At 37.1% G+C, this 52,228-nt stretch overlaps 2 protein-coding genes and 1 pseudogene across 4 annotated transcripts; 1 reads left to right on the top strand and 2 right to left on the bottom strand.

Moving 5' to 3' along the window:
* The first annotated feature begins 236 nt into the window (after positions 1 to 236).
* Positions 237 to 10,515, top strand: LOC103703434 (annotated as a pseudogene).
* Positions 10,516 to 11,289: 774 nt separating this feature from the next.
* LOC103703435 lies at positions 11,290 to 25,221 on the bottom strand. Its single transcript, XM_008786273.4, has 11 exons — positions 24,856 to 25,221; positions 24,524 to 24,608; positions 20,613 to 20,809; positions 17,936 to 18,018; positions 15,638 to 15,683; positions 15,470 to 15,526; positions 15,296 to 15,350; positions 15,108 to 15,208; positions 14,953 to 15,016; positions 14,663 to 14,796; positions 11,290 to 11,637 (listed from the first exon to the last, which is right to left on the bottom strand). Exons 1-11 carry the CDS (start codon positions 24,931 to 24,933, stop codon positions 11,464 to 11,466), a joined length of 1,074 nt encoding a protein of 357 aa, XP_008784495.1. The 5' UTR covers positions 24,934 to 25,221; the 3' UTR covers positions 11,290 to 11,463.
* Positions 25,222 to 28,720: 3,499 nt separating this feature from the next.
* Positions 28,721 to 52,016, bottom strand: LOC103703436. 3 transcript variants are annotated; one of them, XM_008786274.4, is made up of 19 exons: positions 51,413 to 52,016; positions 47,492 to 47,571; positions 46,416 to 46,466; positions 45,767 to 46,300; positions 45,373 to 45,627; positions 43,989 to 44,054; positions 40,300 to 40,479; positions 38,002 to 38,053; positions 37,631 to 37,918; positions 35,920 to 36,030; positions 33,682 to 33,873; positions 32,916 to 33,191; positions 31,447 to 32,061; positions 30,324 to 30,835; positions 30,177 to 30,237; positions 30,006 to 30,074; positions 29,644 to 29,881; positions 29,238 to 29,407; positions 28,721 to 29,143 (listed from the first exon to the last, which is right to left on the bottom strand). In XM_008786274.4, the coding sequence occupies exons 1-17, from the start codon at positions 51,653 to 51,655 to the stop codon at positions 29,795 to 29,797; spliced, it is 3,672 nt and encodes a 1,223-aa protein (XP_008784496.1). In that variant the 5' UTR covers positions 51,656 to 52,016; the 3' UTR covers positions 28,721 to 29,143; positions 29,238 to 29,407; positions 29,644 to 29,794. The 3 variants fall into 3 exon arrangements, with proteins under 3 accessions (XP_008784496.1, XP_038980119.1, XP_026658908.1); XM_039124191.1 differs by lacking the exon at positions 51,413 to 52,016 and adding an exon at positions 51,209 to 51,350; XM_026803107.2 differs by lacking the exon at positions 51,413 to 52,016 and having other exon boundaries at positions 46,416 to 46,461.
* Positions 52,017 to 52,228: the final 212 nt, after the last annotated feature.

The following is a 52,228-nucleotide window of genomic DNA, read 5'->3' as shown; positions in this document are numbered from 1 at the left end:
ATTTTAATTGTGGTATAGCATATTAATTCTATTATTATTAATATTTAAAAAATTAATTATATAAAAAAATTAAAAAAATATATTAAACAAATAAAATTTCGGGGGATAGCCCATGAACGAGATAGCCAAATGAACAGGACACTTCCAATTGCGAAGCGGTCTCAATTACTCCGTTCATACGCGCGTTTCTTTAAGGCGGCCTTTTTTTTTTTTTTCGCAAAGTTAAGGCGGCCTTATTCATTCCAGTTCGTACTCTCGAACCCCGGCCTGTTTTCCCGCTTCCCCTCGTCTCGCTCTCATCTTCACCCCCTTCCCCTCCCCTCCATACCCTAGAACCCCCAATCTCCTCCTTCAAAATCCACCAAACTCCTCTGCGAGACCCTAGCTTTGCCATCCCATCTCCGCCCTTGTTCTCTCTCTCCTCCAAACCCTATATCCCCCAATCTCCTCCTCCCAAACTCCTTTCCAAAACCTTAGCTCTCCGGTCCCATCTCCGCCCTCGTTCTCTCCCTCTTTGGTGTCCTAGACATGGACATGCCGAGCGCCTTGGACATATACCTCGATGACATAAATCAAGAAGAACAAGAAGTCCTCCGCTGGAAAATCCCGCGGCCCGGGACGAGGATCCGGCCCCGGCCCCGCTCGCCTGGGAACCGCACCGCTCCTTATTCCGTCGGGAAGGTACGATTAGGATTCCCCCATTCCGGCCGGACTCTAGATCTCCGCCGGCTATAGCATCGCGGTCTTCTCTTCTTGAATCCAGGGTCTCTAACTTGATATCCGATCCATGCTTCGAATTCGGCATGGCAGCACGATATGTACCCGAGTCAGATGAGGGGTTTTCCGGCGTCGGCGGCTAGGGAATCAGCTATAGAGACGGGAACCAAGCTCTACATATCCAACTTGCACTACGGGGGTCTCCAACGAGGACATCAAGGTTGTTATCTTTGATTTGGTTTATTTATTAAACTTTGTGATACTTCTGTCAGGGTCTGTAGTTCTTTCTTGTCTATTCTTTCAAATTTTATTTTATTTTTTTGGGGCCAAAAAGTTCCATGTTGTGTTTGGAGATATTTTCCATGTTATGTTAATTCAACCCTGACATCTGTTTGACAACTGACATATTGGATAGATTCTAAAGAACTCTGTTCTGTAATTTTCTTTAGGGGCTCTTTTGGATTTTCTTCCCTTTAATATGTTAAAGGAGGATAGCGTTCCAGAAAATTTAACACCCAAGGTATACAAAAAGTTCAAGATCTTATTCAATATATATCTTAAGTAAAAGACTCGATTCTTGACTTCTATATCTGTGGGCCCGGAGTGAGTAACCTGTTGGACGGTTACTTTTTCTGCTCTTCTGTTAGCTACACCTTGGTCATAGATTTGGTGCATGATCATTCGTGCTTGGTATACCCTGATCTTTCTTGTTTGGTATAGCATGTTGGATCATCTGAATGCTTCTTTGGCTTAATAGCATTGCACTTGGTATGGTCAAAATATAAATGCAGGAAGAATGTTAGAGATTACTATGTTCCTATAGCCACCATTACAAGGATAAGGTATCAGGAGTTTTCAAATAGAAGATTGGGGGATGGGAGGATTTAACAGCATCAGATTGAAAGTATCAACCTTAAGATATCATTGTCCACTCAGGGTCATGCATACGTCCATGGACTGATTAAACTAGTTTGCGAGTGGGGTGTGTGTGTGAGGGGGGCCCTTGTTTCCCACGAATATGGAAAGGAGAATAAGAAAAAATAGAGGAACAGCAAGGAGAAATTAAGAGAGATGGAGACAGGTTTCTTGGATATTCATTGTGTTAGTTTGCTGCACAGAAGTCGAGATGCATGCTACAAACATATTCCCCTGTCAACATGGGTAGTTCTGTGAAATTAGACGTAAAATCAGGCTGCAATGCAAGCAAGCTCTTTTAGATTCATGTCATGCCGTTAGGTCACCTCACCTTTCTATCCCAGCTTGACATGATATTATATGGCATCCATGGAACAACTTCAATCTTTTCTGTAGGCTGTGCATTGGTAGTGTTGCAGATTGTATACAAGCTTGAGGATCTCCTCAACTGTAGAAGTACTTGGGACGAGTTCTTTATTCCTCAGGAAAATCTGTTGAGTGCTTCTATTATTGGATCAGATCTCTCAATCCTTCCTTTTATTTCTCTTGATGTCTTGTCAAGAGGAAAAAATCTTATGTCTTGTCAAGAGGAAAATATCTTTCTTTATTAAACTTGCCTGTTTGGTTGTCTAAAATTTTATTAATCTGGTCCAGGAACCCTTTTCAGAGGTTGGCGATCTGAGGCGCTACTCAATTAATTATGATGGGAGTCAAAAACCCAAGGTATTTCCTTCAACTTGGCCTTGGACTGTAGTTTTAATATTTCATTAGTTTTTCCTCATATTTTGAAAATGTTGTTCTTAAGGGAACAGCAGAAGTTGTCTTTTCAAGGAGAGGAGATGCTTTAGCAGCTGTAAAAAGATACAACAATGTGCTACTCGATGGCAAGCCGATGAAAATAGAGATTGTCAGAACAAATACTGCAACGCCACCTGTTGTGTCTCATGTTTCGTGTGAGGGCTATTGGAAAACTCAATGGTGTTTTGAAAAGGTTTGAGATTTTTGTCTTTATGAGATGCATGCCATGTAACTAGTTCATTGTTTATTGTTGCTTATTGCTTGTGAGATGGGTTGCTTTTATTTTAGGTCTACTTATTAGCAGAAATTGCCTCAGTTAAGCAACTGTATGACATGCATCATCTTGTTGTCTTAAAAAATATTACCTTTCTATATTGCCCTCAACGATTAACAAATTCCCGTTTCCATAATATTTTAAAATACCAATATGTTTTTCTGATTTGATTGCAACTTTTATGATAGGCATGAAATGATGTTACAATATTTACATGTTTAACCTTGTTATATTCCAACTTGATTTTTTAGAGAAAAATATATGTTGATCCCCTCAAGTTTTGGTGGGAAACATTTAGACACTAAAACTTTAAAAATTCTCATTTAGACCCTTGGAATTATTTTATTATGTCAATGTAGTCTAGTCTTCCGTCCCTATTAGATAGCATTATTGTGTGGCCATTATGTGAGATTTAATAAACTCTTTTGTTCCCGAAATACCAAATATCCTTCTCTTATGCATAAAAGATTCTTTAATTATTTATTTTATTTCATCCTCGTTGACTTTGAAGCTTCTGAACTGACCTCCTCCCACCACCACCACCAGCACCTCCTCCTCTTGCAAATAGAGGCCCTCAACTACTTCGGCCTTTCCCACCACTGTTGCCCACTCTGATTCCTCTCCAAACCGTCATCCTTCTCCCCTCATAGGCTATCCAAGCCTTTCTCGCCTTTCCTCGAGCTAGAAGCTCGCTGTCATCCTATCGCTGTCGTTGTCGCTGCCTCCGCCATGCCATCAATAACCCAATACCACTGTGAATCGTGAGACCACATTCCTCTCTGACATCTCTGAAGCAATCCAAAATCCTTATAAGTCTCTTTCGAACCATACATACCAACACAGCTATTCAAGATATTCGTTTAATGATTTTCTTCTCTAAATGAAAGAAATGGCGGGCAGATTTTAAATTTCTCTCGAAATAGAAGTTGGATTTCTTTGATTCGAGAGCATGCTTTTTGGAAATAGCAACTGGGCCCTTCTAGACGTTCCATCTCTTTATACATATAATGCATTTTTGTACCACCCATCTCATAGTACTTTATCTCTAATAAGAAAAGCTCAACAAAGCAATTTGCAAATGCAACTTGAGTGTATATGCGAAAATGCTGTTGTTCCAAAACACTTTATAAGAAGGTGAGGCGAAGTGCCATTGTGTTCAAATTCCAAATCCTTGACTCCTCTTGTAATTTTCATTCGCCAACTAATAAAATTTGTATCTTTAACCATTGATTATACCAACTATTTACTATTAGGCCTTTGGGACATATCCGACTTGCTTAAGGTGCTGCCCAACCTATGAAGCATTTTGAAATTTTTTTCGGTATGTGGGTGTGTTCTATTTCAACTGTAAACTCACAGACTGTATTATTGAGCTAAATCTGATCGGACCTTTTTGGCTCATGTGCCCCTAAGCCCTTTATTTGAATCCTTGCCTTAGCCACACCATCATAGCGGCCATCTGCTACATAGATATTTGACAAGATGACTTAATTCCCAAGATCTGAGTGTAAACCATCTGTAAATAGGATCATAAATAGAACCATGAAGGGTGGCGTACCTGAATCCATGGATTTTCTGAATGATCGAGCTTCGTTTCTCCCTCTTGGCCCCTGTTCAAACACCCGGAGATGGAGTCCAATTTTCTGTGTTCGCGTTATGGGCAGAGGGTGAGACCCCTTCGAATATCCTACCATCAAGGATATTATTCTTCCACTTCTCTAGGAGTCAGTTACGGTAATCATTCTGTAACTGACCATGTTGTGGTCATGTGGGTCAAAACCCAACACTGAGGGCACCAATTTGACCAGCCAAGATGCTTACAATTGCAGCAGCATCTGGTTCGGAACCTACAACTTCCATATGATCTAACAACCATGTAACCTTCTTTGCTAGGCTTTCTTAACATACCTTGATATCATTATGATCCAAGTGACTAAGTTCTTGATGGACAACTGATCGAACAAAACAGCCTCACCATGTCCCCATGTCACCCATCTTACAGTAACCCGATACCACCATGTACCATGAGACAACATTTCTCCCCAACATCCTCTCAAACAATTTGAAAGCCTCATCCATCTATCCGGCTTTTGCATGCCCATCCACTAGAGTGTTCCAACTCAGTGTATCCCTCTCGTGCATCTTGTTAAAAAGGCAGCATGGCTCCTTCAGATCCCTAACTCTCACTAACCCGAGAATCATAGAATTCCAGGAGATGATATCTCTGTTGCATCAAAAATCCACCAATACCAGATCTATAGTACAAGTCAATGGGCGAGTTTGGGACAAAAATTATATGCAACATGAGGGGCTTTTGAACAAAGTTTTCTAGTTGGCAAAGTTAACGAGGAGTCTATGAACTTGGGCTTGGATTTGCTTGACATGGTGGAGTTTGGAGCACTGGTGGACGTTAGCGAGCTTATGCTTGAAGAGACAATGGTGGGAGATTCATCTGGAGGATCAGTTGGAGCCAGTTGTAGGTCCTGGAGAGACAATGGAGCTTGTTGTCAATCACGGTGATGCCAAGGAGGCCACATGCATTGCAGGAGAGGCAGAGGAGGTCGACAATGGCATGGATGTTGGACAACTGGAGGGTGTGAGAGCCGAGGAGGTGACCAGGGCCACTGATCTCTTGGTGGGTATGATGGAGGGAAGATTGGAAGGCAGCAACACCAGAGCGGATGGTGGAGAGGGAGGACTGTGTGTTGCAGAGTGGATGTGAGGAGGGCATCGAGCATGATGGCAATTGAGAGAGATAGAAGACTTTGCAAATAGCCATCAGATAGAAGGGTGTTTTAGTCTTTTAGGATTGTTCGTTACGGCATCAGCGGTAGAAAATGGACTCGACTATATTGACACAATAAAATAATTTTTGGGTTCTAACTGAAAACTATAAGTTTTGGTGGCTAAGTGTCTAAAACTTGAGGGGGCCAAAATGTATTTTTTTCCAATTCTTTTACTGTAACTGCTATTGTGATACTAACAGTCAATAAAAAAGTACATGAAAGTCTTCTTATATCAAGGTTTGAAATTTAACAAAAGGTTTAAGCATGTAATGTGAAAGAATAGCACTATGTCTGTCTAATTTTCTTGCATTAGAACAGATGATGACCATAACCAAGGCCTAATAAAAAATCAAGATGCCAAACCTTAGCCTAAAGGATCAACAGATTAGCGTGTTTCTTTATAGGCATAATAGAGGCTTCAACAATTAGTTCCCATGTTTGAATCTTTTGGTTGTATAATAAATTAGTGTCCAAGATTAAAATGGTTTAGCTTCTTTATATTCCAGCTTGTCATCTCCCATATACAAGCTTGACAGGCATGTTATGCAGAACATTGTCATGATTAATGAATCATTTATATGATAAGTATTGACAAAGCATATGACACCTCATTTTTCAATCCTAGAATTTTATTTTTGATATTTTGGAGATATAATATAATCAATCTTGCAAATCTTCAAAGGTTTTTCCCCCCACCATCGGTTTTGTCATGCCCACATGTTAGTTTGTGGTTTAAAACTTTAAATATTTAAGGTTGCCTGTTAAGAGATGCTAAAAGTTTATGATGTGCTTGTGTTCTCATTTTTCTATAGCATTCAAATGAAAATACATTGACTTTAATAGTAGTTTGCCCTTTGCTAATATGTATTGAGATTTCTACCATGGTATGCAGCAAACGAATAAATTGGTTTCCTTAATATTCTGATTTTGTTAATTACTCATTTGCTAGTTATATTGACGTTGCATTTGCTATCTCTGTACTAACATTAATGAGTCTGCTATTCCTAGTAACTAGGTTGAGGACTGCAAGTCTTTACATGTTCCATGTGCACCAAAACCATGCCCTCCTAATATGAAGGCCCCCCAATATTTTATCTGATGTATAATTTACAGGTGCATGATACTGTGTACTTCTGGAGGGGTGTAAGTCGTTTTTGCCTGTAGTTTTCTACAAAGGATCCTTTTTCAAATCTGAATTGCAAATCTAAGATAACCCATTTGATACTTGTCAAAATTTATCTTCATATACGAATTCATATTGCTTGGATCTTAATGTTCCTTGAAGAAACATCATAGAAGGTAGCACATGTTCTTTTTGGAAAAAGATTTAGAATTCGAATATGCACGCTTGTGGATGCACTCTGAGAATTAAGGTAGCCTCAGAATTCATTTCTTTTCTTTTGAATTGAACAACATGTATTTGAGATAACATGTTATAGTATTTGAAGTATAAAAGTATGTATATGATTGCCTATGTTTTTATTGTTTTCTGTAAAGACTAAATACTTCAACAATTGAAGGCTAAGAAAATAAAAAATGTTTTTTTTTTTGCTTATTTCAAGATGTTTTTAATTTGTACTCCTCATAGCATATCTTCTCACTCAGAGATTGAAAAATTGTTTCTTACATGTAGACATGGAATTGGACATGTTACTCGCAGTCTAATTTTAATGCTTCCTAGCTTACAATGGTAGACGATAACATAGTGATGAGGAGCACATAGTACATCACATAATAGTTACATTCTATGAATGACGATTGCAAACATCAACTAAGGTTTTTAAAATCTCTATGTCAGAGCAATCTAAGTAGGTTACTGAATACCGATATAATCGATTTATCTTGGCCAAGGTGGAAAATTAAGAGGGATTTGACAGAATTGATATTACTCTGATATTTTGGTAAATGTTGAAACATCGGCCAATATATGGTGAAAACATAATAGAAAATCCTGTTAAGGGCCTATTTGTATGATTGGGCTGAAAATCCTATTGGATTCGTGGATTGGGCTAGTACAACCAGCAAAATTATAGGATTATAGGTTGGGTTAGCCCTATATTCTTAAGTATCCATGAATAGTTTTGTAGTGGGCTGGCCCGGATCCTATTGAGAGAAAAGAAACCTGATATTTCAAAATATAATTGAAATGTTTGTCATTTTCATGAGCAACAGAAACTTATTCTTGAAAGGGATACCGATATCGTCTTGGCCAATATATCGAGGTATATAGGCTTACATCAGGAGAGATAATACTGGCCGATGTTTCTATTATATTGGTGAGCGGCTGATACAAAATGTTACCTTGGTTGACACAAAGACCTTAACTACATGTATACAAATATACCGCTTTCTCACATTACATGCCTTTTTTTATTATTGAAGCAAGTTTTTGATATTTTGAATAAGTTTGGTTAAAGATACTCAGAATCTTAAAAATTAGACATTAGTTAAAACAAGATTTGATGGGAAAACCTAAACATGTTTTGGTAGGCAGTAAAACACAACTTGATTAATATCAAAAGATGAAGAGGATTACAAGGAACAAGCACTTGTACTCTTGTAAGGGAAAAGGAAAGGTGTAAAGATTCACAACTAAATTTCCTCTCGAGAAACATTATTTTAGACAAATAGATTATATTCTGCTAGCAAATTTGTCTATCAATTGATTTCCTTCAACCTTTAGAATCTAGGTAATTAATATATGGTACTACTGGTTCGGTTTAATTTCCCATCTCAGAACTGTCTTTTCTATTTCTGCAAACAATGCTGTTCAAAATTTTACTGTGTAGCAATCCCCATTTCTGATTTTTGCGTGATTCATTAACATGTTTCTGTCATGGTTACGTGCTTGCTATGGCAATGAAAGGCTCATCTATCTTAGAAGCAGGATAGCTACATTTTGAAGTCAAACTCGTTCCTGATCTCCCTTCAGTATTCCCTATCCACATTCCCTGTGCCACTCTTACCATTTCTTGTGCAATTTGGCCTTTGAACAATAAAAAGAACTGTATGTCTCTGCAATTAAATTTCACCACTGTACATGATTCTACAGCTAGTTTTTAGGATCTCACCTGTTGGTTTTTCGCAGGGAATTTACCTATAATTGAATTTCTCATACTTCTAGATATTTGAGTGATGTGTAACTAATTTGCTAGTATAATATAAAGCTTTGACCATGTTTAGGGCCGTCCAGTATTTACTCTTCATTTTATTTGAATTGTTTTAGAATTAATTTCATCCTGTTGATCACTTCATGCCTAAGGCGCGCAGTTTTTAATCATAATTGTTTATTTTTATATGACATTTTTTTAATTTATTTATGAGCAGTAAAAGTTCAATACAGTGAGGTTAGTTTACTTTTAAACTGGAAAATAGTTTGGATTGAAACGTAGGCTGTATTCCCCTTCTGTAGGAATTCTTGAAGACACTTGGAATCTTGTTCTTGTGTAATAAATCAGTGCCAGTGAGTTAATTAAGAAACAACAATGGGCAGGGAGAAATCCTTAACCACCATACTGTAGCTTACAGCATTTAGTTCTCGAGTATGCTTTGCAAAAAACAGCATATAGAGTTTGAGGAGGTCCATAGCCTGTTTTATCATTTGACTGGAGTCTGGATTATTTATGGCATGACATTTGCAAAACTATGATTTTGTTGTGACATTAGACCAATACACCTTGAAAACATCTTTTCGGTGATCTTTGGAGGAAATTCTTGGCCTCTGGTAAATGCTGATGCTTCACCTTACTAGATTCCTAAGGATACTAAGATATCCAAATTGATTGTGTTTTGCTTGCTTCCTTAGTTGAAATGTTCTGAACAAGCATTGGATCAATTCTGCCATCTCGTTTCTCACATTTTGTTTATCCCTTAAAATTTAAATTTTGCTTGTATTGGCATGATAATTTAACAGTGCACCAGGAAGGGGCTCCACAGGATGGCCACGAGGTGGTGGCCGTGGTCAAGGTAAAGGCCGCAATGAGCCGATATCTGCTGCAGAGCTTGATCCTGATCTGGAGAAGTACCATTCAGAGGTGATGCAAATTAATTGAAATCTCTTACCTGGATTTTATGTGCTCCAGTTGCTTGCTCAATGCTGCTCAATAGTTTTCTACTACTCTGTATGGAAGGGAAACCACTCTTAAGATTAGTACTTCACTGTTTTATGGGGCTTAGATTTTCTTATTGTTACTGCTCCTTTTGATTTCAGCATGCTACTTGGATTAAGTGGACATCCGGTGACTGCCCTCAAGGAGCAGTCCATTTGGCTGGTTTAGTTTTTTACTCTCTTTCACTAATGCTGCTCAGATTCCATCCTGCATTGGTAGTGCAAGCTGTTCAAGTCAGCTGCAGAAGGGAAATTGCAGTGCTTGAGCATATGCAATCCTAGTTTCACATTCTGAATTATTGCACAGGCCGAACTGGTTGAAGGTATGTGTCTTATTTCTTAATTATCTATCTGCCTAATGCTGAATAATGTTACTGAATTATCCACTTGATAAATGATTGTCGCCCTGTAAATCTGTTATTTTTTCCTTTTTGTTTCTCTTGAGCACTGAAACTTGCTTTAACCACAATAATATTAATATGCCATGCAGTTGCAGCCTAAAAAAAATGTATTGCATTGTTTTGCAGGTGGTTGGTGACAGATGTCTACCCCTAGTGTTTTCGGTTCTTTTTGAGGCTGCTACTTAGTTGATGGGATGTCAGGTTCCTTCACCCAGCTAAACCAAAAATTTTCTTTCGGCTGCTTCTGATTTGTCTTCCAAGTAGTATCAGTATCCATGAATATTGAAAATACTTATGATGGTGCATCAGATGTATTTAGAATTGCGCATCAACTGGAAGCAGGTTGATGCTTGTGGACTGAGGCAGAGCATAGGGTGCCAAAAGTGTCTAAACCAAAAATTATCTGGGGCTGCTGTTGATTTCTGGTAGCGTTAATGCCTGAAAATATGCGTGATGGTACATCATATATCATTAGAATTGTGCATCAACTGAAAGCAGGTTGGTGCTTCCGTATGGTGCCTGAATCAAAAAATATATGTGGGCTGCTGTGGATTTCCAGCTGTATCTGTGCCCATGAATTTTGGGAACATGCATGATCGTGCATCGGGTAGCATTAGAATTGTGTCAACTGCAAGCAGGCTGATGCTTGCGGTCTCGGTTCGTGGAGTGAGGCTGAGCTTACGATGTTAGAGGTGCATTACCATGTTGGTTTTGCTTGCTAAGGAATTAACTCAGTGGTATCATACCTGCATGGTTTTGCTTGCTTTGAGACTCTGTATGAAGCAGTTTATAAGGTATTTGCTGTACCGTTTCATTGACGGTGCTATCATGAGAAATGGTGCTCATGATGAGACAAAATGTTTAATTACTCGTATTGGTTTTACTCGACCGGTTGCAAGAACCGTGTATATTGGAGGAAATGTAATTAATCATATCAGGTCTCTAAACCCAGGAGTGATTCTTTGCAGTTCAGTGTAACTAATTTTTTTCATTTTGGTTTTTTTTTCTCCTTTTTTTTTTTCTTTGGAGACCTGAAGCCTATCTAGTTTGCCTCCACGGTCCTAAGGCAAAACAAACCGAATTTTGGACTGTACGTTTACCAGTAAGCTTTGGATGTATGTAAGTATCTGGTTGACTCATGAAATCAAATGGAGCAAAGGCTAGCTATTGTGATATTTCAGAAAATAAGGCTCTGCGGAACGTTTCACTTGAGCTGATCTCTCAGTTTAGCATGTGATATCTCGTAAAACTACTTACTGCTGCATTATCAGTTAGCATTGACCGCCTATGTCAAGAAAATCAGAATACCTAACTCACAATAAACAAGTGTACGATCAACCTTTATCGTGCTTGGCAGAATAAAGAGTACCATATTACAAGCAAAAAGCAAGATACAACATTGAGTAATGCTGATACCCTCCCAACGTAATTCCAACTCTCCAAGTCAGTATATCATAAATGCCGCTATGCATTCTTAGATCTTCTTATGCTTTCCCAACTAGAAATAATCAACCTCAATATATAGTATATAACAGTTCTGACACACGTCATAATGAAATTCCAGCAAGATGAGGGCCAACACCAAGGATACAGCAGCCGGAAAAAAAGGCTAATAACATGCCGTGGGTACTGTCCAACCTGTCACCCAAAAAAAGCCACTAAATACTATAGGTAAACAAATACCAACAAGAAAAAAAGAAAAAAAAAACAATACTAAAAGATTCTATCATGCAGATTTTTAACCATACCTCCACAAAAAGCAAATATATTCGAACCTTACATATACATTAATGGTCAAGTTGAGCTAACATTTGAAGTAACTTCTATAAAGTTACATCCCTTTTGTATTGAATGATAGGATCTCTCACCGATGATATAAACTACTGAATATAATCTACTATTTCTAAATTGCTTCCACATCAATCAGACTCTTAAGCTATACAACAAGCAATCAAAAATTAGGCAGTTTAAATAACTCAAAATAATAACATATTTTTAACCATTTGATATATAAGCTAGAATTTTTTTTTGTTGATGTGTAAGTGGCTTAGAGATGATAGATTGCACCCAATTTGAGATCCTCATCATCATTAGAACTACACCAGGTATAATTTGAACCTGACCTCTTTCTCTCTCTATAGAGAGAGTTACAAATAGAGAGAGAACACTACAACTATTATCCAAGCAAACAAAAAAACTACTGACCATGTAGTGAACAAGAACCTTTCAGAAAGCCCCTCCCAGAGCATATCACACCTGCTTGCCCCATTCATAGAATTTCTGGCAGAAGACATTTGGATTGTTGCAACAGCCGCGCATAATCCACAATGCGCCATTATTTTAATCCAAAAATAAAGAGAGGAGTTTAATTTGGTGCCTTCTGGTTCATCCTATATCTTCATGAAACCGTTCTGTTCTGCCTTCTTGTATCTTGAAGTCAGTCAACTTGTAAAAGGGCTGCAGAGAATCGAAGAGACAGAAGGGAAGTAGGGTACAGTTGAGGGGCACAAACATTATAATCCTAGATCCCAATGAGTCCGAAGAATCTTGTATCCCTAAATTTTCTGAGACTCCAAAATCCACATTAGTTAGATGTTTAGGCCATCGCAGCAATGTGTGGAAAGATGTGATATAGGCATTTTGCTTCTCGTATCTTGAAGTCAGTCAAAAGCTGAAGGGCTGCAGAGAATCAAAGGGAAAAAGGGAAGTAGGGTACAGTTGAGGGGCACAAACATCATAATCCTAGATCCCATGAGTCCACTCAGAGACTCGTGTCCCTAAATTATCTGAGACTCCAGAATCCAAATTAGCTACTTGTTTTGGCCATTCCCAGCAATGTGGGCAATGATGTGATATAGGCATCCAACTAAGCCACACAAGAACTAGGCATCCAACTAGGTCACTCAAAGAACAATGTATGCAACCAAGAGACCACCACACAAGAAACTTGCAAAAATGCACGTTGAGAACATTTTTGGTGATATCGAATTGGAAGATAGAAGCATGTTGAGAACATTTTTGGTGATATCGAAATGGAAGATAGAAGCAAACGAGAAGCATTAGCGATTTATTTATTGCAAGATTGCTAATATACTCACTAACGCAAGACTGCTAATTGTTAGCAAGACCATGAGCTTGGCAGAAACATTTGACCCCCCACAAGCATCCACCTATTATGCAAAACATAATTTTTGTATATACCATGATTATGACAATTCACTTCACTGCAAGCGTTCAAATACTATGTATGTGCGCAGGTGTTTTAATTTTTATCAGGGAAACAAATTGAGGGCTGTAAATTCATTGCAAGCATCTGGTTTTCATGCATGTGCACAAACATTCACTGAGTAACTGACACGGTGAATCTTTCCAGCAAGGAGTTAGGTCACTGACACTGTTTAAATGGAAATGTCAAATCTCTATCATGTTTCCAATCATCATTCAATTCTCAAAGTGCATTCTAAATAATCGATGAATAGAGAAGTACCAATGTCCTCTTTACATGTTTCCAGACACGACAAGGTCAATGTTCCATTAAATTGCGATCCATATGGAATTTCAATCACCTACTCACCAGATGAACTACTTATGGTTTTTAATCAAATGCCAGCGGTCATGATAGTCAACACAAATCTATCACGGGTAACACAAAGAACAGCAAAATCCAAGGCAGATGCTAGTCCACTAAAACCCTTTCCATTCTCTCATAAATTGAGATCAAACAAACTTCCAGAATTGATTCCATTATGTTGGATTGCTTAACTACCAATGCACCCAATGTCGGCGGAACTAGTACCGAGCATCGTATCGGTTGCCTGACGGGACTAGTCGGTACGGGCCTATGCCGTGCCATATCGGGCCCATACCGACACAATAGAGGACAAGGAAGAGAGAGAGAGAAGGGGAGAGAGGAAGGGAGACCGGCGGAGGGCCGGCGAAGGCCGACGGCCCAAGTTGGAGGCGGAAGAAACCTTCGCAGCCAAAAAATAGGGCAGGTCACCTGTTTTGTTCGAAACAGGGGTCGCCCCATTTTTTTTTAATTTTGCAATGTTTAAGTGAAGCCGGCAAGCGAACAAAGGACCCGCCTTGTTTCCTGGCCACAGAGCCTAGAGAAGCGTCCTCCGTGCGGCTCGCTGACCGGTCTCCACTTCCCTCTCTCTTCCTTCTTCTTCATCTCCTTCCCTCCCCCGCTCGCTCTCTTTTTCTCTCTTTCCTTCTTCTTCTCGCCCTCCGGCAACGGATTTCATTTCCGTTCCTAGAACCGTGCTGGTCAGCCGTCGAGGCGGCTCGTAACGGCCGAAACCATCCGGTTTAGGACGGTTCTGCCAACCCTGAATGCACCCCTTTGATTAACATTACATTCACTATCATAAATTGCTACACACAACAAATTTTTTACAAGATAGTACCAAAAATGCTGGCTGCTTGCTTTAGTTATCAAAGTTCATGGAATAAATGGTCAATATCAATGTTATAACATAGGAAAGGATGAAGATCATTCACAAAATGATAGGCACAAATATTGTAATGACACGAAATCATGCCAAAACAAGCTATAAAGACCCGCTGGTGGATGATTAAACTACGTATTATTTTATAGATTCTTCAGCATCTATCATGTAAATCTCCTATTTGTGTTCAGAAAAGGTACAAGGAGACTTACAGGGAAAAGAAAATCCAGTATATCCCAGGCTGCATGGCGTACAGCCCTTGTTGGATACATAGGACCCCCAGGAGATGTGAAGCTGTAGAGGCATGACTTCAATCTTGTGCTTGTACTCATCCTCAGTTCTAATCCTATAAAATTTAGTTGTCATTGAATTCAAAAAAGTAAATATTACTGAAAGAGTGAGCTGATTTAACTTCAAATTAAATAAAGGTTGCTTTAAATTCAAAAATCAATTTTTTTGATTATGACATAAGTAGTGTATCAAATCTTGGGCTAATTACAACCTTGTAGGGCACTCATGTGAGAAAGGTAATGCAGAAGCACTGGCTCCACTTTTAGCTTCTGAAGCTGCAATGTAAACAATGCAGGTACAATTGATTTTATAATTAGCACCAGAAAATCATATGGCTATGGCTGCTCATCTAGCAAAAGCATATACCTGATCTGTAAGCTCAATAACAAATATGTCTGCTGGACCACCAACAAAAAAAGAATTTGGAAAAGTAGGAAACTGCTGTAGAAGAATTTCAAGAAAGTCATCTGCATGTTACAACAACATGACGGAACATCACAGGATGGACGCAGTAGTTTAATTCAGAGGGTGATGGAAAGCTAATAATTGCACACCTAAGTTGTAAAAAAATAAGAATCTGGATATGAGTAAAAACAGGTCTCGACGGGCCTGAAAGAAATGATAAAACAAGGCAAATCAGAAACTGAACCGCAACTTGCAAGCTTACAGGACAATATGAAAGATGATCATATAAAAATACTATATGAGTTGGAAAAAGAAACCAGAACCTGCAAAGAAATTTTATTGCTCCGTTCTGGGACCAGTGCAACCTCTTCAAGAAGATACTGGTTAAAGAATGGATTCACTGGATAAGTTCACACAATAATGACACAATCGAAAAAAGGGGAACAAAGAATTAAAAAAAAAGTTGTGACAGGTAATAATATATATCTTACACAGAACAAGGATAAAAATCGCCTCGTATTTGTTTGTATATCAATCCTGCCAACAGACATGTAATGAAATTATCTTTTTAACTCCTCTTCCAAAAAGCCATAAGACAGAACAAACTAATATAAGCAAAGCAATTTTAATTTATGAAGAGTTACTTCAATCGTAGTTTCAGATTAGGTGATCAGTGAACCATTCGAACTTGTTTGGTCATGAAAGTTGGACCAAGTTCAAATTAAAGAAGTTGTGAACCAAATTGCTTGGTTATGACTAGGTCCATTCCAAGATAAAAGATCAAACATGTTTCATACTATGCATGAACAACTTCATCAAAGGACCAGATGAATAGTAACAAAATTAATTGATCAGTAAAATAAATTTCCACAAAATTTTGCAGACCTCCTCAATAAATTACTCTCATGGAGCCCATTGCAAAAATCATGAGTACTGTCAGTACAGTCATGTACGATGAAATAGGTTGGAATGACTCAGAAGTGTATCACTCACCAGTAGATATCTTACTGAACCAATCTGTCTTGACCTGTATGCACCATTATATATTAATTGGATGCATGATGGAATGGACTCATGCATAAAAAATCTTGCTTGTTTTGACCATCTGAAACAACATTTTCATATGTTCTGAAGCTGTCCCTATTCCTTCCATACCTACTTTCTTTTTGGATTTTTACTGTGCCAATGAAACTGAATTATTGTACTAACAGATGTTCAAGCAGAAGAATACGCATTCTTCCTTTAACTCATGTTTGTTGGATTTGGTGAAAACTCCACTACAGTTTGTTACATTTTCTTTCAATCCATATTTCTACATGCTAAAAGAAGAATCTCTGCATACTTGGCTGGATTTGTGAACTCAATTGGCTTATTTGATGGATGTGTTAATATTTAGGGATCAACCTTCACATAGACCAAAACTTTTATTTAAAATATTAAACTCTCAACATCAGATTTTATTCTGTTGAAACAATGAGAAATATTTGATTTTCGTAGAAGTTATAATCACTTTCAAGAGATCATGCATCACCTTACTAACAAATGTACATCTCAGTCTGTTAAGTATTTCAAACAAGTATTATACTTTGGGTAGTAAATTCCTATGCATATTTTATTAACAGAAGTAATTCAAGAAAGCATTATCATAAATAAACAAGTTGCTACAACTAGGCAAAAGGTGCTCTCCCCTCTCTTGGAGGTTGTTCAATATTGACGTCCATCAGTCACCATTCTTGGGTGCATGCTCATGGGCACCATCATGCCTTTCAACATCAACTGTCGCCATATCCTTCACTTGTAGGAGGAGGATTATGGGTAACTTCCATTTATTTCCGGTGCAGCAATTGCTCATACGTACATACATCCTTCACTTGTAGATGGAGGATTATGGGTAACTTCCATTTATTTCCTGCTGTAACTTCCATTTATTTCCGGTGCAGCAATTGCTCATACATATATGTATGTATCCATGCATGCATACATATACATCTACATATATGCGTGTGTGTGTGTGTGTAGTGAGACAGAGAGAAAGAGAGAGGACACCTTTCATGTCTCCCATTTCTACCATTTCTGTAAGTAGAATAAATACCAAATTAGGACATATCTGAAATTTCTTCTTTTATAACAGTCAAAACACAGTAAGAGGGTATAAGAAGGGGGAAAATAAGGTTTAGGATAGAACAAGGCAAAAAGTACAAAGAGAGCGGACATAAGAGCTGAGGGAACGCATCCATGAAGAAGCCACTTCATCCAACACAATCCACAAATTCTAAAGAATTCGATGTCTCAGAATCTAATCCTAATAGAACCTAGATCTAGTGCAGGACACGTAGACGATAATCATACATAAATAGGACTTAGGAACCCACTAGAGATCATTTTGGTTTGTTTTGAGAAAAAAATGGTCCTGAAAATTAGTATGAAAATCTTTCTGAAACCAAATGAAAAAATTAAACAATAACATTTCTTTTTCTTTTTTTTTTTTAATTTTAAACTCGACCATCATATTCTTAAATACCACGTAGTGCATTGCTGATTGCCAACTTAGTATAGCACAAAAGGTAGACAGATTATATGCATGCTTATCTTAGCATGACAGTGTGCATTTGGTGAGTCTTTTGCACTTTTATAAACTTCACTTTATTCCCCAATAGAATTGGGTTCCTGGTCCAGTATTTGCTCTTCTCAAATTCCTAACATATTAATCATAGGTCGTGTATCTTAAGCAGTTAAATCAAAGTAATCAAAGGATAGTCACTATAAAAAAAAGGACTTCTGACACATACCAGAAAACATTTCTAGCACCCTGAACAAGTGCAGATCCATAACGTAGCAAGGCTTCAGTATTTTCAATAGGAACTTCAAACAACTGCAAAAAGTAAGCCAATGTAAAGCAGCTAGGTCAACTAAAAATATATATGCACAGAAAATAATCTTTTGATGACATACAATTATAAAATACTAAACTTAGATGATCTAAAGAGCTTCAACTTGTTTTTCAAATTAAGGATGCTATAGAAAATATATGTTGTATTTGGTTTTCTTACAAACAAAATTAAGCTAGCATCATGTAACCCCTCTATGCTGCTCTAACTGAACCGAGTATGTCAACATGCCAATTGTTATTTTTATATACTTTGTTCTTCATATTTTTATGAACTTGGGCCCCATTTGGCATTGTTGTAGGCAATAGAGCTCTTGTTTGTAGAGCTTTGGGTAGTAGAGTTTTCACTACTAGAGCTTTTAATAAAAAGTTGCTTACTGTTTGGTCACTACAGGGCTTTAACATCTATTTGGAAACCAAACTGAGAAAGTGTTTTAATATCAAAAAATAATGGCAATAGATATATATAATGCCTTCAATTGTCTAATTGTTTCTACTATCCAAACTGTTAAAGAATTCTTAATTTATAAATTATTTAATTTGATATTTAACTAAATAATATAATTAGCAATAAATTTTTAAATTTATTATAAAAGATAACAATACTTTTATTATATGATTATATTATTATATAATAATAATATTGTCATTATAATATAATAAAATGATATTGTTATTTTAGTACATTATAATAGTACTATGTTGTAATATTATTATAGTAAATGACTATTATAACAGCATAATGATGCCGGCTACAAGAAAAGATCTCATAATAGTCAATATGGGTCCTCATTGCCCATCAATGCATGGTGTTCTTCGACTGATCGTTACTCTCGATATAAAAGAAAGAAAAATTCATGGACCAACCCCATCCACCCTGTAGGAACTACGAGATCACCCCAAGGACGCCTTCAGCATCTAGGGGTCACGAACAGACCATAGACTCTGTCCAATAAGTGGAACGCATTAGCTATCCACTCTCTAGTTGGGCAGTACGGGTCGGAAAAGGGCGGTCACTTGTTCTTAAAACCAGCATTCTTAAGACCAAAGAGTCGAGCGGAAAAAAGGAGAGCTCTCCGTTCTTGGTTCTCCTATAGCTGAATTCTCTGGAACCACCGACGCATTTAAACATGCATTTCATCACACACAGACATGCACATACATGACATGTAGATAGTTTTTAGTTACATTATACTTGATAGATTGGTTCTTTCAACACAATTTCGGGTAGATGATTCGAAAACCACCAACTGTCAACGAACTTGATTCAATAAGTATAGGATTAGAAAGTAATTTTTAAATATTAATAAAAAATTAACATTGATTAGGATAGCTAGCTCTTAGAATTTACAAATACAAAACAAATAAATCAGAACCCTTTGATCGATGAGAAAAGGAAGTAGCACATGGAATTAGATTTAGAATTCATGTATTAGCCAATTTTATATTATATTTGATATCGAAATAAAGTCACTTGAGAGATAATAGGAACTCTATTTTTTTCCTTCTACCTGACTTCTCCTCACCTTCCCAAATTTCTTAAATAAAATCCAAAAATCTTGTCTCCTTGGATACAAAATCCCACTCATGGAGGCCTCCTAACTTGCATGTTGTCTAGAGTCTTAATAATCAAATACTCCCAGATTAAAATGCGCCAGCTAAAATTGAACTCCGAATTGTGTTGAATTGTGTTGTGAATTTGGTACAAATTGTACTGATTTGCATGTCGCCAGCATAACCAGCGAATCAGCTAAGCTTGGATTTTAGAATGGAAAAAGTTAAGTGACAGAATACAAATGACTTCAAACCCATCTCACCACTCACTACAGCAAGCCTTATCAGGAAAATAGTCATGATCTTCATAAAGATTCCTTATCTTTTTAATAGATTACAACTTAAAAAAAAAAAACTTGGCTTCGATAGGTGCTAGCTAAATCTTGAAATACACATTAGCCTTTCAAGAGAGCTTCTTGGTGATTCTAGCATATATCTGGGTCTTATAAATGCACCTTATACTATGGCATATCATAGCATGAGATTTTTCTTTTATCTCTCACAAATTTTCTGTTAATATATAGTTGGCTTTATTCTCCAATTAGTATCTACGCAAGCTTCAAAACATACTTTGATTCCATGACTGTTGGATGTAATTGTGAATAACGATACCACAAGCAATCATAACCACATCAAGATTTCAAAAATTAAATTGAGAGGACATCTGAATTTGTACATGCTTGCCACTTCCAGAGGGCTATAGAAAAGCTTCAAAAAGAAACTAACATTACAGCATGATAATACTAAATAATGGTATGCAATATGCAATATGCAACACAAACTACAAATAGGTAAGTAACAGCCAACCCAAAAAGAGCATGACAAATTAGTTTTTTATCTTCACAATGTATACAAACTGGCTACAAGGACTAGAATAGTCATCCAGATAAGTGGTCATACCTTTTTAACAGCATCTTAAAAATATATTGTATGAGCTTACTGCAATAAAGGACTTACTGTGATAAAGAATTTATAAAAATGCAAAACAAACCCAAGCAAAGGCTTTCTACAAATGCAAGACATACCCACTTGTGGAATAGAAGGGCAAATATATGTGACACAAAAGAATGGCTCCAGAGTTGAACAATCAAATCAAGAATGTGCTTCCCATCTTCAGGTACCCTAACATAGTGATCAGCAAGAACTTCATAAAAGCACAGGCAGTTATCCATTCTATCATCTGCTCTGGCAATTCCATCTTCATTCCTACTGACAATTATGTCTGTTTTCAATGACATTATGGAAAAAGTAAAACATTTGCACAATTCTAGATGCATTGTGTATTCAAAAAAAAGAATGGCACTTTGATTCAAAATGGTTTTCTATGAAAGTATCCATGTTAGAATTGAGCTTGCATGAGCAAATTTGTGCAGACATGAAGATGCACATAAGGACAAGCTAACAACACTTTTCAAACCCCAGGAATATAGCATATCTAATGCACACTTGCCATTGGAAGTGCATACAGGAATATGAATCCATGTGGACGTGAACATGCACATAAGGACAAACAAACAACACTTTTCAAACCCCAGGAATATAACGTCTAATGCATGCTTGCCATTGGAAGTGCATACAAGAACATGAATCCAAGAACAAAGCTGATGTTCTACATAAGATGCTGCTACCATAATAATTTAGTTTAAGCCCTCTTTTCGCATCTGATCAATAAGTCTGATGAATTATCATCAAGTCCTACCACAATGCATTTATTGTCTTCATTATATAAATGCTTAAACAATTTTATTTTCTGTGTCTTGCTTTTTGATTTCTTATGCATGCAATCTTGCTTGTCGATTTCTCATGCATGTTCCCTAGAGTATCAGGAGTCCAATATCAGTAAAAGAGTTCTGAGATTCTGTTTTTGACATAAAGAAAGGGTTACTTGCCAGAGTGAGGTACACGATCTTGTGGGTTGCATGTGGCTTGCATAGCTTCAGGATGTCTGACTCTTAACATATTGACAATAGTGGCTGATAATGTATTTGAACCTTTCTTGTCAAAGTTTAACAGATGCTCGATTCCCATGTTTTGAGAACATTCGCTATCTATATCTCCAGTGTTCATAAAACAGGATGAACTTGCAATTTATTTTCTAAACAAAAGGATCCGGTTTACAATCTTCATTACTTGAGCCAGATAAGAAACACTTTAATCGTCACCAAAGTCAGATTTAGAACCACCTTAACTAAGGAAGTGTTTAGAAAGCTGGTGCCATTTCAAGATTCCAGGAAGATTCTGAAGTGGGTACTCTACCCTAGATAGAAGATTCCAAGTAATAAGTTCACAATTGAAACAACAATTTATTTAGCTTTATGGTAACAAAGTCTTGATGCTTTATCTTCCTAACAGCTATTTGTTTTCCAGATTGTGGCAAGAAACTAGGTTTTGCATTTGATAGTCTGATGATTTGTATTGTAAATGATTAATGATGTAATTAAAGACCCTCTTGTACATACTGTTTTGTGCTTGAGCAGGCTCCAACTAGCTTTATTTCTCCTTTAACCTTGTTTTTTGCATAGACATTTCTGTTTCCGTAAATCACTTGCTAAAGAAATTGAGATAGATTGATATTTAAACCTTACAAAACGGAACCCGCCTTGGAAAAATATGCAGGACCCAGTCAACAAACAAGAGCAAACAAGGTACATGAACAAAAGCATAAGCATTAGCATTATAAGCGATGAACCTGCATTACCTCCCAGGTGGTTCATGAAACTCATAACACCTAGGCTGCCTCTGCCTAGATTACCACTTATTTATATGACTAAGATCCAAAGCTTATGCTGCTAGCTTAGGAACAGGCGCAACACCCATGGGGTAACCAATTAGTTGATAACAACCTTCAGTTATATGTACATAAAGTATATATTGTGCGTGTGTGATGCAATTCTTCTTTTTTTTTTTTGAGGGTCTGATATGATGTATCACTCACATTAGCATCCATGCGTCATTGATTGAAAGCTAGAAAATTTTCATGAACCATATCATAGCCCATAAAGCTAATCTTGTATAAAATGCAGCCTTGCTATAGATAAGAAATGGTCTGCTAGTTCATTTAAAGGTCCCCTTTTACAAAGTACCTATATGAAAAGCTAACTCATACCAAAGTCAACTTTCACAGAGCAATGCTTTCAGAAATTATGTTATGGTACATTACAAGAATTTGGACCAGCAACAACGTGCAGACCAAATTAATTGCTCTCCATCATAGAAAGAAATAATAAGTTGCCATCCAATTCCAAAGTGCCAGAACTCCACCAACGTCTCCTACTCCTTCATGCATCTGTGCATATTCCCATGTCCCATGGCCATCATGCATTATATTCAACTACGTGGTTATCATGTTTTCCAGCATTCTAACGAGATTTGCTAGGTTATAATATTCTTTTACGACCTCTATTACCTGCATGCTTTCTATTATGGTTCATTTAACTTATAGGTTCTCTGGGTTTTCAAGATAGATGGTCTTGCTTGCTAGTCAATGTCCATACTTGCTATTCCTAAGACAAAAATGGTAAAGATATGTTTTAATGATCTGAATAAGGTAGTTAAATGCTTACCCTTTTAGCATGCAGTCATAACCTCTGGAAAAGTTATGCAGTAGACTAAAGTCTAAAAGCTCATAAGTCCTTATTTGATTTATTTAAATTTGTTTTCTTAACATTGGATTCATATTGACAATGATGCATCGAAGATATATAATTCGATCGTGAATCGGGTTGGACCCTCCAAAAAGAAAATGAAAGTAAAGGTTTTATTTTTTTGATAGATTGTTTCGATATATCTTAGGGCACTCGTTTTCTTCTCATTCGAGTGCAAATCTAATCATCTAGATTTGAGATGAAAAGCAGTTCCCCATTAGGGGCAAATGGTTATCCATTAAGCGGAGAAAATGGTATTATAAGAAGCAAAATGGTTATACCCCTATTCTTGAAAGAATGGACTAACAGGGTCAGCTACCTAGCCAACTTATCTTAATGTATGTATTTAATTTATTCGGAGCTAATAGAGCAGGATCCACTTTTTGGGGAATATGAGTCGAAGCCATAACAAAAATATTTCTAGTGGAACATCTTTCACAGTCCCTAGAGAGATAGTTCTCTAATAGACTCAAGATCCTCTGTTTTCGATTATCTAATAAATCATTTAATGAAAGTAGATTATCATAACTAAAAAAGAGAAAAAGCTTTGGAGCAACCCGTTCTGTGCACATGAAAAGTTCATCAGGCTCATCACTGCTGATTTGGCAACAACATAACAACCTCCTTGTTTGGCAACAAGAGTTGCACCGATCCCCTCTTGCCACATAGCAAGTGGATTGTTTGTGTGCACATAATGTCCACCCATAGCATTACTCCCAAAAACATATCCTTCGACCTAGGTTCATCTATGAACTATCACTGGACAAGAACAACGTGGAAAAGCATAGGACTTCCACCAACTCTTGAGAAGTTCCCTGATAATCCAAGTTGTTGACATCTTCTTCCAATGGGATTTCTACAACCAACACCATCCGAGGCCATAGCGGTAACTTTTGGACAAGAAATTCAGTAGACTAAGGTCTAAGAGCTCATATCTAAAAAGATATCTGACAAACTAGGCTCCTCTGAAAACTAGCACTAGACAAGAACATGATGGAAAAGCATATAACAAAAGATAAGTCCATAAGCTGGTTTATCAAGGCTTCACCTAAGCAGTTTCATCGAAGAAATTGGAGTCCAAGTAAAGACAAAAAATCATAAACACAACGATGCAGCATATCTTGTCCCCATCCAATCAAAGTTTAATTACTCTAAATTCCGTTGGTTATATTTCTTGAGATCAAGAAGTAAAGGTGGAGGAAAAAAGAAACCACTTGAAAATAAGAAACCATTCAGATTTCAGAAGTATTCGCATGGAGCATTACAACATGCTACAAGCTACAAAGCCGTACCTCGAGCTCGATCATCTATCTCCAAAGCTATATCAGCAAGCAACTGTTGTAACAGGTCAGCTCTCTGCGACGGATAGTTCAACGCCTGCAACGACAAAGACAGAAACCACACACCTCAGTGACCTCACCATCAGCTTCTTCATCTATATAGAAGTTTAAACGGTTATATCAAGAATAGATGCGATAGAAAAAGTGCAAGCAGAGCCCATCTCTCGCAACAGAGAGAAACAAAGAAACCATCGACTCAGGGTTTCAAGAATCGAAATTCTTATCATCGGAAACCAAAACACGAAAATGGCAAACAGGGCTTCCAGTCAGAAATAAGATCTCACCCGCTGAAGCTTTCTCTCGATCTCTTGGGCAAGCGCGGTAAGGTAAGCCGATCTCCGATTCGCCGAACCCTGGCTCATTCTCGCGGACGCCCGAATGGAAGAGCATTTGAGAAGCGACAGCGAACCCTAACCCTAATTTCCCACTGCCTCTCGCCTTCGCGGTCGGTGGTCCAAGGCAGGACTCGAAAGAAATCGCACGAGAAAAGCTGAAAGAATTCGAAACCTTAGCTAGATTTGGGGGAAAAGAGAGAGGCGGTCTCCGGACTTTCTCGAAGCGGTTCGGAGAAGGAAGTCCATCAACCGATTCTTGGATTCGGTTACAAGAAATAACCTCTCTCCTCTTTTTCTCTCCTCTCCCCCTCTATTTATAGGAGCACAGTGGATAAACGCGTTAGCGCATATCCGAGGGCCGAGAGCGATGTAGATAACGGAAGGAAGATTTTTTAAATAACCAAAGAATTTCAATAAAATAACAAATATGCCCCATTCCCCGTACATAGGCTACCCTAGTGGTCTCCAGAGTCGAGGCTTGCGAGGGAAGGAAGGCATTTATTCCGCGGAAGTGGCGGGGCCGCGGGGGAATTCTGTTCTTCCGGAACGTCACCGTTATGGTGCCGTGACTGACACGTGTCTCTGATAGGCGGGCCGTGAGTGACACGTGCCTCGGCGGGGGGCAGCCGTCGTGCACACAAGCGAGAGAATGACCACGCGTCATATTCGAAACGGAGACGTTTTTTGCCTGATCCAGATGATGAAGTCATGATGATGGGTGGGTTAGCATTTTAGCGGACCCGGTTTCGGACATCGAGCCAGAATTGCATTTTGTTTCTATTTCTGAGCTGCTATTCGAAAAAATAAGCACAGCAGACATGCATGCGCCTTCCATCTATCTTATCTTTACACTTTATAATATATATATATATATATATATATATATATATATATATATATATATTCGAAAATAAAAAAGAGAAAAATACATCATTAACAACGTATCAATCTTATTTTAGACAGATTGATCGCAAATAAAATCCTGAGCTCTCCAAATTGCGTTGAATTTGAGGGTGTCTCAATAACGGCTATACATATATTTTGCGAGTATCACCCTAACTAGTGGTAACAAGCTAGTGGCATATGAAATATAAAACTTGCATGACTATCACCAGCTCCAAAAATTTAAGGGAGCATTTGGTATGGGATGATCATCCCAGAATCAAGGGTGATATGTATGGAGGTGATGAGATCACCGCGTTTGGTTGCACCATGGTGAATCTATATAGCGGTGATCCTAAATCACTTTCGCTCCTCAAATCACCGTACAACCCAGTGATGGAATGCCCGTTCTTGAGGTCCGAAAACCAAGATCATCCCATGACAGTGATCCTGGGTTGAAAGTTAAAGACAAAAATACCCCTCAATTTAGCAAAAAAATTGATATATTAATATACCATCAATATATTATGTCAATGTTATATATATAAATAATATTATATTGATATTATATATTATATTAATGATATATGTTATATTATAATATATTACTAATCATATTATTATCATATTATTATTGAAGGATAATTTTAAATTATAGCGAAAATATATTATTATATTTTATATTTATATAATGAAAATGATTAATATATTACTCCTATTTACCTTATTTTTTAATCAAAATAATTATTAGTATTAAAAAATCTATTATAAGTATAAATAAAAATATTAATTCTATATTTAAAAATAACATATTTTTATAAGATTAATAATTTATAGGAATAATAAATATATTTTTATAGAATATATTAATAATTAATATATTGATAAATATATTAATATTTTATTACAATATATTTTATATGATTAATAAATATATGATAAGGGCTAGTAAAAGTAGAATATGTGACAAAATTATGGAGCTATTATATGAATTAGCATATTGACTTACATTTTTAAATCATGAGAATTAAAAACACATAAAAAATCCATCTAAGATATATGAGGGGTATTTGTGGTATTATGTAGTCGGTGATCTTAAATCTCCATGCTATACCAAATAAGTTACTCATGGATACCCGAAGATTTTTAATCACTGGATCATAGCCTACCAAATACATTGATCTTAGATCACCGGAATCAAATTACCCCAGCATTCGGATCACCGGAGATCTTAGATCACCGTGATGATCCTGTTGAGGTTACCAAACGCCCCTTAAGGAACATAAGAGATGCCATCTGGCACTTTTCTCTTCGTGGTCATGTACTTATGCAGCCTTCTGCGGCTGTCCGGCTTTTATGAAGATTGACAAAATCCATCACATATGCGACATCAACAGCTCATTGTCCCTCTTCCAATGTGTTTTCCTTCCAATTTGTCTCCAACAACCTAGAGTTAGCTAAACAAATTAAAATGCACAACTAATTAATCTCTGGAACAAAGATTTATGCACACAAATATGCCAAGTCAGAGCATTGCCCAGAATTTGGTCCAATCATGATCTAGCCTGATTTGGGGTAGCGGAACGCTTAAAAGTATAAAACCAAATGCACTATGAAGATCAGAACTAAGGGGTAAAAAACAATCAAATATAATTCACCTGTATCCATTTCCGTATTCGATCCGGATCCGATTTTCCTAAATAAAAAGTATCTGAAACATCTGAGTTAAAACAAAGCATCCAAATACCAAACCACAATGCTTCATCTAATTTATATGAGTCATGCTTTTTATTTATTGAAAAGTATTTAGATTATTAAATAACTATTTCATGTATATTATTATATTTTAACCATTATTTGCTAAAAACATCATTTTCCTTTGATAGAACTGAAAAACTAATTTTAGATATTTTCAACACTTTTTTATCTAAAAATGTTTATAAATATAAGTAACTTCAATGCACTACTACATTTATTTATAATTTTTTTACATGCTTTCTAAAAAACTAGATAATTCATGATTATGTTTTTGTGGTATTTTTTTTTATTTATGCTATAATTAAAGACTAATGACAATTTTGATACAAAAAATTATTACTATTTTTTATATTATATTTTTACATTAAATAATTTAATTTTTTAACTTGAACTCTTGGCCAGGACGATCTCCATATGAATTTTAATAACCATGTCTGAATCTTTAAATTATATTACCATCCTCTATGATTATGTAATTGATATTAATTTTCATCGTCGCATTAAACTAAAAATTCGATTTATATCCAAATAATATCTCACTTATATCCATATTTGGATAAAACAATGAATATAACTAATATTCGACTTATATCTATACTTTGTCTAAATAAACATGAATATACATGAATATACTTAATATCTAATTTATATCCTCAATCATTTAAAATAAATATAAATATTAATTTTGATATTTATTTAATATCCCCTCCATATTTATATTTTTAAAAATAAAAATATAAATATGACATATCAATATCCAACTCATTTTTAACTCAGACCATTCTAGCACAACGTCTGCACAGAGCACCTTAATTTTGGATTGCACCCAGACCATTCTAGCACAACGCGTGCACCCACAGCACCTTAATTTTGGATATAATCCAATTAACTTCAGAGTGGATTTGGTCTAACCATGACAAAGGCAGACCCTAAGGCGCATCTCCAAAATCTAAACCTAATACCAATTGAATTTACAGGTCAAGAACCGGATGGTTGACCCATTCGCACCTTAATTTCCAATTATGGTCAAGCCTTGGCTTGACCTTGACTGCCGTTCCTGTTCGTATCATGCAGACACAAACGATGCTGGCCAAACCTGTAAGTACACACGAAGTATCGCTGTCAACTTGAAAGCAGGTTTGAAATAACCCTTCCTATTCAAACAAGAGCCCAATAAAGTAAATAAAAGCACACGAACTTATTATTTTATATGGAGCAAAACTTTTCAATACACGATTTTACAACACTGGGAAATCCTACAATGACACAAAACAATACAAACAAAATGAAGAGAAGTAACATAAACTAACCAAAATTCTTTGACACACCTCAAACATTTACACTTAGGATCTAGAACAATGGATCAACAATAGATAAGCTGCCTCCAAATAGTAATTACAATCAAACATTATACAGGATCAGAGCTTGCTCTCATGATGTTGGTCTTCTACTGAAACACAAAATTTTTACGACCCAAGGATGCCTCACAAAAAAACTGCATGAACCTCGGTACTACAGATACAATTACAAAAATTAATGGCCAAAACGTTGTTTCCCATGTGGTGGAATCCCATCTTCAAATGCTGGAGGCTATTATCTGTAACCAGAGAAATGAATAGCCGCTTGCCTATGAATGGTTTACCTCTATATCATGAGCGATAGATTACAGATCCATTGGAGAATAGTTTTACCTGAATGGTGAACAAGAAAACGCCCCTTTTCTGATGGTGACTGGCAGAAGAAAAATAATTTAAATCAATTAAATGAAGGAAGTAACTCAAAAGGTCCCCTGTACATCGCATGCCTCTGCGGTTAATATTTATCCAGGTAAAATGCTCAATTACAAGCTTTGTTCAAACACCTGCAAACAAAATTGCCAGAAAATTCATCAGTAACTACCCAGAAGAAACTACTATAGAAATCTAAGAAGAAATGAAAAGTGTCTACATTGATTTTGTCCAGTGACCTTATCTATGCAGTTGCTTAGACTAACAGCTGTCTATTACATGTGATGACCATTAACATGCCTTCCTTATGCAAAATCACCTTCAATTTAACTCCAAGAACATTTTCAAATAAAATTAATAATCAGATTACCTCATGGTAGCACTGGTGGCGAGTTCAATCCAGATATGTCAACTTGGATCTTTTAGAAACACTAGTAGGGTAAAGAGCATCAAGTCCCACCAGACATTCCCCGATGGTTGATGTCCATTGACACAACCAAATTTGATATAATCTTCTAACTTTATAATTTAGTTCCAAGATCATTTGACAGCTGTAATATTCCACGCATTTGGAGGTAAGGATTCTCCAGGAGTTTTTCATTGTTGCACTATTTTTTTTCGAGAAAAAGACAAAGATGTTAGTGAATATGTTTATTAATGCAAACAAGATCATATGTACAAATATATTTCTCTTTAGAAATGAGTTTAGGCAACATGTGAAAGAGTTACAACCTGTTGTGCTTTAATAATGAGGCTTTGAAGCATGCGTTGGTAATTCTCGGGCTCCTCTGTCATCATTCTCTGTGAACCAAAGCAGAAACAGTAAATATCGTACAGGCGATCACATAAAATTGGTTAAATTGTAAGGAGAGGAGATGATTGTGAGAGAAGGAGAAGGCATACTTTCAACAGAAAAGCAGCAGAGTAATATGCTACCCTTGAGTCTGTATCATCTAAAAGTCCTCTGTCAACATTGAACAAGCACATCAATGTCAAGCATATCCAAAAGACTGGTAAAGTGTAACGCATAGCATGGGTGGGCAAAAGTACCTGAAAAACTCCTTGCCTTCAACTTCTAGAAAAGCTTCTTGATCAGCAATGCATTTACCAATTAAAAGTAAAAGAAGAGCAGCCCGTATATCTGATGTAGCGCCAGGTAGATTCCCTCTTCCTTTGCTGCCAACAGCAACACCTAGTGCAATATCATCAGTCACTGCACCAGCAAGTTGTATTAAGGGCCAGTAGAACAATGATGTTGGAACACGAGCCACTAGCTGCATAGGAGCTATAGCTTGTCCTCGCAAAAGCAATGCTGCCATTGATGCTGTCTTACATATTGGAGTGTCTTGACCAGTGCCCTGACTGGTGCTAACATTTTGTGGCAGCTCATCTTTGCAATCATTATTCTGAAGTGTTTCTTGTGACACACGAGCTTCCATGTCACCTTTGCAAATTTCAGTTGTACACCCAAAAAGATGGCTGAGGCTTTTAAGATTCCCAGAAGGCATTTCATTTGCAGTTTGAAGCCTCAGACATAACTGAGAAAATAACATGTCACACATCTGCATACAAGGAAGTTTAAATCAGAGAAGAGAAACACTGAAGAAAGAACGAAGGCTACAGAAATGTTTTGGTATACCTCCTCTTAGAAAGTCGTTAAACTCAAACATTTGGTCAAACAAATTTGAAGAGAAATGCTGTTCTACAAAAAACATTTTGAGGTTTAAAATCTAGAGCGTAATTACCTAGTGCTTGAAGATAGAATGAGTCATTTTAAACAAATTATACTAAAAAAAATAACTAATACAAACAGAAGTACACAAGGAAAAAATCTTGCATATTACAAGTTCAAATCAAATCAGCAGTAAATATCCATTTCGACAAAAAGGATGAGTTTTCTAAATACAATTGTAGAATCAGGAAGCAAAGACTGCAAAACCAGGTCGATACCCATCATCAGCATATCCTTGTTATGCCAAGATTTTAATCACTGGTTTTGGTGAAGGCATTGCTAAAGCATAAAAAGCAATAAATTAAAATAACTCAATACTTCTAAAACAAATTCTAAGAAGAGATTGTGGCAAGAAATCTTTAAAATGAGCAAGACAGGTCTACATTAAAAAATCTGACAGCAAATGTCATTAAGGTATAGAAGTAAAACATCACAAATTACCTTCAAGATGTTGATATAGTCAGTCTCATTAATTTGAACCACCAGTGATAAAGCAGTGGTCATTATGTCTATAACTGCATTTGCTTTGTCCAAACGGTTTTCACTACAATCAACACCTTCATGGTTTACATGCTGCATCTCACTTTCATCAAGCAATAATTTGCATCGCATGAGAAGTTTCTCCAAAACATAAAGAAAGCCCCATCTGATAAAGTTGTGTTTTGACTTCAAAAGCCCACACGTTATAGAGATAGGCAGTGGAACTTCTGGACAAGTTGAATCTTGATTGCCAGTGACACCAATTTGCTGCTGCAATTTTCTAATGTTTGACCATATACTCCTATCATTATCCTCACTGATTTCTGAAAGAAGCAATTCGACTAGACATATATACCCATGATGGCGGTAAGCATATCTATCTGAGTGAAGAAGTGAGTGTAAAGTAGCCCAAGAAAGTCTAGCTTTTGTACCAATATCAGCTTCTCCAAGTCCATTCTCAATACTCTTAATGGACTTGTAAGATTTTGTTATTCGAATCATATACAAAAATTCATTATCCAATCTGGTGAATGTGCCTATAGTTGCATCAAGTTTCTTTGTGATCTTGTCCAAGAGCTACACATAAGAAAAGGATCCAATAGATTATATCAATGACATGGGAAGCAGTAATAAAGTGCAGAAATTAGTTTTTTGCGCCATCATATCTTTAACCTGATTCACATGCTCAAAATAGACTGTAAGTGCTGCATGAAACATCTGGTTGCACAAGTGAACACAGAACACAGCATTTATATTTATGAAAAGGAATCACATGTCATCAGTTACAAGAATATTGCTTAAAGACCAAGTGTAACAGAAGGGTCTCATCCATTATCATTTTCAACTGTGTAATGTAATGCTTGCACCTTTTTGGATTACTACAGACTTTTGTAGGGCAAGAACTCAAACTCAAAATTCCTAATATTCAGATAACAGTGATTGGTGATGCCATGGTAACACTGGAATAAAACATGAATCAAAAGTGGACACCTAGAGAGTATTTGATAGACAGTTTTACAGGTAAACAGAGTGAAAATCAAATTGCAATAGCTCTCAGGCTGACTCCTGAATATTGACCAAGTGATTCTCTCATTGCATGGGTGGCTTTGAGTAAGCTTGTCAGCATCTTTGTTCAGACTAGAGGATTATGGAAGATCAAGGATTGCTATCTAGCATATGAGAAGTACAGAAATACAAGGGCTGTACATCGCTTTTAAAAATTGAGTAACCTGCTAAAATAAACACTAGAACCAACTCTAACTCCCGATTTTTGTGCTTGTAGCCTCAACAGCCTATGGACAAGCAAACTCAAATAGAATTTTATTTTGTTCATCCAAACATGTTATTTTGGATTGTTTGTTCATATATTTCCAAATGCATTCTTTGCTTTGAATAATAAGATATAATAATATTCACTGGGAGAAAATTACCAAATTTTGGCGTTCATAGTTCGGTGAGTTTGATAAGGCTGCAGAGATAGATCTTTTCAAAATCTCTCCAATGCCTTCCACGCCATGCTTAACAGCAATATAAAAGGCTTCAGGTGCATCTGCAAGCGTAAGCATGGAAGCAACAGGTTGAATCTCATCATAGGCATAGGCAGAATTTCCACCAGCCAAACAAGCTTCATTTATCTGATGCACAACATAGTCAAAGAGAACCAGAAATAAATCGCGCTTTTCTTCCCTTGAGTTGGCCCGTGAGTACTGCAAAGTAAAATGAGATAAGTTGCCTTCCTGGACAACTATAGGTAAATCTTGAACCAAGAAATAAACATCATTATTTTACCGAACAGATCCTTCAAAAATATACTCAAAGAAAGCAACATTAGGCCACAGGAGGAAAAAAGAATGCAGTAGAGCATAAACGTATTGGAAGCTAAATTATGACTTATTTCCCCAAATGTTACCAGGGCACCAGTATTATGACTAAATTTTAAGTTAACAGAACTTTTGAACGGTGAAGGAATTTTTTTTTTGTGGTAGAAACTGTTCAGGAATTTCAATGTTGCCAAAATCATGACTTGATTTTATAAATCATATCTCAACATCAATTCTCTATATTTTAACTCAAATGTTTCACTTTAAAGCACTAGTCAATTCAAATAAGAAAATCTAACCCAAATGAAGTAAGAACTGTTCATAAGTATTTCGAAATACAGGCAATTGTTTGAAAGATGAATAACTTAGAGCACACCTCAAGACATATGAAGTCAATTCCGCCAAGATGATCAACTTGTTCAGCAAAAAAAGTTGGAGTAACTGAAGAAGCTTGCATAGCTCCATTTGGAGTTTGATAGAACATGTTTGCCAACATGCAGATGAGCTTGCAATGAACTACTTCTGCCCATGAATGTTCATCACTGATCTCTACAAGGGTCTTAACAACCTGTAAGTGAAAGAATACAACAGAAAGGCAAAAATAGATGAGTGATACTCCTAAACAAAAATGTAACAATTCACCAGGCAGAGATCAATTCAATGCACCATGAGAGGATACCGGGAAGAAAGACTTCTTTAAATGGTTTGATCAAAACCTAGTCTTAAGCCCTAAATCAAATCTAAACCATGGTTCACCCAACTGCATGCCGTATTCTAAACTACTAAGGTAGAGCGGTAACTCCGTTCTTTACAAAATGCACATGGCTTGTCCATCACATATATTAATCCTTCAACCATTCCCCATCTCCCCCCTATGATTCCAATTCTCTGCATTTATAGTTGATTAATAGCATATGAATACCGGTGGAAAAGCATATAATGCATTCATAAAAAGTAAGTGATGAGAGGATGAGCCTTGGTGCAATAGTAAAGTTGCTCCATTGTGGCCTGGAGGTCACGGGTCTAAAACAAGTAAACAGCCTCTCCGCATGCGGGGGTAAAGGTGCATCTGACCCTCCCCAGACTTTGCAATGAGAGAGCCTCATGCACTGGGTTGCCACTTTTTTATAAAAAGTAAGCCATGGTTTATCAGCTAGAAGCAAACTTCTAGAGTGCAACATATTCATGACGAACTGATGGGGTCACATGGTGTATTTCATTAAACAGAAAGTGAATCATAACATGATAATACTCCACATGTATAATAGTAGCATATGGACTGGTTGAGTCTGGCAAAATTGAGGTGGTAAGGTGGATCCATGGTAAAACTAGTGAAATGCAATAAGATAATGTGCATGCAAAGAAGCCTGAGCAGCCATAATGCAAGATGAAGTGGTCAACACAAACATCTCAAAAACGTGGAACAAATTCTAGGGACATCCTAGTTTTGGGAAAAGGAAAGCATATACAGGAACGGTAAAAAAATGCTTGAAATATTCTATGACATTTGACAATGTATGGCAATGAATGACTAGACATAATCCATAAAGCAAAACTATACAAGGCATGATTGGAGGGCTGCTCCTTGTGCATTTTAGAGCAATTTAGTTCTATGCATTCAAGCTAGCTTTTTGAGCTGCTTGGATTTGCCATTTCTCAAGCCAAGCCCAAGGTTAGACCAGAAATTGTCAGGGAAGGAATGTTTAGGCTCATTTCAACTATAAGCTAAGCATTAAAATGAGTTCCTAACAGAGCTTGTTCTGGGCTGAATGAAACAGTTATAGAGCCAAGTCCATGCTGTACATGAAACACACAATTCACTTGCAGCCTTACACAGTGGCATGATGCGAAGACTTCATATTCGAATATGTCCAGTCCAAGCAGATCAATGGCACGCCTTTGCACATTTATAATGTGAATCCATGGTTAATCAAGTTAGAAAAGGCCAAGAAATTATATCCTAGTCAAATTAAGTATTTAAATTGTTAAAGAATTGTCAAATTGTTATCATAGAGCTAATGTTTTCAAATCTATCTTAATTTAAGTCATGCTTAATTTGCAACCTGCTTCAAGGTCTTCCCTGTAACTTGGCTACTCATTTTTGCCTTTCAATAACATATTCTCCATGCACCTTGTTCTCTCCAATTGTTGACAAATTAGCCAATTTCAACTTCCACTGCAATAAAGAGTTCTGCCCTGACCATTTTAAGTCCTGAACCCTTGCTATGCGACAGTACTTGCAAGTTATAGCACGACCATCTCATCACAAGCATTGTCCCAGTCAATATTTGAATCTCTTCATTGTGGATGCAATAACTACTACTTGCAAAGGAAAATGAAAGTGCATCATATTGCCTTCCTTCTCAAATAAGTGCTTTTCTATTCCACTATAAGAGAAACTTGAAACTGATGTGAAGTGCATTGTTGACTAGACTTGCAGACCTAATAATAAGCATAAGAATGCAAGCAGCTGCATCCAATGTTCTAGAACACATTAGAATTGCTTATCAAACCATAATTTGAAAGAAATTACCATAGCCTCTAAGCAAAAGATATGACCACGAACTAATGTAATATTTGGAGAAAAAAAGTAGTAGAAAGCTTGGCATCTCACCCTTATGTCAAGACCTTCCAACCTGCTCCTTAATATTTTTCCTCTATCACAAACAAAGTAAAATAGACAGCTTAGAGCAGATGCCCATACAATTTCTTCCCTTTCTTCTGTCTGCAAATAGTCAATCGGACATATTACAAAATCCAAAACAAAGACAATATTAGTTAACGAGCTAGATTAGAGCAGATCTTGAAACATCAAAAGGAACAGAGGAGCAAGAAACAATGACAGATCTGTCCAAAAGTTTCTTTAGTGAAGAAGAACCAATTCATGTGAAAAAACAAAAATCTTTTAGGCAATTCATGACACTTTATCTGTCAATCAAGATTCTGTTCTATCTACTAAAGCATTGTTGGGAACACAATGTGCAAAGTTGTGCAGAAAGTATAACTCGCAATCTCGTAAGAAAGTTCCAATAAAAATTCCAGAAGTGCTGGCTTCTTTTTTTTCCTTTAAGAAAAAGTAGGAACAGCAGCCAACAAGACAAAAATACAAAAATAGAAGAAAACAGATTGTAAAACACTTAGTGTCAGAAAACAAGTAAATTTAACCCTGTCGAAAGCTTTAAGGTCATTGTTGTAAGCATGATTAAAATACTTAAAGCTGCTAAATTAAGCACATAGTTGTCAGACAGAACTCAGGCAGCACTGACCTTGCATTCCCAAGGTTACCTTACTAAGACAAGTTGGTGAAGAAGAGAGAGAAGAAAACATGGAGAGAGGGAGAAGATAAAGGGTTAAAGATATGATTTTCTTCTCGCCACTATCACTAGAGGAATAACAATGTTTTAAGAAAAATAAAGACTTACACCATCAATTCACCACTTCTAGTAAAAAATTACAACTCAGCACCTCATGCCAAAGCTTCTCTTGGGTCTTCTCTCTACACCATCGCCTACCAATCATAATGACCCTAGTGTACTATTTGATTTGCAGGAAAATAAAGATTCATTCTCTGTGCCAACTTCAGCTGCAGGACTATATGTAAAGATGGCTATTCATCCTCCTAATCAAGGAGTTAAACAGGGGACCTATCTATTTAAAGTTGGGATCCATGATTCACCATTAGTAGGATGTCATTTGGATTTGATTGCATATAGGGAGTGAAAAAGAGAAGAGAAACAGGGCATGAGAAAAAGAGTGTCTTGAATGAATGTTAGATGAAATTAATGGAGACTTCTATTGAAGCTAAATGCAGGAGGGAGGGATCTACACATATTTTGGAGTTTGAATTGTCAAGATAGTCTTAATTAAGGCCAAAATGTCTGATCGGTGAAAATTATTCATGCTTTAGTCAACATCCCAATACATAGCTTTAGTTATTTGTTCTGTTTTAACTTTTAAGAATAGGGGCACTCTTGGAACTAAAGTGTAAAAGCTGGGAAATATTTCACATGCATGACAAGTAATATTGTGCATGTGCATGTACATGTGTGTATATACTTGTGGATGTCTATGCGTGATGATCGTAGCGAGGGTCATGTAAGGCATACTAAGAACTGTCTATTGCCTAGGCATTTGCATGGGTAGTTGGCCAGGATCCTTGGGGGGCTGCACTTAACAATGAACGAGCAAGTCAAGTCCATCTGAACCAACTGCAGCAATTCTTCGACGTTGCAATAAAAAAAAATCATAGATGAAATGGAGACAAGTTCAACAAAATCCTCCAAAGGATCATAACTAACAGAAATGATATTCAAACCGGCAATCACCTGAACAAGAAGGCGAAGAATCTCAAATAATATGGCCAAAAGCCATGACTCAAAATTATCAACAGCTGAAGCCATCCTCCGCTGCATATTGGACTCTGTAGCCATCTTTCCCTGTGTCCCCCGTTGTTCTTCAATGGTCAAAGGAGGCTCTTGTAAAGGTTCAGCTTCATCAATTGGTGGAGGATCTTCATGTAACATAGGCTCCAGTAATTGTGCATGGACACCAAGGTTTAAAATTAAATCAAAAGCCCGGATCCTAGAAGCAATTCTCTGAGAGCTAAGCATACCCTGAAAGGTAAAAATAAAAAAAACAAAATCAGGAAAACCACCTATGTTATCCCTCAAGGAAGTCATGAACCAAAGCATGGCACCTCTAACATATAAAGAGTTAGCGGGGCAGCAATTCCAGGATCCATCACATACCTACAAAAAGAGATTATATTCATATTAAACTCATCCTAATAATACAACAAAAAACAAAGGAGATTAAAAAAAAAGAGGTCAGCATAGATGGAATGCTTGTCAACTGTCTTTAGTCTTGCATGAGATTGCAAGTGGAAAGCTTCATAAAGCTAACGACTTGTTAAATAATAAATATTACAAAATATTAGATTGTCCATTCAACTTTTTTCAGTAACTACAACTTCCAAGAAGGCTAGAAAAGTTCCAATTAAGAAAGGGTCAAAACATAAAAGTTGGAGGTGATATTTGAAATAGAGGCTATGGTGGTGATGAGAGGAGTCATGTAAAATTTATTGGTTTTTATATAAAAAAGAATTCTACTAAATTGAGGAAGGTCAAATTGGATAGAAGTTTGAAAGTTGATGGAAAAGATTATCAGGTATCTATTTTTATCCCGTGCTCATTTTTAGGATAAATTAATTGGAAATGTGCATGCAGAGAATGAAACAAAAAGATTAACACTGAACAAGAGTTGAAGAGATGGTAAAATACTGCATGGTAAAATACTAGTTGTTGATTTATAATGCAAAAATGGATGTTATGCATTCAATAGTGGTGATTTTTCTATCACAAGAGATCTAGTAATTAACCAGTGATTATGAATGAAGTCTATTGATGCAAATTAAAATATAGACAGTCATGGTAGTTAAGGGTCATAGATAAATATAATGCAGAAAAGTAAAAATAATATTTGAATATAACAAATCAGTGGCTTTTGTATAGGCCCAACACCACAACATTTCTGTTATAAATCTCAACTAGTTTAGCCACCATAATACTCGAATATAGATTAAGTGTAAGTAAAGGATAAAACTAAGAGATTGGGTCATTTTAGGATAGGTTTTTGGTATTCTGCCTGATTTAGCTGTCTTGGTTTACCTTAGTTTTGTTGCGAAACATCATCATTGTTGGTAGTTGCTTGACAGTTGATGATGCCTATCACCTCTCCCAAGGATAGAAGCCATCATCAACTCAACTAACAGCTTTTATTTCGAAATGAAGGACACCACAGGAATGTCCTATTCATGAAGTCAGCATATATAAGCTGCTAGTGCAAGGGACTCCATTAAGAACATCGACATTTGAAATTGTAATGTCAAAAGGCAACCAATGGTATTTAAAATTGATTAGGTATCCCATCAAGTAATTAAGGCATACTTAAGGTCCAGATTGCCTATAAACATGCCCAGCAAGCATGTGATTTTACGACAAGCGTTCTCATTCGAGAATCTTATTGAGCTCGGTGAAAAATTCCTACTCTGCTTCAGCAACCACACATCACTTACCTCTTTGACGATGTAAGCTAATACATTAATGAAACATAATTTTATTAATACCAAACAACCAGGATAAGAGCTGGCTCTACAGCATTTTCAGATGGATAAGTTTCTTTAGGTTAACAAACCAAACCTGAACAGAAGGCATACAACTTGTTGCCTTTTTATCATATAGCAGGCTTTGCTCATTAATATTTTAAGGGCCTCTTTCTCTGATGAAAGCTAAGCTCAGCAATTAATTAGGTGCACTTACCTCAACTTCTATAAAACAGGGTGTTAAACTCTACAAAAAGGAGAAGCTTGTTATCGGTGTCAAAAACAAGGAATGAACCTAACCCTTGTTTGAATATGGGGCCAAGAACGACTACATGTGGTATACCACATAATTCATGTGCCTTTGTGGATCCACTCTTATCAATTCTCTTGGAGATGCAAGCACACCACTAGTTCCAGAATCTTCACACAACATACAATCTTTAGCAAGAGGTATTTATAGTAGAAATAAAACATACAATCTTTCAATAGTCTTGTGTTATCAGTATAGAACATTTCATCCATCGGTCAAGTTCATTATCAAGCTAACAAGTTTAAGGACAAGTGGAGAATTTATAAGAATTTTTTGTGGAAGTTTGATAAAGGAAATGAAAATCAAGGTGCTTTCATTGGTCGAGCACACACCAATAACAGAGAGATGCGAAGGCATCCTTTGAATGATTGATGACTATATGTCATGTAACATGATCTCACATTCATGTACCCAGTTTAGGTTCAAACGTTGCAATTTAGAAGATTTTGAGAAAATGGGATGCCCAAAATTTCATGATATTATAGAGAAATTAAAACAAGAAGTGTTAATGTAACATGAAGATAAGATTACAATTGGGAATCTCAAAAGAATTAGAATATGTTTTCGCATCTGTTTGAGCATACATGTCAATAACAAGTTTGATGAGCACACTGACAGCAACATCCGTGGCAGGCTGCCCACTCTGCTTAGTTAATTGCGATGAGGCATTCAACTGATTCACATATGGTGAAGAGGACTCTGAGCAAACTTCAGCTATGACTTCGCAAATTTCAGCAGGATTCAGCCTCAAAGGTTGCTGCTCACTGGTACATGTTTAAGTGGATAATGAGAGAGCAAGAAATTAAGCACATAACAGTTTCCAAATACAAGATGCCAGTTTGCCAGCCAACACAGAGCTTGAAAACCTCTATGGAGGTGCATATATTAGATAATTATCAAGATATTTAACTGTTGCAGCAGAGCTTCTTCATCCAATAACAAGTTATTTAATAGATACATAAGCATTATGTCTTTTCATGATTTGCTAAGCTTAGTAGAGTAAGAAAACAGTCATAATACCAGTCATAGTAAATCCAAATACTAAGTTCATGTCAAAAACCCACTCCACCCAAATTTCTGACAGACAATACCACCCACCCTCTTCCTACGCTGATTCAAGAATTCTACTAGTTACTTTGTGCTGCCGGCCAGGTAACTATAGCAAAGGGATGGAAGTCCCACTTCTACCTTCCCCCACCAGGGAAGATCATGTTCCATTTTTTAGTACTACATATTACCCAACCTTGGCCAAGGGGAAGCCAAAATGTGCCAAACAAGTTCAACCATAAACTAGAACAGCCGTCATTTTCACATTCAATATTCATCTGCATGTGGTAAGGTTGTTAAGTGTGAGGACTTCCCTCTTAAACCAGCTTGAAATGTGAAATGTTTCAATCTTTGTAATTCAGCAATAGTTATTGAACCCCTCACTGGAGGGATACAAGGAGTAGTTTAGGTCCTCTGGGAAGTAGACTTTTAGTTTCCATTATGGGCATGCCTGCAATACATGTCAGCCTTTGAGGCTTTTAAGGTGCCTCTTTTAAATTCATTGTTGTGTATATAATGGTGAACACAAATGTTAAAAGTTCACCATGAGTTGCAGGTGGGATTATGGAGGAAAACCCAATTCCATTCTAATGCAGACCAAGTCCAGTGGCATCATCACTGGAAAGTTGCATATGAAAAACTTCACAATGGAGCCTCTATTGGCATTCTACCTCTAATTCTTTCATTCTCTGCACTAGAGAAGGGGAGCTGAGGTAGATGAGAATAATTGATCTCCCAAACTACTATTACCATGTTACAGAATCCTGTGCATGTTGGACACCTAGACGAGGCAATCATGTCGGAATAGGTCGGGTCAAAAAGTTGTCAACCCAAATAGGAACTATTTATTAAACACGTCAAAAACCCAGATTCAAAACCCAACCTTTTTAGTGAATAGGTAACCTGCCCTGACCTACATAACCCATTTACTAAAGTTGGTGAAATCAGGTTAACCAAGTTATACACGCTAAGTGGATTTTGAATGTGTTAAATGGATCTAAACAGTTTAAATAGGTTAAGCAAGTAGGGTTAAATAGGTACAGCCGCCTATTTTCACCTTTATTTTGTTTAGCCTCTAAACCCACTTACCAAGTTAAACAATAACCCACCGTCTCAATTCTCAAATTTACTTCCTTCCAACTCCTATAGTGTCCACTGAAATCTTCCCTTCCCTTCAGATCTCGCCCTAGTTGACAAGAAGTGTGCTCTCACTTACCCTAGAGCTTTTAATGATGGAAATTTTTTTGGAAATGGTGTCAATCCGTTTTTCTCATAATGGGATATTTGCTAGGAAATGTGAGTAAGAGTGCAAGGGAAACTAGCAGGAAACTTCCATGGACCACCACCAATGGACTACTTCTCAATGGTTCCAAGAGGTTTCCATGGAGTTTCTCTTAGATTTCTGCTTGTTTTTACATCGCACTTCCCTCTACTTGCTCCAGTAATTCTTCCAAGCATGGTTCACCATACTTGACCATACTGCCCGTACTGAGCATACCGTGCTATACCGGGTAGCAAACCAATACTCAGTACGAGGGGCAAGCAAGTCTTGGCACCATGAACTGACTCATACCGACACCATACCAGGCTAATCAACATGGCACCGGTATGGTAGCAAAACCAATGCTGCGAACAATGCTTTCATTACCATTTCCTGCATTCTTTCGCATTGCGGAAACTATGTTGTTGTCCCTACCCCTTCACAAAAAATAGTTTATCCATAGTATAGAAAGACTTGTTAAATTAGCTTGATCAAAATAGGAGTTTGCCTTTTGATCAACATTGATCTATTATTGGACCTTCCCACCACAAGGTCTACTCAAGTTTTATTTCATTTCAATTAATAGTAGTTAGCTCAACTACCTATCTAGAAAAATATATCTCACATCCAACAGCTTCCCTATATCCTCCACTAACACACTTTCCACATCCACATTAACAATTAAATTATTATTCACACTAATTTGGGGAGTTATGAACCAGCAAAGCAACCTAAGGAAAAATCAAGTTACATAAATGCCTCAAGTTAGCACCATAAAAAACTCAAGTACCATAAGCATATTACTAGTTCGTAATAGGGAACATTGCCTTTTCAACCAAAAAGCAACCAAAGGAGTTGCTTTATAGGCTAGACAACACCTTATTGAAAAATGTAGTGAATGGTACAGACATGAACAGGGGCAACATATTTCAAACCCTTATGGTCAAGGATAAGCTTCTGAAAGTATTTAAACGAGCAGTTTTTTGATTAAAAATCCGTTTAATCCATATGGTGTGTGTGTGTGTGTGTGTGGGTAGTAAAGTAATCTGGTTGAAGGGGGCCTCGCCATTCTTTGTAATCCATAAGTGCAGCGGCCCCGCCATAGCAACAGCTCCCCCTACTATCCCAGCAAGGCATCCACCCAAAGCCTACGGACTCAAAATCATCCTCATAGGAACCACCTCAACCATCCCAGTGCTTCATGCTTAGAATCATTTTAAGGGCAGGTAGGTTATCATGCATCAAAGATTTGATGATAAATCAAGGGACTTTAACCTTGTCATCATGGCCTTCAACATAACTCCATAAACATATTTCAACAAGTTAATCAACCCATAATTCTTAACACACCTGGTGCCCTTAGGTAAGCTTTCTTTTTGTACTGAAGTATCACCTTATTCTTTCCTTAACTCAAGTTATTGCAATGATTCATGCAGCTTATATAATATTCTCGCAGATCATATGTTCCCTCACTAATTTCAATATATTCAGTGTCTGCTTTCGACACTCAAAATGTTATGCAGAAATCATGGTCACAAGAACTCCAGTTTATTGAATTTTTTCCAATTACTCCTGAAAAATCTAGTGAAAGTTAATTTCATGTCATGGAAAGAGTCCCTTTAGAAGTTCTAGAAACTTCCGAGCATTCATGAAAATATAAAAAACCAAATATTATCTTAAGTTTCATTGAAATATTGCTCAATCGCCCATTTACTGAGATGTGTTGATCTTCTTAATATTCTCTGTTGTTTTCTTCTCCTACAAATAATTTTTTTTTTTGTTTTTGCAACATATAAACTTCTGTCGTTGCAAAAAAAAATCAGAATCCTGACCTTGTTACTATCTAAACAATCATGATGGCACAGAGAAGTTCAATATCCAAATGCACGCAAATGAACCTACTTACTTGATTATTACTATTGTTACAGGAGATCCATGAGATTGCAAAGAGCTTTGGTTTAATACCTGTAGTGTTTATACTGAAAAAGAGGGCGGGCTCGGGGATGGAATGTGCTTGCTGGGACTTCCTTCCTACAGGAGAGCAAGATATTAGTTACATGCACAAATTCTAATCAACAATTTTGAATTTGACAAAAAAAATAAAGAAATTAGTTTAAACCACGCACTCCCAGATGGCTGGACAAAATCAACAATTCTTAGCACAGTAGTGTGATCTGATGGTCTTTTTTTATAATAAAGTAAAAGTATAATATAAGGATCGCCGAACCAGTACCGTATCGGTTGGCACCCGGTACGGTTCGGTACCGGTTCGAACCGAACCAAACTGGTATGAACTGGTTGGCCCTAAATAACTTCCATTTGTGAAAGTTCTCTCTCTTTTCGAACTTTTTCTATGAATTTAAGTCTAATTTAATTTTTTTTATGTTTTCTTGATTTTGTTTGATATTCTCCGTAAGGATCGCCAAACCAATACCGGGTGCATCTTATTGTTTTAAAATGATACAAATCATAAAATGAACATAAAATATCTTCAAATCAAGATACAATCAATTACATACTTTTGAAGTCCAACAAATATCCATAATGATATCTAAAATTGGGTAGAGTGGTAATCCCTCTCATAGCGTCCGCTGTGGCAATATGCAATAGCCCCAGACTTGGTGCAAACCGACCAGTTCACACTAAGTCCAAGTCAAACCAGATCAGTACCGGCCGGTTTTGGCTAAAAATTACCGGTTCTGGCCGGTATTATTGAGGTTCCGGCTACGGGGACAAAACCGTGTTTCTAAGTCCGGGTTGGCTCGGTTTGGCCTGAACCAGACAGTACAGCTCAGTTTGGCAATCCTTGGTATAATATCATAAATGCTCTAACAATATTGTGAACAGGCATGTAATTGTCCTTTTGAAAGGAAAAACAATGCAAAACTAACATGAAAACAGATGAACACCCTTGAAGAATCAGGGTTAGCACATTTTTAGTGAGGACTACAAGGTTGGGTGGTGGGCCTCTCTATAAGCAAAAGTTTTGGGTGTTAAACCTGACCTTGGCCATTGACAACTAGTCAGCTTTCTTCATGTTGAGTTAGCATTGCTCCTGAAAGAATCCTACAAATATTTGGAATATTTAATTTTTTGTCGTACTCCTGGTAGCTTCCTTTCAAAAAGCTTACATCATATTTTACCACAATTCAATCAAACAGTACATCTAAGATCTACAATCTTGATGCCTACATGAGAATGCGAGCAACTTAGGCCTCGTAACTACAAATTAGTTGCAAACATGGCAATAACAGATGCAGCTATGCAAACAGCAACAAGTGATCGAAACAGCCAGAAACCAAAAAAAAATAAACAGCTACTTAATGGTACTAGCAAAGGAGCACACTACCAAACTTGATGAGGAGCTGGTTTCATGCGTTTTGATGCAGTTATGGCTTTTAGATGGCTATGAGATGATGCAAAATTAGTAGCTGCAGTGGCTGTCGAAGGTTGCAACAGGTCAATGTCAAGTAAATCTTGTGTTGCAGAGTAATTCCACGCCTTTTCCTTCATTCTCGCCTCCATGTCCCCCACCAGAAGAGCTGCAGCACCAACTTCTAGGAAACTATGAGTACAGACATCTTGGGGCATCATAAGACCATTACTGTGTCAAAAGACATTCCAGTGAGTTTCTCACATTTTCCCAAATTTATGCTAATCAACCAAAACTGAACTTAAACAAACACCAAAACAATCTCATATGATGTTACTTCGCACATAGATAAGCAGCACCCATGATTTACCTTTCTCTTGTGAAAGATATTTGGTCTTCTCTATCCCCAGGCCATCGGCATTTGAGGAGGTCAAAGAATATATACTTATTATTCTCTCCTCCATCAACTTTTTCTAGACTTGATAATCCAGAAGCAGATGGACTAGAACCTTCTCTCGACTCAAGAGAGTCCCTATTGCTAATAACTTCTGGACTTAGTTGAGATGTAAACGATCTACTTAACAAAGATGATAGAGTTGGAAGAGAGTGCTTTGCAGAAGTTGAGGCACCAGATTGCGCTAGTGGTTGAAATGACAGTTTAGGAATATGTCGTGCCACCAGAGAACGAACATAATGCAAGGACTTTACAAGTGAAGCAGATGCAAAATTGGACACTGGCAGGGAAGGGACAACAGCATTTGATGCTACTGCTGATATTCCAGAATGTTGACTTAATGATTTGGACCACAATGATACTCTTCGATTGGTCACAGATTCACACTCGGCAATTGAGTTTGCACAGAACAGATCAATCTGCCTCAATGTCGGCACCTTTGGTACATACCTATTAGAGAAAATTCAAGACAATAACTCTGGTTACATATATTACTGCTGCATTAGCAACGAAACAATATCAATTGAATGTCATGAAATGCCAAAAAATTACATAATTAACTTACCGAAGAAGATATCGTTTTAATAATGCCACGCACCTTGGCACTACGGCTGGGCTGGTCCAAGCAAAACAAGTATTAGAAAAGATAGTGAATAGTTGAAAATGTTTTAATTTTCTTTCATATTTTCCTTTTTCTGATGGATATGACATGATCAACCCTACAAGTTAAACATGGCAAAATTCAAAGAAAAAGTGACAGGATTCAAACTAGAACAGTCAGTCCCATATAGCAATAGGAACTCTAACAAACAAACATATATTATATCACTAATTACAGAAGAGAATCAAAACATTAACATGCATGACACAAATATGAGATTAACAAATGTAAAACTAGACGAACCCTTCAGGCAGTCAAAATATAAAGCATTGCTGTCGACATGTTTCCACATAAAATTCATTTCAAATGCATGGATTTCATTTGGTGAAAACATCATGAATACATGTGAAGGGCCTTAAATCAAACTCGGAAAAGAGAACAAAAGCCTGAACAATTTCAGAACATGATAAAATGAGATCTAATCAGCAGCAAAATGAGAATATTCAATTGATGAATAAGCATTTTGTTATAGATTTAGCATTACATCATCAGTCTGTCTTTCTTGCTGATTCAGTTTCACGAAAAGATACATCATGAAAGCTCCTTTTCCCATTTCAAGACATTCCTAAAGATGCACTTTGCAAAAGGATCCAGACATTATCTTTATTTATTAGATGCTTTATCCTCATATTCTTGAAGAGAACATTTAAGTGATGATGCAGATTCTTATGTTCTTATTTTCCAAAATCCAACCATTTTGCTCTTTTGCATCAATGCAGTTGTTTGTTTTTATTATTATTATTATTATTATTATTATTTTGAGGATTTTGGTACAAGTAACAAAATAGAGAAAAGAGATGATAGATATCTGAGTGCATAAAAGAATGCCTCTTCAAAATTAACTTACAGAGCAATCTTGCAAGCAGTGATTTGCAAAAGAAACAAAGATCAGCTTGAGAGCATAAAGACCATGCTCGGAACCAATAAGTTTCAGTACTGTGGGAAAAAAAGAAAAACGAAAACCCTATATATGAAAATACCTGCGATCTCTCTCTGCAAGTGTATGTTCTACAAGTACACTGTAAGCCATATCAGTGGTTGATGGGGAAGCTATATAATCCTGCCAGCATATAATCACTTCAATATCAAACACAAAGAAAACTTTATATATCTTTCCTCACAGAGCTAACAAATCAGTTTCATTGAACAAATGAGGAGGCAATCCAAACTGATGCATGAGGCTTGTGGAATAATTATTATAATATAACAATAGTAAAAACAAACAATGAGGTAATTTTTAGAATTAACAAATTTGGTGACTGAATGCATTCAATGTATTTATCACAGATGGAATGCTGGCATTAACTGCAGCACTTCAAACTGTTACAAGCTACCTGGAGGGCTATCAGTAACCAAATGGGGTGGCAAGTAGCTAGAGTTATTGGGAGTACTTTGACATTAATAAGATGTACAAATATGAAAGAAAATGGGTATTGTGGTGGTAGTGGGGTATTTGTGTGTGGAGGGGTAGAGGGTAGGGGAAGAAAGATGAAAACAAACAATCCTTGACATGAGAAAAGAATACAGTAATGGCAAGTTATGGCCTGCAAAGCTCCAATATTGTGCAAGAGCATCATTACAATGTAGTCTTATTAGCGAGGTGCACATCTATTCTAGAATATACCCAAAATCCAGATGGAAGCATTGGGGATGCTTGGTGCCTTTGCGACTCCATGTCATGTCAATGAAAATGCCATGCTCTAGTTAAAATTATAATACCAGTATGAAACTAGCACGCTGTTGTAGGGTGCAAACATATTTAAGCATCATTACACAAGCATGCTAACTGTCAATTAAAAATTGATCTGTTCTGTTCCCAAAAAAAAAAAACATTGATCTGTTCAATGTACAAAGCATCAAACATGTTTAAACAGTTTATTTAGTCAAATTGTTAATCTTATCTATCAAAGCTAATGAGCATATTCTAATTTTTGGACAATTTTACTCCTGGCCCTGTCAACTACACTCTCCAGCAACTCCATGTAAAAAAATATATACATCCAGAACTCAAAAAACATGTGCAATCCCTATAGAAAAATTATGTCCATTCAACTTCACTTAAACATACAGCTTATGTATATCTGATGGAGCTAGGGGCAAAAGTGTCTACAACTTCAAAACCAGGACATTCTTGCAAATATATGGAAGCAGTCCAAATACGTAAAGAGGAAAATAAAGTGGGCCATTTACAGAAACTTCTACCATCACTTCATAACAGAAAAAACTTAAAAGGACATGACTTTATTGGGTTTGGTTCAGAAGTAAGGCCGGAGCAGGTTTTTAAAAATTCAAAGAAGGGAGAAATAACTATTTTGGTCAAAGCTGTTTATTCCTAGAATAACATTTTGATTCCAAATTATATGGTACTTCTGGATCTTCCAAGTAGTTGGAACAATCCCCAGAAAAGAAAAAAAAGGATTGTGTTTAGGCATACTCTTTTTCTTTATGGGGCTATGGGTTATTCTTTGTATGTTAGACTATCGTAGTCTTTAACAAACCACTCTTAAGAGTAAATGCGGATGGGTTCTTAAGACTAATGTTCTGCGCTAGTTTCTTGCATTCTTAGAACTAAAAGAATCCCGCATAAATTGGAAATCTCGCAAATATATCAGAGGGAGCTGACTCTAAAGCATACACTTTAATGCCATATTTAACTCCTAAATATATGAATTGCCCATTATATATTACAGATCCTCTTTCTATCCTTAAGTGGCATAACCCTATATCAAAAAAAGGAAAGATTTGTCGATAGTCATTTTCAGTCTGAGCGTGTCTGCCTATCCATCAGATTTCATCCCTAGATCTCATTGAGAAGTGGACTGCAGATACAGGTCACTAGCGTAAAATGTGACAGGTGAATTGTGATAAACTTGGCATAGAAGAACAAGCAAATAAATTGAAAAGATTAACTCTTGCAAACTTAGTTGAAGCTATAATTGGTTTCATCAATGCCCAAGAACATTGATTCAGCTATAGGACATTGTGGAAGCACCAATGTAAATAAACAAGTGGAACCCAAAAAGGTTTTTCATGCCAGGTTCACATGTGAGTTCACCTGGTATAATGACTAGCTACATGAAAAAATGGCACGTGGCAAACATTGCAAGCAGCATACAGTCAATGTCGTCTTGCAATGGAACCATAAAATGGCATAGCAAACAACCAAATGCATATCTAGAATGGTAACCTCAATAATGATATGCTACGAACTTATAGGCCAGAAATACTAGCTGACTATAAGAAAAAAGTGGCTAGCAACTTCAGCAAATAGCAAGGAGGGCTACCAAAAGATTTACGAATCACAAATTTGACACCACATGCATGTAAAGACAAGAACTGCAAGCAAGCAACATTGACCTAAGAATATCAGCAAGGCAAGGGCAAGATGACAAGTTGGTTAGTTGAATCTAATAGCAAGAACTGACAAAATTAATTAGAAGATGATCAAAGTCTCATGGTTAAAAATGGTTCAAGCTGTTCACAAACAGCTCGTGATCAGCTTCGTAATGATCGGCTTGCTAAAGCTCTGTATGAATTTGGAAAAGAGCCTAACTCAAACAAAATTTAAAATTTGGCTCTTAAATAAGCCAAACCTGAGCGCTAAAGGCTTATGAAAGCAAATAAAAGTTCGGCTCAACATCATAAGAAGGTAACTCAAGATTGCCTTTCATTCAATCTCGATTGTAATCCTTATGAGCCAAGCTAGAATACCTTCTATTAAGATTAGCTCGAGCTTCGTTAGCCCTTTCATACAGCAACGACAGCTGAATAGCCTACTCACTTGGCTCGGCTAAGCTCAACACACCCAGTTGCTACAAGAGATGACATCTATCACAACTGCAACTGTAATAGTAGAAAGAACTATATATCTGAGATATAAGGCAAGAAAAGAAACCTTCAATCAAAGAAAGCTGATCCATGAAGATTGCAACAAAATTGGAAAAACAAAAGTTACTCAAAAGCATGGAACATAGCAGGCAAGCCCAATAGCCATTCTTGGCCATGCTACGTTCGTTTCAATTAAACATAAAATAGTGTTCTTTTTGAAGTGAGTTCATTTATATTTTTATGATTATACATTTTTTGTGCTTCTTTTCTTTTAACCATTCCAGTTGCTATTTTAGACTTCTTATCAAATAATAACCCTTAAAGTGTTCGGAATAGACATTGTCAAAGGTCCAACAAAATTCAGTATACAAAATATAGGACTACATAAAAGAACTAACATGAAGGTGCTGTAAGGAATTCATAAAGAAAAAGCAATCCTATAGTGCACGAGATGAAGGCTGAAAAGATGATGATTGCTGGACAAGTATGGTTAAAGTAGAGATCAGTGGCCAATAAACTATCTCAAAATCCTAAAATCAGCGGATGACTAAAAATCTTCCCAGCCTGCCTGCCATTAAAAGTGCTAAAATTAACTACAAAATTCCATCTGCTAATATTAATTCTGGCAGAATGAATATACTCGTAACAAGTAATTAAGAAATAGAGATAAGCGTACAAATAGGTGCAATCAACAGCCAAAAATTACAGTTCAAGGTCAGTGATGGCTTCTCCTATTAGTTTTACGCTAAGAGACCTCACCAACAATACCAAGAAGATTGAGAGAGACAGAGAGAGGGGAACATAAAAAACAAGTAGAAACGGGAATTTTAAGCTACAGACGGAGGAGAAATCAAGAGCAAAGAAACAACCATAGCTCCACACTGCATCCCAAGAATCAAATCCTATGAAGCAAATCTGATAGATTCCAGCCCAATTTCCCAAATCCAACCCCACTTTCAATCCAAAAGATGGACGTAGAACCGCGCACAATTAACCCTCGATAAAATCCAAATCTGAGATTAAAACGCCCAAGAACCCAAGAACAAGGAAAGCTAGAGAACAAGAGAGCTCACCCGGAGAGTCCTGGCCGCCTCGGAGGCGACGGCAGAAGGGTTCCCATGGAGAAGGTTCGAAGTTGAGGGGGAGAGGCAGTCGGCGACGGCCCGCCGGAGCGGCTCCGGCGGCTTCTTGGCGGCCGGCGACGATCTCTGCTGCCGCCCGGACGGCGTCCCGTAGAGCCTCGCGCTCGCCGGGCTCCGTGATGGGCTGTAGCTGAGCGCCCTCTTCGGCGCCCCCACCGGCTCCTCCGCCGGCATTCTATCCCTCGCTCCTCTCTCCTCTCCCCACCCGAGATCACTCCCTCTCGCCCCCTTTTATATACAGCTCGCTCCCTCTTTTTTTTTCTCTCCCTCTTTCTTTATTTTTTATTTTTTCAACGGAACCTCTTCCTCTATTTCTCCTTCGCTTGCTCCACCGCATTTGAACGCGGCATGTCTCTCTCCTACTCTCTTCTCTCAGTCGAGGAAGAGCGACTTGGGGAAAGGAAAGAGAAGGAAAAAAAGATCGAGGGATTCGAGAGAGAGAGAGATTTGTTGGAGTTTCGAGAGAGAAAAAAGAGAAGCTTTCGAATCCCCGTTTCGATTTGTCCGTGGAGCGTCGCCCAGCGGCACCCACCGAGAGACCCTAGAAATGGAATGCCATCCGTGTCTCTCGACCACTGCCCAGGGTGCTGTTTTCAGGTCGGCAATGTGCGTGGGACTAGGAGTTTGGTATTTTTCGAGAGGATAATAGCTGGCAATGCTCCCTGGGGCCCACCAGCTGGGCTTCTTTTTAAATTAATTAATCCACGCAGCTAGGACTTCGCTAGTATCCAGATTCCAGAGAGGTAA

Source organism: Phoenix dactylifera, chromosome 3, assembly GCF_009389715.1.
Source record: "Phoenix dactylifera cultivar Barhee BC4 chromosome 3, palm_55x_up_171113_PBpolish2nd_filt_p, whole genome shotgun sequence".
In the NCBI taxonomy this organism is placed as follows: domain Eukaryota; kingdom Viridiplantae; phylum Streptophyta; class Magnoliopsida; order Arecales; family Arecaceae; genus Phoenix; species Phoenix dactylifera.
The sequence above is the reverse complement of the archived record's forward strand: the minus strand, read 5'-3'. Positions and strand labels throughout refer to the sequence as shown.

Excerpts from the sequence above, each read along its gene's own strand:
- LOC103703435 (XM_008786273.4), bottom strand. The coding sequence starts at position 24,933 with ATGAGCCAGGGTTCGGCGAATCGGAGATCGGCTTACCTTACCGCGCTT. Across the intron at positions 20,810-24,523 it reads GATAGATGATCGAGCTCGAG|ACATAATTGTCAGTAGGAAT; the intron begins GTACGGCTTTGT and ends CATTGAAAACAG. Across the intron at positions 15,209-15,295 it reads CTTATTTTTTTACAACTTAG|ATGACTTTCTTGAAATTCTT; the intron begins GTGTGCAATTAT and ends TGTAACATGCAG.
- LOC103703436 (XM_008786274.4), bottom strand. The coding sequence starts at position 51,655 with ATGCCGGCGGAGGAGCCGGTGGGGGCGCCGAAGAGGGCGCTCAGCTAC. Across the intron at positions 33,874-35,919 it reads TGGAAGGTCTTGACATAAGG|GTTGTTAAGACCCTTGTAGA; the intron begins GTGAGATGCCAA and ends TTTCACTTACAG. Across the intron at positions 29,882-30,005 it reads TCATTATTAAAGCACAACAG|TGCAACAATGAAAAACTCCT; the intron begins GTTGTAACTCTT and ends GAAAAAAAATAG.